At 35.5% G+C, this 72,089-nt stretch overlaps 5 protein-coding genes and 1 pseudogene across 5 annotated transcripts; 5 read left to right on the top strand and 1 right to left on the bottom strand.

Moving 5' to 3' along the window:
* Positions 1–12,176: 12,176 nt before the first annotated feature.
* LOC141389921 (uncharacterized) lies at positions 12,177–12,875 on the top strand. Its single transcript, XM_073962180.1, has one exon. It carries the CDS (start codon positions 12,180–12,182, stop codon positions 12,873–12,875), a length of 696 nt encoding a protein of 231 aa, XP_073818281.1. The 5' UTR covers positions 12,177–12,179.
* A 2,696-nt stretch (positions 12,876–15,571) lies between these two features.
* LOC141389917 (uncharacterized) lies at positions 15,572–16,267 on the bottom strand. The gene has a single exon (XM_073962164.1). It carries the CDS (start codon positions 16,265–16,267, stop codon positions 15,572–15,574), a length of 696 nt encoding a protein of 231 aa, XP_073818265.1.
* An 802-nt stretch (positions 16,268–17,069) lies between these two features.
* On the top strand, positions 17,070–17,707 carry LOC141389904 (uncharacterized; annotated as a pseudogene).
* Positions 17,708–34,848: 17,141 nt separating this feature from the next.
* LOC141389902 (uncharacterized) lies at positions 34,849–35,665 on the top strand. Its single transcript, XM_073962116.1, has 2 exons — positions 34,849–34,863; positions 34,943–35,665. The coding sequence occupies exons 1-2, from the start codon at positions 34,849–34,851 to the stop codon at positions 35,663–35,665; spliced, it is 738 nt and encodes a 245-aa protein (XP_073818217.1).
* Positions 35,666–50,227: 14,562 nt separating this feature from the next.
* Positions 50,228–51,005, top strand: LOC141389895 (uncharacterized). Its single transcript, XM_073962102.1, has 2 exons — positions 50,228–50,242; positions 50,304–51,005. Exons 1-2 carry the CDS (start codon positions 50,228–50,230, stop codon positions 51,003–51,005), a joined length of 717 nt encoding a protein of 238 aa, XP_073818203.1.
* A 16,813-nt stretch (positions 51,006–67,818) lies between these two features.
* On the top strand, positions 67,819–68,612 carry LOC141389891 (uncharacterized). The gene is made up of 2 exons (XM_073962088.1): positions 67,819–67,833; positions 67,992–68,612. Exons 1-2 carry the CDS (start codon positions 67,819–67,821, stop codon positions 68,610–68,612), a joined length of 636 nt encoding a protein of 211 aa, XP_073818189.1.
* Positions 68,613–72,089: the final 3,477 nt, after the last annotated feature.

Below are 72,089 nucleotides of genomic sequence, written 5' to 3'. Positions count from 1 at the left end.
TAATATTGTACAATAATATGAAAATCTGCCATTTTTATTAAATTTGTTACGGTAATCCACCAAATTTTAGAAGGATAAGTAAATATCATCATTATGATATTCATCTGAATTGACTTTGTCGAATGGTTTTTGTGATACCATAAATACACAAATTGTGTAATAGGGTAGAATTGCCTGTTTTCGTTTGTTTACCTTTTGTTTGCTTAATCAGATTTATTGGAAAGTGTGTTTTTACTAACGGGTAATGAAGTTTATAACGAAAAATAGAAGAAATGGAAAAAAGTCCAACATTTCTTTTCTATCACGGATAATGGAGGTTCCCGGATAATCGATTCACGGATAATCGAGGTTCAACTGTACATAAAGGAATGGACCGACTTGGTACATTATGGAAGTAGATCTTATTTTGGAAGGCATATATTTTCGATAGAATTTTGGACCAGTATGCCAGGAAGCATTTTTTTTGTCCACGGAAAACATAATGTCGCCTTAAACAGGACCACAACGAACAGCATCGGTATACATTTCCAAAGGATCTGCGAACAGACACTAAACTGCACATAGACACAAATGTTGAACTTTTGTGGGCGAGGTTAAAAAAAATTTTAAACTAAAATTGGAAAAAATATAAGAAGATCCAAAGTTTGAACCAAATTGCCCCGTTCAAGTGTTTAGAGACATTATTTAAATATTGGGGGATGTATCTTAAGTTATGGATCGGTATTACCCATCTTCGAACTGAAACAAAGATTGGACAATATATGACGAAGGCCAAATGCTCTCCAGCCATTATATATGGTGCCATAGAGGGCTTTTACAACATTAGGGCAGTTTTTTCAAGAAGTATGGACTTTCCCCTGAAAAACTTTTACCGTCGTAATTGAGGCAGCGATTGCAAGTAGCTTCAACAGAAACCAAAGTTAGTCAAAAGCAGGTCTACAAGTGAACTTATCCGAAATTTTGTGTGAGAGGTACACGAAGTCATATATATTTGTCCACTCCAAATATAGTCCATATTCGATCTATATCTGGTAGATATATTTGGATGTGTAAAGTATGGACCAAATCGGTCGCTCCCATTAAGAGCCATCGTGCGCATAATTTTTCCAAACATTTTTGAACTTTTGTGTGGGAGGTACCCAAAGGAGTGGACCGATATGGCTTATCTTCGAACATAAACTAAGTTTGGACAGAATATTACGAAGGCAAAATTTTGGACGGAATCGGCAGATTCGTTCGAGAGTTATCTACACACGGTCTCATAGGGGTTTTTTGAACCTTTCAGGCTATTTTCTCAGGAAGTATGGTTTTGCCCCTGATGAAACTTGTACCGCAGTATGGGAGGCCGTAAATACAAGTTGTTACAACAAAAATCAAAACGATTCGAGAGCAGGTCCTAAACTGAACTTTTCCGAAATTTTGTGTGGGTGGTACCCGAAGGCGTGGACCGATTGAGTATATCTTGGAACCTCATCTAAGTTTGGTAGAAATTTCACGATGTGCAAAGCATGGACCAAGTCGGTTACTCCCTTCAAGAGTTATTGGGCGCACAAATTTTCGAACTTTTGTGGGGGAGGTACCGGAACGAGTGGACCGATATAACCCATCTTCGAACTTAAACTAAGTTTGGACAAAATATTGCTATCGCCAACTTTTGGACCAATTCCGTTAATCCGTTCGAGAGTTATCGTGCGCACCAGCCAGACAGATGGACGGACATTGCTAAATCGACTCCATATTGTCTGAAACACATTTCGACCAAACATACCACTATAGGCCCAATGGCAGATTTCTAAGGCAAAAAGTCTATTTTTGAAGTCATATATTTGGATAAAATAGTAACTGGATTAGATTCTTAACACTTTGAGCAACTTAGGAACAAAATCATTTCAACTTGGCAACGCTCCATGATCACATACCGGGCTGTCAAAGCTATTGCATCTTACTTTGTAAAATTTTATAAAAATCTATTAAACGAAGAATAAATTCGTTTCGCTCGACATTTAAAAACCGCTAACATAATAAAATGTTTTTTAATGGATAACACGTGTAGAGGTATGTAAATTAATATTCTGCTTAAGAATTTAAAAAAGTTCGATTTGGTAAGGAATATTTGATGTAGACTTGTGGTGTATTTTTTGTGTAGTTTATATGGTTTTTGGAATAGAACTCTCGGTATTGCGACGTATTCGCGAAACTATATATGTGGTAGAAGGTAATAGTGAGTACTATATGGGTAGAAAATTTTATCCCCGTATGGATCCGTAAGCTTATAGAACAAGTAAAAAAGTATCAGTCGGCTTTGCCGACAGAGATATACCCTCAGCCTGTGCAAATTGAAACACTTTTTTTCACAATAAACTTATGTATTTAGGGGGTTTCAAAATTTTGGTCTCGTATGAACCGACAAAAATATTGATTAGGATTAAAGTTCAAAAATTTTGCTGAAAAGGTACTTAAAGGAATGGACCGACATAGACCATGGGGGTGCCATAGGGGGTTTTTACACCCTTCGGGCTGTTCTCTCAAGAAGTATGGACTTGCCCCTGAAACAACTTTTACCATCGTAATTGGGGCAGCGAATGCAAGTTGTTTCAACAAAAATCAAAGTGATTCAACAGCAGGTCTTAAAGTGAACTTATCCAAAATTTTGTGTGGGAGGTACGGGATGGAGTGGACAAATATTGTCCATATTCGAACCTGATCTATATCTGGTAGATATTATGAGAATGTGTAAAGTATGGACCATCAAGAGTTATCGTGTCCACAATTTTTCCGAATATTTTTGAACTTTTGTGGCGTAGGTACCTGAAGGAGTGGACCGATACGGCTTATCTACGAACTTAAACTAAGTTTGGAAACAATATTACGAAGGCCAAATTTTGGCCGGAACCGGCATGTCCGTTCGAGAATTATCTTGCGCTTCCACCCATAAACATGGTGTCATAGGGTTTGTTTTTCAATTTTCAGGCTATTTTTTCAGGAAGTATGGACTTGCCCCTGAGGAAACTTGTACCTTCGTATAGGGGACAGTGAATACAAGATAATACAACAAAAACCAAGGAGATTCGAGAGAAGGTCCTAAACTGAACTTTTCCGAAATTTTGTGTGGGAGGTACTCGAAGGAGTTTACTGATTGAGTCCACATTGGAACCTCATCTAAGTCTGGTAGAAATTTCATAATGTGCAAAGTATAAACCAAATCGGTTACTCCCTTCAAGAGTTATCGTACGCACAAATTTTCCGAACATTTTCGAACTTCTGTGGGGGAGGTACCGGAAGGAGTGGACCGATATAATCCATCTTTGAACTTGAACTAAGTTTGGACAAAATATTACGAAAGCCAAATTTTGGACCGAATTGGCAGATCCGTTCAAGAGTTATCTTGCGCTGCAACCACTACACACGGTGTCATAGGGTTTTTGGTAACTTTCAGGCTATTTTCTCAGGAAGTATGGACTTGCCCCTAATGAAACTTACAGCGTCGTATAGAGGACAGCGAATACAACTTGCGTAAACAAAAATCAAAGCGATTCGAGACCAGGTCCTAAACTGAACTTTTCCGAAATTTTGTGTGGGAGGTACCCGAAGGAGTGCACGGATTGAGTCCGTATTAGAATCTAATCTAAGTTTGGTAGAAATTACACGATGTGCAAAGTATGGACCAAATCGGTTATTCCCTACAAGAGTTATCGTGCGCACAAGTTTTGCGACAATTTTTGAACATTTGTGGGGGAGGTACCTGAAGGAGTGGACCTATATGGCCCATCTTCGAACTTAAATCGAATCTGGACAAAATATTTCGATACCCAAAATTTGAACCGAATCGATTGATCCGTTCGAGAGTTATCGTGCGCACCAGCCAGCCAGACAGGCAGACCGACAGACAGACGGACATTGCTAGATCTACTCAAAATTGTCTGAAACGGATATCGTACAAACATACTTGGGGTCTAAAACCATTATATCGATGAGGCACATTTTTGGTCGTATCAAAGTGTAAATATCCTCTTTGGCCTAAAGGTTGAGGGTATAAAAATACTTACAGATAGCGTGACACTTACAAAGTTGGATATTTTTAAGTATTTGGCTGGGCTGGGAGTTGGAGTTGTCAATATGACACAAGTCATGAAATTTGGTAGTTATCTTAATCGAGTTATACTAAGCATTGAAATATTTTATGTTCAAGATCTCTTAATTTAGTAGTGGGACTACAAAAACCTACTAAATTTAAAAATCTTGACATGTAATTATAAAGTATTCAAAAATTGAACGCGATCCCGGTATTCTACTTCCAAATCACCAATTAATGATGGAGGTCACAATTACTATTGTATTGTACCCCAATACGTCAAATGATGTCTGAGATTTCGCGTTTGGATAAACCCCGTTGTGGGGGAGGTATCCCGTCCCCTCCATTTTTCGGTATAGAAATTTTATCATATTCAGACCAGCCATTTCGGAGGATTTACATTTCGAACATCATGGCAAACCTGAATAATTTTCTATATATATGTATGTAGATTTATATACCTGAACCGATCAGAACCAAATTTTCTGCACGTGATTCTTAATTGATCAGGATGTCAAATTTTAAAGTCATCGGATGCAAATTATGGCCTTAGTGCGGCTTAAATATAAAATCGGTTGAAATATACATACGAAAGCTATATCTTTATCTAAACCGATTCCTTCCAAATTTTGCGGATATATTTTTATGCTCACTATAAACATCATCCGCGATTTTTAGTATAGAAGATAGGGAAAAAAATTCTGGTTTCATATCTGTTCGAGTTCTCAGAATTGGCCGTGCACATAAAAGTTATAGCGGTTTTTATCTCATACACTGAAAGAAAAATGCTTTGTTGTATCAATGAACGGGTTTCATTCATTATTTTTCATTGATGCTATGAAACGTTCCATTAATATAATGAAATGTTTCATTCATGCATTGAAACTTTACGTTGTTTAAGATTCAATGATAGTTGGTTTCATTGTATAAACGAAACGGATTTCATTGATGCAATGAATATTTTAATTTCAATAAATTTAAGAAAAATACATATGTATGTTTTGAATTCAATCATTTTAAAAAAATGGCTATTCGATGTGTTTGGTTTGCTTTAAAAATGAATGAAACAGTTTCATTAGATAAATGAAAGAGTTTCATTACATATGTAAATGAAACATTTTTGAAATGCCTTTTTACGTTTTGTATTCTTTGTAAATCTGTTAAGTTATAAAACTTGTCTTCTAATTATTTTGTCTTTATTAAACAGATTAAATTTTTGACAATCATAAAAAGAACACATTTATATATTGGCTACATACATATGTATAGAATCACATACATAAATACGTATGCATGAATATTTGCCTAAACTAGCAGAAACGTCATCAACTGTACAAAAATTCGCTACTGTCGCCGATTGGCGTTGGTATACATAAACACTCGTATTCATGCTCTTCTCAGTTCTTTGTTATTGTTTGTATTGTCGTTCATTGAATTCCACTTGTAGTTGTGTGTGAGTATTTAACAAGCAGAAAAAACACGTGTTGACAAAACAACCACCGCTTTCTTAGCTGCATCAAACGAAGAAGAACATTGTTTTAGTTTGCTCTAAACCACAGTCAAGTGTGGATGAACAAAAATTTATTTTACGTCTGGTGTTTTCTACTTTAAAAACTGTGATGTGTTTAACATGAAAAGAAAATGTAAATATTTTTTTTTAGGTGTTCAGTTGTTCTTTGAGTTCATTTTCATTTATATTTTTCTTGTAATGAAAGCATTCAATAGAAAATCTAAAGATGAGTGTAATGGCGGAAAAACTGTTACCATTGCCAACGAAGCATCTCTCATTTAGAAAAAGAAAATGTTGTATTGTTTTATAGTTTTCTGTCCAACGGCGAAAGTTAAAGGAAAGTTAATGTTTAGAAAGAAAACCAGATAAATTACTAAAACTTGTTTTATGGTTTTCAATTTTGCTTACAGATGAGAACGCTCACAAGGATAATTTACTTCGCTGTAAGTAAGTATGAAGGGTTTAATAATGTGAAATGAAAATTCAAATATTGGTTAAATTATTTTTTGTAGTTTTTATGTGTTCGTTTATTTAAATTTTTTAATTTTCATTTATAGTTGCAATGGAGATAAAAAATAGAAATCCAATGAGCAGTGGAGTTACGGCGACTGTCCGTGGCCAATGAAGCATTACTCCCTTAAGAAAAAATGCTGTATCCTAACATCGTGGACGTACACATGGGATGACTCAGTGGCAAAAGTTGGAGGTAATTTATTGTTTAGAAAACCAGTCAATTTGTTAGCAATTTGTTTATTGTTTCAATTTTACTTACAGATGACAACGACCAATACAATCATTAATGTGCTTAATACCTGAAGTATTAAATATGACTTGTTGTATTAATGTTAAAAACTAATTGCAATAAAATGAAATAAACATATTCAGCATTGACTTCATTTTTGTTCATTCATATGAAATGACTTCATAACATGAATGAAATCCTACGGTGTACCAATGAAATTTGTCATTGATTTTGAACAAACGTTAGGCTTCATTGCATAAATGAAAAAGTGTCATTAAAACAATGAAAGTATCTCATTGCATTAACGGAAAAGGTTCATTGCATCAATGAAGAAGTTTCATTGCATCAATGAAGAAGTTTAATTGCATTAACGAAAAAGTTTCATTGCAAAAATGAAGGTGTTTCATTGCATTAATGAACAATTTCGTTAATTTTACGTCAATGAAACTCAATCAAACTTTTTTCATTTATTCAATGAAGCTCTACGTTGGCTCAAAATCAATGACAAATTTCATTAATACAACGTAGGATTCCATTCATATTACGTAGCTTTTTCTTTCAGTGTATAAAGAACAAGTAAGAGAAGGCAATGGAGGGACTGGGCCGACCATGTAACACACCACTTCCTCTGGGCACTATTTTTCCATGCATTAAAACTTGCTTTCGGTGTTTTTACCGAACACGGTGCCCCTGAACTAACTTTAAATGGAAGTTGCTTACGCCTGGAAAGTGTTTGCGGATTCGGAAACAGTTAGTTTCATAGATGAGAAAAATACAAACTGGCGCGTTAAGTTTTTAAGGTATTTTAAAAGTATTAGCCCCATTTGACCTCGGAATTGGTTGTAATTTGGTATTTTGTGTTCCTAGAGGCTAAAAAACATTTTACCAAACAATCAATAACACTGTGCAGCAGCATTTTTGGGGGGTGGAAAATTTCTTTTGGAGATGAAAGCCCTTCATGTGTATACTAAGAAGCCAATAGGAAATTTTCGCCATAGGTCAAGTTTCCGAGATATCGCGCGATGAAGTTTTGATTTTTTCCCTATAGTACTTGAGAAAATAGCTCCATATCTCTGTTTGGCGTTGTTGTAGCTTCGTTCTGAGGTGACATGTCTTCAGTCAAATCGATTGGCGAATCTTTTTGTAGAACATTGAATTCTTCTAGCTCAATGCCTTTCATGTCCTTTTCGTCCTTTATTTCTTGAACCGTAGTGAAAGTACCACAATATGAGATTCTTCAGCATCCAAATATTCTACAAAAATTTTGCTCAGAAAATTTTACGTACGGTTCTCTTTGACAACTAATCGTTTTTGTCCCGTTTTCATTGTCATTTTTGACATTTATTCGGACTTGGTTCAGAATTGAACTATGTTTTGTTTTTCTGTATATTCGTTATTGGTTATGTATAGGTATGTAGACATAAGAATTGGTTATTGCTTATGTACATATCTGGGTGCTTCTGAAATATTTACGACAAATAGCTCTTGTAATGACGAACACGTTAATAACAAATTTTCTTGGAGGATAGATCCGGTTATCTCAATTTTTGAACCGGATAATCCGACATAAAAACCGATTTTTGAACCGGTTTTAAGTAAACGATTAAACTTATATGTAAACCATTAAAAAGCATATAGAGTTGTCAATAAAATTAAAATAATTCGCTTATGTAAACTTTGTTAGTTGCAAAAAAACCGTTTTCTTAAACCATTTTAAGGAAAAATATCAGTACGCGCAAATATGGAGATCAAAGGCTAGGGGGAGAACAATTCTTTTTGGCGATGAAAGTCGATGAAGATAATATTACGAACCTGGAAGGACAGTTATGCCGTAGGTCAAACTTCTGAGTTATAGCTATATGAATTCTTTCTTGATAAACTATACATACCTACATGACAAAAAACCTAACGAAATTTGATCACGCCATAACTCATAAGTTTGACCTACGGCATAACTGTCCTTCCGGGTTCATCACATTATCTTCGTCAACATTCATCGCCAAAAAGAATTTTTCACCCCCAGCCTTTGATCTCCATATTTCCGCGTATTGATATTTTTCCTTAAAAACGGTTAAGGAAATCGGGTTTTTTGTTCTAGAACTGCAACTAATAAAGTTTTCATAAGCGAATTATTTTAATTTGATTGACAGCTCTATAAGCTTTTTAATGGTATACATATAAGTTTAATCGGTTCCTTAAAACTGGTTCAAATATCGGTTTTAATGTAGGAATATCCGGTTCAAAAACTGAGATAACCGGATCTATCCTCCAAGAAAATTTGTTATTAACGTATTCATCATTACAAGAGCTATTTGTGGTAAATTTTTCAGAAGCACCCCAGATGTCTACATAAGCAATAACCAATTATTATGTCTACATATCTATATATAACCAATAACGAATGTACAGAAAAACAAAACATAGTTTAATTCTGAACCAAGTCCGAATAAATGTCAAAAATGACAACGAAAACGGGACAAAAACGATTAGTTGTCAAAGAGAACCGTACCTAAAACCTTCTGAGCAACATTTTTGTAGAATATTTGGATGCTGAAAAATCTCATCATGTGGTACTTTCACTACGGTTCAAGAAATAAAGGACGAAAAGGACATGAAAGGCATTGAGTTAGAAGAATGAAATGTTCTACAAAAAGATTTGCCAATCGATTTGACTGAAGACATGTCACCTCAAAACGAAGCTACAACAACGCCAAACCGAGATCTGGAGCTATTTTCCCAAGTACTATACGGAAAAAATCAAAAACTTCATTGCGCGATATCTCAGAAAATTGACCTATGGCTAAAATTTCCTTTTGGCTTCTTAGTATACTCGTCGAGGGCTTTCATCTCCAAAAGAAATTTTCCACCCCCCAGACTTTGAGTTCCATTTTGTGTCACAGTGTAATTTGTACAAGTCCAATAACTTCTTGTAAACGGCAAAGGTGTTTTGCATCGTATTGGATAGTAAACGAACAACATTTAGTAACAATTTGTACAAATTTTGAGTAAACGAAAACACATATTGTTTATATAGGTTCACGTTTTGTTGTAGCCCTCATATAGCGTCCCGTATAAAGTCATCTTAAGGAATTTTGAAGGTTTTAGACCCATTTAACCACTGAATTGGTTGCAATTTGGTGTTTTGATAAAGCCCCCATGGCACGGTACCGCCCGATTGACGGTATTTTCTAGGTTTTAGGCTCATTATCTCACCGAAGTGGCAGAAATTTGGTATTTGGTATTGTTTAAGGTTACACAACTTTCCCCCCTAAAAATTGTAAGTGTAAGTCCACATTTTGATATAGCCCAATACCAAATTTCGGGATTTTTATGCCACATGTTGAGGCCAAATTAGCTATAACATGTCATTTAGGGTTATTAGGGACCAAAAAATGTATGTACAAAAAATTGTGGACACTGGTCTACGTTTTAGTATAGCCCCCGTCCAGTCCTAATTATACTGTTTAGGTTATTTCACGTTTTTAGCTACATTTTCATACACCATGTTGTGGTGTATCCAGCGTTGCCGACAGTTTTTGGTCGGAAATCGTCAAAAAAATCGTCAAAAATCATGGTCCAAAACTACCCAGCAAAATTTGAAGGAATGGGTTCTATGCGATGATTTGAATTCATGGCATATTTTGCATTGGTTCAAAGCAAGTCGTGAAAGATCCGATCTTTTCATCAGCATTTGAATCATTTGTACAGATCACTATAAACAAACAAGTCGATTTGTACATCCGTACATGTAGCGACATCAAAACAAAAGAGTATACATTCCCCAAATTGTTGTTATAAAATTACAAATTAAATGTAAGTTCACAAACAAGAAATTCTTAAAGGAGTGCTGTTGGAGTCCATGTCGAAATCTGAACTGGTGATGAGAAGATAATAGGAAAGCTTTTGTAAATCAAATCAGTGGCTGAGAGTGGACGAAGTAAACTCTGTTGCGGTGCAGCGGCGGCGATTAAATTGAAATTTTGGGTGTAAACTTTATGCTGATAAATTAGTTCTAGTTATTTCATGAATTAGTTTGAATTAATAAAGAGTTTGGTTTGTAATGAAAATCATATTTCAATACAGAATTTTCAATTTTCCAAACAAGACATGAAAATGTCATGCCAAAGAGTTGATGAATGTTACATGTCAAAGCATTGGTCAAAATGACATGCTTAGGATCCGACAATGAATGTCATCTTAAGATCCGAAAATGAATGTCATCTTATGGTGGTCACGCTCATATAAATTTCATGAGTGAAAATGCTAAAAAGATGGCATGCCAGATCACTTGCACCCATGATTCAATAGCATCCTTGGCATCGAACATTTTGCTGGGTAGGTTTGGTTACTGTTTAATGCAATTTTTTAGCCGATAGGTTTGTCAATGAGACCGACAACATAAAATATACAACCCACAGCAATAAATATAACCCAATCTCACTTAAAGGGTTGTCCCCAGTTGGGCAGACCACAAAAACTCATTTTCTTGAATTGTTTTCAAAGAAACTACCATTTTTTATAGTTCGTTCATCAAGAAAGAAAGAGCACATCTTATACTACTTTTGATATTTGTGTTGTTAAAAAATATTGCAAAGTCTTGTGGTAAATGGCTATCTGCGAAACCCTTTTTTATAAAAGCGTTTTGCGATGAGAATGGGTCGATTATCGCACATGTGTGTAAGAATTTTAAGAACCTATTAATCTTACCTTACGGCGAAACAGAATTTTAAACAAACTTTTTTATAAAAAAATTTAACTGTCAAAGTAAAAATTTTGATTTTAACAAAAAAATTTACTGTTTTTTTGTTTTTTTTTTTTTTTTTTTTTGTCAAAAAATCTGGCAAAATTTTTTTTAAAAACTGTCTCGCTTAATGGCAGGCCTATTATTTATTTAATAAGCTCACCAAACCATGTGAAGATCGGTCAATTCGGTTTCGAGCTATCGTTGGCACGACTACAAAAATGCCATTTCGAAAAAAACGCGTTCAAAGTATCAAGAAATTGTTCCCTCAAGCATCGCTTGCTTGACAGTGTGACCGTCCATGTTTGTCGGTACACGTACCAAAAACTCTCATTAAAGAGGACATGGATCGGAAGTATTATATTCCATTTAGTGCGCTATATTTCATGGTGGAGGGTATAAAAGTTCGGCCCGACCGAACTCAACGCTTTTTTAATTGTTTTTTTTTTTTTCTCATCTATGAATATTGTATTTTCAAAATCCACAAAAACTCCTTAGGTGTAAGCACCCTCAGAATATGCACCAAAAATTATATTTAGATATTTATAGAGTTGGGCAATCTCGTTCAATTCAACGATCCGGATCACTGTTCTCGTTCAAAGACGAACATGAAAAACGCATGATGCACAAAGATTGTACAAATACCAGCCATTTCTTTCGATAATTATCTCGTCCATAAGCAATTTTAGTTGTTCACCCTACGATTCTTAAGAGACTGAACACTGCTTCTAAAAATATATTTGATATTGAAAAAGTTTGATGAACCAATCATATCTAGGTTGAATACCATTGCTAAAAATATCATATTTTATTGCCTATATGTTTTTTAAATATTTTAAATATAACTGTTAAAATGTATTTCCTTTGTTAAGTGGTATTTCGAAAACATCCGACGGTTTTTAAGCTGGCGTCATAATGTTTGTGTTGTTGTCTATCGAAATAGAATAACTTTTTCAATCCGTAATCAAGTCATAATTCTGCTGGTATTATCTCGGAAATATTTCGTTCGTGCGAATTTTTTAACACATATAAAAACATCCACCGTTGCAAATAGCCAATCATAAAACGACGAACACTTCAATCATCAGAAACAAATCTAATCACACTAAACAAAATGCGTGCCTTTATTGTCTTGAGTTTAGTGGCTGTTGCCTGTGCCGATAAATTGGGTTATAACTATCAACCTGTTGGTCACTCCGACTCAGGATTATCATTCGCCCCCGGTGCTGCAGCCAGCAATGTTGCACCCAGCTATGAAGGTGGAGTTGGTTCTTTCGAAGGTCAAGGTTCCAGTGTCGCACCCTCTTTCGCTCCACAAGGTGAATTGGAAAAGGAATTCTACACTTTCACTGCCAACGATGGTGATTTCAATGAACCCATCAACGCCGACCAATTGGCTAATGCTGTGAAGAAAGGTCTACGTGTTGTCTTCATCAAGGGCCCCGAAAACAGTGGTTTGGAAGATGCTGCTTTGGCTTTGGCTAAACAAGCTGCCCAACAACAAACTGCCATCTATGTTCTCAACAAACAAGCCGATCTCGCAGATTTGGCAAACAAATTCAACAGCCTCGGCAACAACAACAACCAAAGACCCGAAGTTCACTTTGTCAAGTACCGTACTCCTGAAGATGCTGCTAATGCTCAACGTGCTATCCAAAGCCAATACGATTCTTTGGGTGGTCCATCTACCAGCATTAATGGTGGTGTGGCTCCAGTTATCAACTTTGCTTCTCAAGCTCCCATTGCTGCTGCTCCTGCTGCTTCTGCTCCTGGTGCTAGCTACTTGCCTGCTTCCGTTTTCCGTCATTAAGAAAGTAAAACACCTGTGGAAATCTCTCTGCGATGAAATATAGGAGTATTACAGTTGTTGTTAATTTTATAAAGCAATAAAATTGTTATTTGTTGTTAAATTTAATTAATTGTTATTTGCGTTATGATTATTTAAAGCGTCAAACTTGCTGTTATTTTACATTTGTGGTTCTTAGTGGTCATAATAAGTGTTTGAAGCACAAAGTCTATGCTGGTGCTGTGAAAATGACGCATCATAGCACATAGCCATAGCATCAAAAACAAAAACGAGTGCTATTGCTATGCTGTGCTGTTTTCAAAAACAAAATCGAAAACTGTTGCTGTGCTATGCTGCGAACATAAACACATAGCAATAGTCATGAATTCAAAAAACGATTGCTGTGCTCTGCTATGCTGTAAACATTTCTACATAGCATAGCATCAATATTGTTAACCCAGCAAACTCACTAACCCCCATTATTATAATCCTTTTTTGGTATAGTTTGGATTTATCGATCAAATTTTTTGGCGTTTCGGTTAAAATAATGTTAAAAGGGATCATTCAATTTCAAGGATAACTTTCTTGGCACTGGCTTTTAATTTGAAAATTATATATGTAATGTCTTTAAATTCGTTTATTTTGCGTTTTAAAATACATCCAATAGTAAACGAAAACTTATCATAATCGCCCTATGAGTTGTTCAGTGTTGTTTGTTGCTTTCAGGGTACATTCCTGTTCAACAAAAGGGTGGTAACTCAAAATTTTTAAATTGTCACTTTTTAATAAAAAACGATTGATAATGATCAACTCAATCCACTGTAAAAATCTCTCATTTTTTTGTCTACTCCTTCATCAAAAATACAATTATTCCACATTTCATGTCCTCAGAGTTAGTAGTAATATATGAACAGGTTTTTGTCTCTACTGAAAAGTAAGAAGTTTTGAGTTGCTTCCTTTTGTTGATCAGGTGCGATATATTAAAAAAGGTACAAATGGCAATAACCTGCGTTTAGAAACTCTTAGATCGAATTCTCCACTACAGCAATTTCACGATTTTACTCTACTGTGGATCTTGATCTAGAAACTTGATCATAAAGGAAAAATGTCAACATGTCAAAATAGTAGACTGTAGCAGGTTCTGGAACAGAGCAATAGTTGCGGTCAAAATAATAGTAGTGTGTTAAAAAATATCGAAATGTGCAATTAGTCTTGGTTTCACAGCTCTGTAGCAAATTCTGTTATATTTCAAATACATACTTCTTTGCCATCGAACATTTTTCTGGGTTATGTTTGATGCTATGCTGTTGATTTTGTTCATAGCAAAGTACAGCAATAGGTTTCGTTTTTGTTTTCATGACTGCGGCTGTTTACTATGCTGTTAAATGTCTGCAGCACAGCATAGCAATAGCATATTTTTGTGTTTTCAGTGCTGTGCTGGTAGCAAATTCAAAGACTGGTCACAATACTTCCCCACCATAAATTGTTTACACTCCACAAAATCGTCCACATAGGTCCAGTTTTTGGTATATCCCCCATATAAAGAAACCAACAGATTTTAGAAAATTTTAGATAAATTTTTTGATTAAATTTAAGTATTTGGGGTATCTGTGGGCGAAAATATTTTGCACCTAACAGGAAACAAATTATTCCATTTTGGTAAAAAATATTTTATGGTGGAGTGTATAAAAAGTTCGGTAATGTTTACACCCTACGCCACAATGCGGAAAGGTTTGTGTTTCGAACGTTCATGTAACACCGCGTAATATTCGTCGTAGTCCCCCATGTGATATACCAAAATTTATATCTCTACGTCTATTAAAAATTGTAACTATCACTATTTCGTTCAATGGACAGAGATAATTTCTTTGTCAAAACTACGTATACCTAATTTCGCAAGTTGTTTTTTATGATGTTACTCATTCGTCTTTGAACTAGAACAGTGATCCAGATCGTTCAATTGAACGAAATTGCCCAACTCTAGATATTTGCCGACAAAAAATGATGGTCAATTTCACCCGCTAAATACTATTCGATTATTAACCAAAGTTATTGGCATTTTCCTTGACGAAAACTCTTACCACATGGGGGTCTACGACGAATATTTCGCGGTGTTATATGAATTTTTCGAAAAACAAACCGTTCCACATTGCGACGTAGGGTGTAAAAATTACTGATCTCTTTATACACTCCACCATAAAATATGTTTTACCAAAATGGAATAATTAGTTTCCTTTTAGGTGCAAAAATTTTTCGCCCACGGATACCCCATATACTTAAATTTTATCAAAAAATTTATCTAAAATTGTCTAAAATCTCTTGGTATCTTTATGTGGGGATATACCAAAAACTGGACCTATGTGGACGATTTTTTTAGAGTAGTTTTGTGACCTCTGAAAAACTAAAGTGTCAAATTACAGCTAATTCGGTTAATAATTGTAGCTGAAACCCACAAAATAGCGAAAATCGGGAGGTACTGTTATATGGATTCTATACCAAAACCTGGACCTATGTAAACAATTTATGGTGGAGAAGTGTTGTGACCACTAAGAACCACAAATGTAAAATAACAGCAAGTTTGACGCTTTAAATAATCATAACGCAAATACAATTAATTAAATTTAACAACAAATAACAATGTTATTGCTTTATAAAATTAACAACAACTGTAATACTTCTATATTTCATCGCAGAGAGATTTCCACAGGTGTTTTACTTTCTTAATGACGGAAAACGGAAGCAGGCAAGTAGCTAGCACCAGGAGCAGAAGCAGCAGGAGCAGCAGCAATGGGAGTCTGAGAAGCAAAGTTGATAACTGGAGCCACACCACCATTAATGCTGGTAGATGGACCACCCAAAGAATCGTATTGGCTTTGGATAGCACGTTGAGCATTAGCAGCATCTTCAGGAGTACGGTACTTGACAAAGTGAACTTCGGGTCTTTGATTGTTGTTGCTGCCGAGGCTGTTGAATTTGTTGGCCAAACCTGCGAGATCGGCTTGTTTGTTGAGAACATAGATGGCAGTTTGTTGTTGGGCAGCTTGTTTGGCCAAAGCCAAAGCAGCATCTTCCAAACCACTGTTTTCGGGGCCCTTGATGAAGACAACTCGTAGGCCTTTCTTCACAGCATTAGCCAATTGGTCGGCGTTGATGGGTTCATTGAAATCACCATCGTTGGCAGAGAAAGTGTAGAATTCCTTTTCCAATTCACCTTGTGGAGCGAAAGAGGGTGCGACACTGGAACCTTGACCTTCGAAAGAACCAATGCCACCTTCATAGCTGGGTGCAACATCGCTGGCAGCAGCACCGGGGGCGAATGATAATCCTGAGTCGGAGTGACCAACTGGTTGATAGTTATAACCCAGTTTATCGGCACAGCCAACAGCCACTAAACACAAGACAATAAAGGCACGCATTCTGGTTAGTGTGATTAGATTAGTTTCTAATGATTGAAGTGTTCGTCGTTTTATGATTGGCTATTTGCAACGGTGGATGTTTTTATATGTGTTAAAAAATTCGCACGAACGAAATATTTCGCAGATAATACCAGTAGAATTATGACTTGATTTCGGATTGAAAAAGTTATTCTATTTCGATAGACAACAACACAAACATTATGACGCCAGCTTAAAAACCGTCGGATGTTTTCGAAATACCACTTAACAAAGGAAATACATTTTAACAGTTATATATAAAATATTTAAAAAGAAAATAGTCAATAAAATATGATATTTTTAGCAATGGTATTTAACCTAAATATGATTGTTTCATCAAACTATTTCAATATCAAATATATTTTAAAAGCAAAATATAAAAGACATAAATAAAGCAAGTCAGGCAATTTCAGTCTCTAAAGAACTACAATAACTAAAATCGTTTATGGGCGCGATAACTATCGAAAGAAATGGCTCGTATTTGTACAATCTTTGTGCATCAGACGTTTTCTTGTTATTTTTAATGCTTTTGTTTTTACAATAATTTATCTATAATTGATTAAAGGTATTTCTCTTTGTTAACACCAGCCGGCTTTTTATCTGGCGTCATAGTATTTGTGTTTTTGTGTATCAGCATAGCATAACTTTTTTAATTCATAATCATGTCATATTTCTCCGAAATATTTGATATTAATCATATAAAAACTCCCACCGTTGCAAATTTCCAATCATAAAACGACAAACACTTCAATCATTAGAAACTAATCTAGTCACACTAACCAGAATGCGTGCCTTTATTTTCTTGTGTTTGGTTGCAGTGGTCTGTGTTGATAAGTTGGGTTATAACTATCAACCCGTTGGTCACTCCTCATCTGGATTACCCTTTGCTCCTGGTGCTGCTGCCAGCAATATTGCATCAAGCTATGATGGTGGTGTTGGTTCTTTCGAAGCTACACTTTCTCTGTCAACGATGTTGATTTCAATGAACCCATCAATGCCGACCAATTGGCTAATGCTGTGAAGAAAGGCCTACGTGTTGTCTTCATCAAGGGCCCCGAAAACAGTGGTTTGGAAGATGCTGCTTTGGCTTTGGCTAAACAAGCTGCCCAACAACAAACTGCGATCTATGTTCTCAACAAACAAGCCGATCTCGCAGGTTTGGCCAACAAATTCAACAGCCTCGGCCACAACAACAACCAAAGACCCGAAGTTCACTTTGTCAAGTACCGTACTCCTGAAGATGCTGTCAATGCACAACATGCTATCCAAAGCCAATACGATTCTTTGGGTGGTCCATCTACTAATATCAACGGTGGTGTTGCTCCAGTCATCAATTTTGCTTCTCAAGCACTCATTGCTACTGCTCCCGCTGCTTCTGCTCCTGGTGCTAGCTACTTGATAGCTTCCGTTTTCCGTCATTAAGAAAGTAAAACCCTGTGGAATTTTCTTTGCTATAATATATAGGAACGAGTATTACAAATATTTTTAGTTTTATAAAACAATAAAATTGTTATTTGTTGTTAAATTTAATTAATTTGATTTGAATTGTTATTACTTAAAGTGTTGAAAGTTGTTGGTGGGGTGTATTTTCATGCAGGTGCCTGTGATTTACTTCGAAATGTATAAAATTCTTCTCAATCAGAAAAATTCCCACTTCCTGCAATAAATAACGGATATTGTTTAACTCCGTTTAATTATACCCTTAGGCTTTAGGCTAACGGGGGCATATGTACTTTGATAACAGCAAAAATGTGGCACATCGTAATATATTGGGACAGAATCGTTTTCACGTGTCTCTAAAATTTTTATTTTGTTTCAAGAATGTGTTGCGTATATTTGTTTTAAGATTTTCGGTATTATTCGCGAGTTTACGTTCTACTCGACAGCTTAATGCAAGTGAGTGATTTTGACATTCTCTTTCTACAACAGACAGTCCTTTCGAAATATGTACACAAACACAAGTTTACAGGAGAAGTGTATGTTTACGTGATATTTCGTATGGCTTGTCGGTCGCATAGATTTTCTGTCCAAAGACGTTTACATGAACGGAAAATGATTTTTTTCGACTTCCAACCCGCAAAAAAACCTTTCGGTCGACATACATGAACATGGCTGTACATTTTAAATGAAATTTAAGATCAGATATCGAAACATTTTGAATTTTTTGCAACAGCGCGTCCTAGCGGACATTTTTACGACTGCACAAGTTTATTTTTAAACGAAAATCCATACTTCCAGAGAAAATCGGCGAAAAACTTATAACGAGTGGTTTGACCTCAGGACACACAAACCTTAGGTAAAACAAGTGAGCAAGGCTACAGTCGGGACCATGCCGACTATTTCATACCCTACACCACTACCGCGGTGCATAAACGTTTCACTGGTAAACACTAAAGCTTTCACCTATTTGGCGTTTGGTGTGACTTAGGGCGAACTGAACCAAAATAATTAATAACGCTGTGCAGGTCGGATTTTATGGTCCCAACTGAACATAGTTAAATATTGACATTTTAAAGGAATTCTGGGCTATATCTCTAAAACCTATATGAATCTTCATCTGACTTCGGAAGTAAATTTGTAGATAAGGGCAAGAATGGCAGAAATAATGAACTCGAAAAACTGTATTTATAGCCTGAAATTTTCTAAATTATCGAAAATTTCCATACTATTTATACATTTAGCACCATATCTCCAAAACCGTTAATTTTTTCTTAATGTTTTCTTTTGAAAAAATATTCGCTGGAATGTAATACACAACTCCTCAGAGCCATTGTTGTAAAATGCCTCTATCACGTTGTTTTGAGTATATTTTTCAACGACGATTTAATAAATATGTCAATAATGTGGTGAAATCTGAAATGCGGGAATAAACTGTTCGGGTGAACGGTGTTTGAAATATTTGTTGTGAAATATACCCAGCAAAAATTCGGATCCATTAGTCATTACGTAACCCATTACAAAGTAATGTAAACAAGCTTCTTTTCCCATTACAAGTAATCTGAAAAGTAATGGGATACTTCTTAAAAAAATTACAAGGCAAATCTACTTACTTTGCTCCTCACTAAGTAATGAGGACGGTGGCACAGTGAGTGTGTGTCCGACTATAAATCCTAGGGTTGTGTGTTCAACGCTCACTGTCGGCACGCGAGTTTTTTTTAATTAAAAAATAACAGTTCGTGGTGTATATGTGTACTGCACATTTAAGTTCTTAAGCAACCCTTAATCTACGTGTGCGTGGCATAGTATGTAGTGTCATTGGCTAGAAATCAGAGGGTTCGTGTGTTCAACTCGCACAACAAGCGAAATAAAATAAAGTAAAATAAATGTAAAAAGTGTGATGAAATTAAAAAAAATCTCTACATCAACTGTTCTAAAAATATAAATTTTTTCAACTTATTTTTCAACTTCTAGTGGCCACAGAATAACTAGTTATTCTAGTGGTCATAAAATAACTACAAACTGAGTGCGACCTGCCCTTGTAAAAATAATGGGGAAGAAAGGGGGTTTGCGAGTAGTTACGGCTGCCAAAAATCCCTTACAAAACCCATGATTTTGGGAGGACTTTTTTTGCTGGGTATGATCCAAAATACCGCTGAAACAACATGAAGAAAGCATTTTAGAGTTTCAGAATGTTCTAGTTCAGCTAATACTGACCAGAATTTCAGCAATTATGTAAAATTTTCTATATTTTATCGATTTTGATGCTCTAGATGAAGTATTTCCTATGTGGTCTGTTCAAAAATCAAGTTCTACTAATTGAGGTCTACAATATTGCCAACGACAGCAAGACCAAATTCCTAACCGTTTCTGAGATAAAGGTACGATAACTGCTAAAAACTGTAGTTTTAGACCGGTTTAGATGAGACCATAAAATACGAACTGGATCTGACAGAACAAAACCCAACAAGGATTTTTGTAGCCTCAATAAAAATGCATACTCGAAATTGTTTGCATTTCCCGTGATGCATAGTGTAATTAATTTTCTACTTGACTACTGTCGTTAGTCTACTTTGTACTTATGGTTTTTTGCATGTCTTTAGTCCACTAAATAGAAATAGAGATGTTTGCCCTTAAAATAAAACGTCAAAATATTATAAATGGGATAGCTTAGCTCCTTTTGCATTAACTCTGTCATTTTATATTTGACCATCAATTCCACATTTTGTAATAATTTAAATTAAAGCTCAAATGGCGCAGTTTCATTGTCCAGCTCTTGGAAAATGTCCAACAAAAGCAGAAATATCCACCATGGAAATAAAATTCCCAAATGGGAAATTGGGACACCTGACCGTCTATTTATACATCGTTAGTATTTGACCAACTTTGGCAATGCAATTGGGATAAATTTAAAGCTCAGAATGTCTTCCTTAATATAGGTTTCATTTGTTAAAACGCATCCATCCAAAGCTGGGATATTCGTCAGTACAATTCAAATAAGAAATGAAAAGTAAGATGCACACCAACCTATTTTGCATCGTTATAAAAGTAAACATTTATTCTCCCATTGACGGACTTTTCTGGAATAAAAATAACACTTTGAATTTTTCTCCCCATAAGTTTTCGTCCATTCCGATCAATGACCGACCATCATAAAACTCAATAGGCTTCTTCCTCTCTGGGATCCCCATTAATACCCAAAATTTCGTGACGATCGGACCAAAATTGCGACCTGTAGCGTTAATAAAACAAGTAAGAAAGGCGGGCCGAACTTGTTATACCCTCCGTCACGAGTTGTATTGAAGTAAAATCGAACAATTAGTTTCCATTCGTTTATGAAGAAGACTAAATACCAAATTTCTGTAATTTCAAAATACCCAAATTCGGGAGGTACGGTTCTATGTCAAAACTATACCGACAAATTTCTGACGGAAAATTGTTAAACTCAAAGACTAAATACCAAACTTCCGATATTTCGTTGTGATAATGGAGTTAAAATCTTCAAAATACCGAAAAATCGGGTGGTACTGTTCTATGGGGACTATATCTAAACGTGGACCGATTAAGCTCATTTGCAATACCAAACATTCTAGCAGTAATAGAAACTTCTATACCAAAGTAGGAAGCTCTATCTTAAAATTGCGAGCTGTATCTTGATTTCAACAGACGGACGAACGGACATGGTTATATCGACTTAGAAATGTAACCTGATCAAGAGTATACATACTTTTTACGGTCTCCGTAGAATATTTCGATGTGATACAAACAGAATGACAAATTTAATTATATCCTCCATTTTATGGTAGAGGGTATAAAAATAGAAAAATGGGATGTATTACCGACTTTTGCGATATGTCCGTTGTTTGACCACATACTTTAACCTAATGTGCATGATTGTGAAGGTGGAATTTTCTACTTTCATAGTCAGGCTTTACAATTGGTAGGTTCCCAACCAAATCTTTAATATTCGTCATTACAATTAAAATCGCAAAAATGAAAATTTGGGTTGGTTTAACGACTAATGCCATATGTCCGTCGTTTGACCACCTACGACAACCTTATTTATATCGTTGTAAAAGTGATATTTTTACTTTCATGGCCATTTGTTTTGATACCCCTAATAGAAGAGGTGATATTCGCCTTGTTATAAAACGTTGACTTTCCCCCAAATGAGTTTTTGACAATTACGACCCCTGAATATCACCCCATCATCACCAAAATTAATTGGCTTCTTTCCCCCCGGGACCCCCAAAACCACCCAAAATATGGCTGTACAAACATTTTGGTCAAAACCAAACCAGGGGCTCAATTCTGTTTCTATGAAAATGTGAAATGAAAACTTTTATATGTAAATGAAAAAACTGTCAAATGAAAAAAATTATAAAGGAAATATTTTTCATTTGAAAATTTCATAGAACAAGAATCCAGCCCCAGGATATAACAAGAGTGTTTACAGTTTCAATCTGTGTTATAGAACTCTTGGTGTTTGATGTACAATCAATAAAATAACTGTGGGAATTATGGATAGAATATGAACTGATATGGGATTGCTAGTTGTTGGCTCGATGACAATCGGATGATTATAGACGGCTCGGGATGTTGATAATCGGATTTATTGCCCGCTCTGTAGTATTCGGATGTTGTCGGTTTAATGCCAATCAGTAGTGCGATTCTCTAACTCATTTTTTGAGTTAACGACAAAAATCGGTAAAATTAAAAAGCAAAATTAGAAATCAAAAGTTCAAATAAAACTTGACAACACTCTTGGTATCGATAGAACATTACGACTACTTTTTATTCGTCGCTAACTTACCGAAATTATAAGCATTTTAATTTTACTGACAATTGTCGGTAACTCAAAAAATGAGATAGAGAATCGCACTACAGGTGTGTTGTTGGGTTCAGTGGTAATCGGATGCTGTCGGCTCAAAAGTAATAGGATGTGTAGTTCGGCTCTGTTCTTTTCGGCTTGCTGTGCTAAGAGCTTGGAGCGGGCTAAACGTTGATAACTCGTTATAGTGACGGTGGGCAAGCTACACGTATACTCGTACTTTGTAGGCTGGTGTTCGAAAACTTCTGCGAGAAAAAAAATTGAAATATACATTCCGGTAGTAACATGAGGTGAATGAGAATTATTGTCATAAAATGATTGATGTTAATTATATTGAAGTTCAATTTGTCCACTAAGTGGACCGACCAATGTTAAGTGCAACGGTAGTTGATATTAATAGCAGGTTGTATGAATATATGAAACGGTCATGTTACAAGCTTTACGGTCGTCACGCGTAGTGGATTTGCGAGTCATAGAGTCAAAAATGGACATTAGTTTATGGCTTAGATGGCCTTCACTCACAAAAGTTTAACATTTTCGCTTAAATGACGTTAAGGGACTATTAGAGGACCTTATGGAAAATATATCAAAGATAGTGCTTGTGATTCTGACCTCCTACCCAAAATATCAAAATCATTGACACAAGTGCATTTTAGAAACACTTCTCGAATCGTAACTTCTGCGATAGTTTTCTCCGGAATAAGTCCATACTGCCTGATATAATGTGGCAAAAGATATAAAAAATTGAGCATCCGATACGACCGAAACTTTGAATATCGTAAAATGTCTTCCAAATGTACATCAATTTCCGAGAAGGTCTATCGAGTACCTTCCTCAAAATGTTCAACATTTTTGCTTAAGGGCTGTACGAGGATCGTTTGCAAATTTTTACCAAAGGTACTTCATGTACACTTCTTAAGTTAACGACGTCCACAAACGCTTTAAGGACCAAACGCTTTATGGACCATGTAGAGAAGGTGCCGATTTCGATGAAATTGTTTTTCATTTATCATATACGCGTTGAATTTTATTTTTTTAGTAATTAATAGGATAAATATATAATAAATATTATAAATAAATAAATATACAGTGCTAGACATATCAATGGAAACTTTTTTCAGAAAAGAAAATAAAATAATTTGTGACTAAATTAAGTTATTCCTAAGTTAATTTATACCTGCATATTTTTGCATAAAATTAAATATGCAGGTGTATTTGACTAGGGAATAAATGTACTTAGTCAAAAATTATTTTATTTAGTTTTCTGAAAAAAGTTTCCATCGATATGTCCAGCACTGTATATTAACGCCAGACTTCACATATTAGCTGCACCTAAAATCCTATATCTGTCCAATTTTGATGAGATTTGGAATGTGTGACAAAATTTAGTCTAGTAATAAGTGTATCATATTATATCGATTGGTCCTTAAGTTGGGGACCGATATTGTCCATCTCCGACTTTAAACTAAGTTTGGACAGAACAATACGAAGGCCAAATTTTGGACCAAATCGGTTGGTCATTTCGAGAGTTATAGTGCGCTCCAGCCACTACAAATGTTGTCACAAGATTTTTTACAACTTTCGGGCTATTTTCTCAAGAAGTATGTACTTGCCCCTAAAAAACTTGTACCGCCGTAATGTGGGCAGCGAATACAAGTTATTGCAACAAAAATCAAAGCGATTCGAGAGTAGGTCTTAAACTGAACTTATCCGAAATTTTGTGTGGGCGGTACCCGAAGGAGGGGGCCGTTTGAGTCCATATTGAAATCTCTCTAAGTCTGGTATAAATTTCACACTGTGCAACGAATGGACCAAATAAGTTACTACCTTCAAGAGATATCGTGCGATATAACCCATCTTCGAACATAAACTAAGTTTTATTTCGATGAGGCTCATGTTGCATGTATGAAAGTGTATATCATCAATATTTTTGAAAATTTAACATGGCTGAGGCCAAGGTTTACCATTCTAAAACGCGCGACTTGAGATTGTACATTACACAAATGTTTATGTTAAAAAATGGGTAACAATGGATTGAAGGCAACTTGACTTTTTCTGTTTTCTTTCGATTTGTGAGTAAACCACACTTTTCCCGAGTTTCCTGTCAAAGTAGAAGCAAACTAAATGACGACCATAATGTATTACTTTTCAAAATTTAATCTGTTTCTATCATTAAATACTGCTGACATTTTGAAGGCAGATTTCCAGTGTTTTTTGACATTTTCTTCAAGTTGCGTTCCGCACACAGCTTTTTCAAAAAATTATTTATAGGATTGTACTACTTGGGACTCTGAATTATTTGATACCTATATCGTAAATGTAGTATGCACAGCTTCATAGAAATCTGCATCCAACGGAGGAAATTTTGTGCGAACATTTTTCTAAAAATCATATTTTTGGGTCCAATATTTGGAATTGCCATTCGATTACCTCGTACTCTATTGCACATGTGAAAATCCATCTACTAAAACGCGAGTTACGATAAATTCCAAGGTCGGAAAATCCCCTAAAATTGTTTTTGAATATATCTGCACTGCACTGCACTGCAATGAAAAAACTAGTGCAGCATCTTCGTTTTTGCGGAAACAGAGATTAAAAAACTTCACTGATAAGGTGGCTACATTCATTTTTTTGTGTGATGCTACATCTACGGTCCTTGATTGATCGCCTTGAAATAGATATACCTATATCGATGTAGATTTTCATGGTGACACTGAAACCTGATGCGGACAAAAATTGTATGCACGATGCTTTATAGGTTTTTTAACAATGAGCTACATCTTAGCCTCCAAATTAAATTTCGAAAAATATATAAAACTTAACAGATATGGTCTTGCTGCACTTAAAAATCACATGCGGACAAAATGATTTTGATAATTACGCGATTTACATGTATTCTAAAATGCATATAAATTAAAATGGTTGACCTCTATTTCCATTTCAGAAGCCCTGAGATATATCCTCAACAACCCTGCGTCTATTTTATTGGGAGATTTAAGAAAAACGAAGGAAGTATTCCTATAGATTTTTCCAATACTTTCTACTACATAATGCATGTGAAAAAATATTTTTTCAAACAAAAAATAATTTGTTTGACCAAAACATGTGCTTATTTTGGCTGTTACATCGAAACTATAATATCAATCTGTATGATTTTAATCTCATTTGATTCGCCGTGACCGCTAAATGGACCTTTATGAAAAGAAATTGACTTATATTCGATAATTTATCAATTTTATGTAGATTCCGCGAATTCTGAATGACATTTTACATGTACATATTATGCAATCTACTCGCTGAAGTCACTTCGAAAGAACTTTTTAGTAACAATTGTACTCCTTAAAATAACGCTGTGCTACAATGAAAATTTGCAGGGCTTCTGACGCATAAATTCTGTTTTGTGGGAGTCCATGGAAGACGAAAATATCTTTGGTTTCTTTGGGTCACTTCGTTTTTTGATTTTTAACGGTAAATGTAGTAAAAACTGAGTTTCTTGGATTTTCAACTTTAAACGGGCATAACTTCTTTTTATACCCTCCACAATAATATGTAGGGTATAATTAAATTTGCCATTCCGTTTGTAACACATCGAAATATCCATCGAAGGCCCGACAATATATATTCTTGATCAGGGTAAAATTCTAAGTCGATATAACCATGTCCGTCTGTCCTCCTTTCCGTAAATCCATCTGTTGAAATCAAGATACATCTCGCAATTTATAGCTTTGCAATTTGGTATAGACGTTTTTATTACTCCAAGTTTGGTATTGCAAATGGGATATATATAGAACGTACCACCCGATTTTCGTTATTTTGAAGGTTTTAGCTTCATTATCATACCGAAATGGTTCGTTGGGGGTATAAAACTTTCTCCCAGAATTTTGTGGGCATAGGTCCACGCCTTCATACAGCCCCCATAGAACGGTACCTCCCGATTTTTGGTATTTTGAAGGTTGTGGCCTCAATATTCCACAGAAATGCCTGCAATTTAGTATTTAGTTTTCAATATGAAATTTTTTGGTACTGGTCCACGCTTTAATATAGCACCCATAGAACGGTACCACCCGATTTTCGGTATTTTGAAGGTTGTGACCTCAATATTCCACCGAAATGGCGGAAGTTTGGTATTTAGTCTTCGTTGGGGGTACAAAACTTTCCACCAGAAATTTGTAGGTATAGGTCCACGCCTTGATACTGCCCTCATAGAATTTCGGTATTTTGGAGGTTAGCAATGTTGTTTTACTGAGATTGCTAGAATTTCGTGTTTAGTCTTCTTCATAAACGAATGGAAACTATTTGTTAAATTATGCTTCAATACAACTCATTGTGGAGGGTTTAACAAGTTTGGCCTGGCCGAACTTAACGTCATCCTACTTGTTTTAAAAACGGATTTCAATAATTTTTTTCTTGAAAGGAGAAAATAATGTCTTTCAAATAACCATAATTGTTTAAAATCGGTTTACTAATGACTAAGTTATAGTGGTTTAAGTGTGACAAAATCGCATTAAAAAACAAGAAAATGCATTTCTTTATGCTGTAGGCTGCGTAGAAGGTACCTAATATTTTTATTATTTACCTTGAGCAAGGAGGAAATTAAGTTAGCTTTCCAAAATGGGAAAAACTAATGAAATCGGTTTGAAAAATGGATAAGTGTTTTAACCTTTTGGTTTTTTATGCAAGTTCGTCCCTCCGTCCGTGTGCCGTAATCACTCTAGCATCCACAAACATATTTTGTTAGCGGGCAGGTCAGCTTCAAGGATGGAGTATATCGGTCCACGTTTTGATATAGCCCCCATATGACGGTACCGCCCAATTGGCGTTTTTAGCTACATTTTTGGACCAAATTAGCTATAATTTTGGTGTTCCCAATGATCATAAAACTTCTATTCCAAAAATTATGGAGATGGATCCATGCTAAGTTATAGCCCCCATATAACGGTACCACCCGATTTTAGATATTTTTGCGTTCATAGCAACAGTTTTGGACCGAATTTGCTATAATATGGCGTTTGGGGTTCCCAGTGATCAAGAAACGTCTCCGCCAAAAATGATGGAAATAAGTCCACGATTTGTTCTAAAAACGCCAAAATACCTGTTATTAGGGGGGCTATAACAGGAGATGGATCCATCTCCATCATTTTTGGTATAGAAGTTTCGTGATCACAGAGAACCCCAAATGCCAAATTATAGCTAATTCGGTGCAAAAATGTGGCTAAACACCAAAATACCTAAAATCGGACGATACCGTTATATAAGGGCCTAAAACAAAACATGAACTTTTGGTACAGAAGTGTCGCCATCACTGGGAACCCCAAATGCCAAACTATAGCAAAGTCGGACCTGATATACTGACGGAGGGGCGAACTAACATAAAGAAACTTTTGCGCAGCCTAGAGCACGAAGAAAATCATTTTCCTGTTTTAATGCAATTTTTTACACTTAAACCACTATAACTTAGTCATTAGTTAATTGATTTTGAAAATTATGGCCTATTAGAAAGACACTACTTTCCCCTTTTATGAAAGGAAAAATTATTGAAATCCATTGTCAAAAAAAAAGAAGTTATGCCCGTTTTAATTTGAAAATTCCAGAAACCCCGTTTTTTACCACATTTACCATTATAAGATCAAAAAACGAAGTGACCCAAAGAAACCAAAGTTATTTTCGTCTTCCATGGACACCCATCATCTTTTGTATCACAGCGTTTTTATAATATATTTTCTTAAAAGACGAAATAAAACAGCCGTAACATTTGTCCGCAACAACTAAAAATTTGGTCGCAAACCGATTTGTACTTGGCAATTTTTTTAAAAATTTTTGATGTAGCGCGAAAAAATTTCCTTTTTTGAAATGGAATATGAAACAATTGACAATATTTGAGATATACCCTAGTTATAATGAATGCTCAGGGTATAAATATAAGGCGGATATTACTGCCATAAAGGAAATACGATGGTTTCAGAAAGGCGTCTGTCTGAACATCGCCTAAAAGCGACGCACAGTGAAACATCTGACAATGGAATGACGATCGCAGCGGCAAAAACATGGTTGTTAGAATTACCAGATTTAAGCATCTAGATATTCATAAGGGCAAGTAACTGTCTCCAAATCAAAAAACAAAAAAAAAACAAGAAACCAATTGATCACATCACCACAATGGCAAAGTATTGTCCAGTCCATGCAAGCAGTCGCAAAAACCTTACTTGGAAACCAGAGACCTCCACCAAGGAACCCATGGTATGACCACTAGTGTCGTGGTGCCGCCGAAGAGAGAATGCATATAGGGCTATTGTGTAATCAGTAGCAAAACGTAGCGCACGATATAGGTATCAGAAGGGAAGAAGAGAGAAGAAACCTATTTTCCGCAGGAAAAAATGAGAAATGGAAAAGGGGGAGTGTGAAAAAATCGAGATGTTTTGGAGCCAGAACGAAGTCCAAAAATTTCTACCAAAGCGTGGAACATAAGGTACAGGCACATCCTCCTTTAGAGACCTGTAAGGTAGTTTGGTAACTACATCAGATATTGTACACAGGACATGGAAAGAACATTTTTCCAAACTGTTGGTATCCAATACTAGCGAAGACGACGAAGATACCGCAGATCCAATACCAGAAGATGGTATTGAATGTATACCGCCCGGCCAAGATGAGAGAAAGGCAGCAATACACCGGCTCAAGAATAAGACGGCAGCAGGAGGCGATGACCTACCACCCGATTTGTTCAAAACTGGAAGCGACACACATAAAGTGTATGAAATCCTAAAAACACCCCTAAAAATTTGAACTTTGACCGCGATTTATTAAAAAAAGCGCTCCGGCGATTTAGTTTTTTATTTTTTCTCATCTATGAACATTGTAGTTTCAGAATCCGCAAAAACTTCCCAGGTGTAAGCTCCTTTCATTTAAAGTTGGTTTAAGAGCACCATGCTATGGTCAACGAAATAATTGGGCCATATCAATGCGGTTTTAGACCACCATTGGCCAGATATTTACCCTGCGACAAATCTTGTAGAAGACCCAAGCGATGCACATCGACACCTACCATCTTTTTCTTGAATATAAAGCAGCCTTCACCAGCCCCCTATTTTCAGAGGTATTCCAAGCCTTGTCTGAATTTGGTATCCCCACAAAGCTAATTCGGATTTCCAAGATGACTTTAACTGATACTAGGTCGTCAGTTAAAAGAGAACCTCACCGAGCAATTCAGTACTAAAAGAGGTTTCAGATAAGCAGACAGCCTTTCGTGTTATCTGTTCAACATCTTGCTGGAAAAGGTTATACGGGATGCAGATGCCACATGCCGAAATTAAGCAGGTCAAAGGAGAATCTGCTAAAGTGGGTCTGGCTGTAAACATCGAAAAGACAAAGATGTTAGTATCGTACATAGAACTCGGACTAACTGTGGAAGTTTGATCCTATAAATTTGAGGTAGTTAAATACTCCGCGCAGTAGTCGAAACCACTGATCTTGCGGCGCGAAATTAATAACTTGCAAACAAATTGAGATATGTTACTGAAACTTTGCCTGTGTCTGTGGATAATAATGGGCCAAATATGAACAATATGGGCTAATGTTTTGGTATAGGCCCATATATCGGTACCTTCCGATTTTGGGTATTTTGAGGATTTAAGCCACATTTGCGTAGCAAATTAGCTGTAATTTGGTACTTAGGGTTCCTAGTCGTCACAAAACATTCCCATCAAAAATTATGGACATAGGTGAACGTTTTCATATAGTCCCCTTGTAACCGTACCTCCCGATTTAAGGTATTTTGAATGTGATGACCACATTTTTAAACCGACTTGGCTGTAATTTTGCATTCCGTGTTCTCAATGCGTGTAAAATCTTCTTACAAAACATTTTCAAAACGGATTTATGTTTCGATGTAGCCTTCTTTTGTGGTACCCCCCGATTCGTTCAATTTTTGATTGTTATCCCATATTTTTAACAGATTTATAATATGGTATTTTGGTATCTCCGGGGGTAGAACTACTCCTTGCAAACATTTTTCTAGATAGGTCCATATATTGATATAGCTCCCTTTCAAATGCACAGCTAAATTTGTATTAATTTCATGCAAAATCCCATATTTAAAAAAGTGCAGTCATCAGAAGAGTTGCAAATATTTGCAGCCCCAATGTAATTATTCCATATCCAGAGATTGGACTCTCTATGGGTACGGTCAAGTTTAGAAGATGCACTCTATGGAACAAACGCGTACAACCCATAAAACACTATAAAAATTAATTTTTTGAAAATTTATTGCTAGAAAACTATGTATCTCCAGACCCCAAACTATCTTTTATAATATAAATCACACCCTCTACTATCAACTAAAAATAAATGTTGTTCAGTTTTATTACGCATTTATTTAACATTTAAACAAATATGAAGTTAATTTGTTTGCAATTTTTTTTTTTAATCTGATTCTTTTAGTTGATAACTGAGTAAATAATTACAACAACAAAAATGAAAAAAAAAACAATGTCAGCAAAGTGTCTGTAATCGATACAATGGTTCACAAGTTCACTGTTTTATAGTTTGATTTTTTGACATTCGCCCCGCTAGATCAGTGCTTTCGACTAGTGTGCTCCGCCTACCTCGGCACCACCATAAACAAGAACAAGGCCACATATCGTTAAACAAAACTAACACTTTACAAATCACAGATACTACTCGTTCTAATATATGGTTCCGAAGCCTGGGTACTTGCACAAACAGATAAGGCAGTGTTTGAGAGAATAATTCTTTCAAAGAGCTACGGGCCAATATGCGTTGATAGTGAATATCAAGCTCGTCGTAAATGTATATACAGGCCACATGGCGGTACACTCAGAACTGGAAGACCAGATATTCGATGGAGTAAACAAGTGGAAGACGAGATCGAAAAACACGATATTCAAAATTGGAGAAATAAAGCAACCAATAGATAGAGGAATGGAAATCTTTTCATATTTCAGTCTATAGGACAAATATCCTGTAGAGGACCAACTTAGTAAGTAAGTACTTCTTGTGGTTGTGTTATAGCAATAAATTGTTTTTATACCCTCAGCATTTATGCTAACGAGGGTATATAAGTTAACACAGTCTCCATCGTCTCACCCTAATATTCCCGACGGACTATGGTGAACGATCATAATACGCTGACTACAATGTCAGCGAAAGATATAATAATAGTTGTCAATATCCAACAGAATGCAATGCTATACTCCACACGAGTAGCAGTATCAGCATTGCATCATCCAACATAATGCAACACAACACTCCACACGAGGCGCAGTGTCAGCAATAAATTTAGTCTTTATTAAATGTCTTTTTAGAATAAGTTTAGTTTGATAAGGGAACTCAAATAAAGAGGTTTGACAACACCTACCACAACGCATCTTTCGTTAATTTATACACTTTCATACGGGCAAAATATGCCTCATCGAAATAATGGTTTTAGACCCCAAGTATGTTTGGAAGAAATTCGTTTCAGATAATTTGGAGTCGACTTAGCAATGTCCGTCCGTCTGTCTGGCTGGAGCGCAAGATAACTCTCGAACGGATCAATCAATCAATTATGTCCAAAATTTGGCTTTCGTTATATTTTGTCCAAACTTAGTTTAGGTTCGAAGATAGGTTACATCGGTCCACTCCTTCCAGTACCTCCCCCACAAAAGTTCGAAAATGTTGGGAAAATTTGTGCGCACAATAACTTTTAAAGGGATTAACCGATTTGGTCCATACTTTGCACATCGTGAAATTTCTACCAGACTTAGATGAGGTTCCAATATGCTCCACTTCTTCGGGTACCTCCCACACAAAATTTCGGAACGTGCAGTTTAGGACCTGCTCTCGAATTGCTTTGGTTTTTGCTTCACTGCTTTTGGTTTTTATTCACTGCCCCCAAACAACGGTAGAAGTTTCATCAAGGGCAAGTCCATACTTCTTGAGAAAATAGCCTTAAAGTTGCAAAAAAAAAAACCGTGACGCCGTGTGTAATAGTTGGAGCGCAAGATAACTCTGAAACGGATCTGTCGATTCTATCCAAAATTTGGCCTTCGTAATATTTTGTCCACACTTAATTTAAGTTCGATGATAAGCTATATCGGTCCACTTCTTCAGGTACCTCCCACACAAAAGTTCAAAAATGTTCGGAAAATTATGCGCACTTTAACTCTTGAATGGAGTGACCGATTTGGTCCATTCTTTATACATCCTAATATGTATATCTACCAGATATAGATCAGGTTTGAATATGAGCTATATTTGTCCACCCCTACCACACAAAATTTCCGATAAATTCACTTTAAGGCCCGCTTTCGAATCACTTTGATTTCTGATGAAGCAACTTGTATGCGCTGCCTCCTTTACGTCAGCAAGAGTTTTTTCAGAGGCAAGTCCATACTTCTTGAGAAAATATCCTGAAAGGTGCAAAAAAACCTTATGAAACCGTGTGTAGTGGTTGCACCGCAAGATAACTCCCGAACGGATCAACCGATTTGGTCCAAAATTTGGTCATCGTCATATTTTGTCCAAACTTAGTTTCAGTTCGAAGATGAACAATATCGGTATTTCCCCCAATATTTAAAAATGTCACTAAAATTGTATGCACGGGGCAACCAATTTGGTCCAAACTTTGGATTTCCTAATATTTTGTACAAATTTAGTTTAACTTCTAAAATATCCATATCGGTCCTCTCCTTAGGGTACCTCCCCCACAAAAGTTCAACATTTATTTATAAGTGCAGTTTAGGGTCCGTTCGAAGATCCTTGGGAAATGTATACCGATGCTGTTCGTTGTGGCCCCGTTCACAGCGAGATTATGTTTTCCGTGGACAAGTCCATGCTTCCTGGCATACTGATACAATAGTTATACTATTACCCACTAAAGTGATATATCAATCAAAAAGATATGACCCCCAAATTAGGCCAACTTCCATAATGGACTATGTCGGTTCATACCTTCAAGTATTTCCTCCGCATCATTTTGAAATGGACTATGTCAATCCATTCCTTTAGGTACCTCCTACGCAACATTTTACGATTTAATCCAAATCAAATTTATTTGCAGGCCTTTACTCGTAACATTCACAATCGTCAATATAAATAAAGGACCACAAAATTCCGAATACACCATGAATATTTAATTTTTGGGGAAAAGGATTTGTGTAGCCGGTATTTGATCCATATATGAAACTTTCAATTCACAGAGGCTGAGGGTATATTTTCGTCAGCAAAGCCGACTAATGCTTTTTATTTGTGTTTACTAATTCTTCTATTCTATATTATATTAGACAATGATCCCAATGTTAAATTCTTATGATTTTATTTTTAGCAATATTACCATAGTTATTACCATATTTATTTACAGTATCGACTAATTATTTTAAATCTACCATAGTGTATCGAATTTTGTTTCATATAGTCAACAATAATGCATGCGTTTTAATATAACTTTAGTTTGGGATTCACCCGAACCAAATAACGCGGAACACATCCATAATTTAAATCCAATAGATTTAATCGAATGCCCCAAACAATAGAAGACTTAATTAATGATTATTTAATACCAGCGGTAGAGAACAGCCAGCATCATTATAAACATCATCAAACGAAAGTGAAACAAAATATAATCCAGCTACTTGGCTCAGACCAGACAACCAAAAAAAGAAATAAATTCAAAGCTAACCTTGCCGTTTGGTATGTTTGGCGGCGCCAGACTACAAAGAATACCTGGCGCTGATGTTGCTGCTTAACAGAAAAACAAATCGTGTTAGATTTCCGAATTCTTGATCACCCAAAATTCCAAGAGTTCAATAAACTCATTTTGACCCACATAGAAGAAGATACAGGTAAATAAATGATCGACACTAAAAATGGGTTTTACAACGTAGAGCTAAAAATAGCTCAAATATGTGATCAAATTAAATATGCATTTTGTTTGTCGGAACATTGTTATGAAAAGTTTACAAACGAATAGGTGAGACGGAACGAGTTCCTAAAAGTTGAGTCTATTTGTAAAATTTATTTTTGTAGCGTATCGTTAACGAAATACATACATATGTGTTTGTGTGTGTTTTCGATATTAAAACAGGTTAAGTTATGGTGGCGGTATGTACTGCACATATAGCAATGTATGTATACATTCATATTTGCAACGGTGTTGATAATTGACTATTTTACGACTAGTAGGTGGTCACACAGGTCAACCTCCATCATAAAAATACACAATAAATAAAAGAAGGTGTTACTTTGTTAGATATTATCAGAAAACATCTTCATTTCAGATAGTTTAATTCATACAAACCAAATGCTTGGATTTATTGTAAGTGTCAAAGTGACAGGATACTTCTTTAAAAAATATTTATAAAATGTATGTATTTTTGTTGTTTGCTCTTTTACAGGTTATATGTTTGTTTGCTGTGGCCTGTGCCGATAAATTGGGCTACAACTATCAACCTGTGGGCCACTCAGACAGTGGTCTATCATTCACCCCAGGCTCTGGAGGTCTTACCTCTCCTGCTGGTCTGGCCGTTCCTGCTGGTCTTACTGCTACAACTAGTGTTACAGCTCCAGCTGATCTTACCGCACCAGCTGTCTCTAATGATGCCCCCTCAACTTATTCTGCCCCCGCTGCTGAATATGAAAAAGAATTCTATTCTTTCTCCGCTCCTGAAGGTGAATTCGATGATGCCAATGCTGCCCAACGTGCTGCTAAAAGTGTCAAGAAAGCCCTCCGTGTAATCTTTATTAAGGGTCCCGAAAATCAAGGTCTTGAAAATGCCGCACTTGCATTGGCTAAACAAGCTGCCCAACAAAAGACCGCCATCTATGTTCTCAACAAACAAGCCGATCTTGGCGAATTGGCCAACAAGCTTAACAACCTCAGCAACAACAACAACCAAAAACCCGAAGTTCACTTTGTCAAATACCGTACCGCTGAAGATGCTGCCAACGCTCAACGTGCCATTCAAGAACAATATGATTCCTTGGCTGGTAATTCTCACAGTATCAATGGTGGTGTTGCTCCAGTTCTTAACTTTGCTTCAGCACCTGCTGCTGTACGTACTGCCACACCACAGGCCCCAGAAAACACCTATTTGCCCTCATCTGTATTCCGTCACTAAATTTAAGGCTACAAACCCAAAGACCTCTTGTTATTAATGATTCGTTTTATTTTAGTTGTTTAAATAAATATTAAAAAAATTTACCTGTATTGTGAAAAATACCTTCGTCAAGAAAATACTCATTTACATAAGTTCAGATAGTTTTCTAATCATGGTTTCAGGCAGTAGTCGAATCCAATAAATCCTGGCGTAAGTGTTTTTTTTAAGTTGTTCGTACCACAAAATGATTTTCGATGGTAATATAGTCATCGTCATCTTCAAATATATCGAGAATGAACATTCTAAGCCAAACTATAAGACCTGTTCGTCGACTATAAGGCAGCCTAGGTCCAGATCATTCCAAAGCTGCAAAATTAATACCATTATGCAAGATAAGATTAACAGATACAAGGTCAGCAGTTAAAAAGATATGATAAAACAAGTAAGCAAAGGCTAGAGTCGGACGGGGCAGACCATGAGATACCCTACACCACAACATCTAGGAATTAGCTATGTGCAACCGCCTTGTACACTGAAAGTCCGGTTTCGATTCCCAGGCCTGGCCACATCAAATTTTCAACGGTGGCAAAATACCAAATACCCGTACTGGGATGTTTGTGGAACAATTAAATTATACAATTCTAAAAAATATGCCAAAAATTCACATTGTTTAGCATCTCCTGCTACATCTTTAAATTGTCTTTAAATACCAGGTTCCTTTTTTTAATACACCTTATATAAATAAATTTATATACAATGTAAATTGCTATAGCTCTGATATTTGATATTTGGGAAAATTGTGAGTTTGTTGAAAATCTATCATCCAAATATTGTGCACTTGTACCTCACATATGCTTGATAACACTGTGCAAAAAAATTTAATTTGTTTTCAAAATGAAGAGCTAAAAATACGAGATACGTGTATCGGCGTTTATAAAGTTTAGATCGGAAATTAACCAAAGTAGGCGGGGCAAGTTGCGCCCATTTCTAGTCTTTTCGAAATATTCGAGTTAAGTATCTTGGAATCTTTGCATTTTAGGTATATATTGTCTTTGGCAACTTTACAGAGGAGGATGTGGGAAATATTTTTGTTAAAAATTTTAACCCTCATGCGGTTCATCAAAAGGGTCTTTGTGGTCCTTTTTTCAAAAATCTTTAAAAACTCCTTTAAAATGTGATCATATCAAATCCAAATATTTAACAAAATTGTTCGTTATAAAATTTTACTATAGTCTCGAAATACACAAATTCTGTAAATCTTATCTAATCGCCAAGAATCTCTAAAAATGCAAAGTCGGATTTCATCTGAGTTTATTCAAAATTGTCCCACAAAATATAACTTTAGGGAGATGGCGTCAAAGACAAAAATATTCTTCGTCAAATTTCACTATGAGTCATTTCATTTACATCATATATCATGAAAATATCAATATCAATTTTGCTGAAAATACATGAAAATATTTCCCAATTTTTTTGATGAAATTTGTTGCCTTCTTTTTTCGAGTTGATGCATGGAAGTAACATGAAACTTGGTTCTACGTGAAGAGTGTCAAAAGAAGAAAAAATTTACACAAAATTTCACTTTGAGTTTCAGAATAAACTGTATATCTAGCTATACTATTTTCTTAGGAAAACAAGTAAAAAGCATCAGTCGGATTTGCAGACAGATATATACCCTCAGCCTGAATGGATTGAAATAATTTTTTTTCTCAAAAAAACGTATGTATTTAGGGGGGGTTTCAAAATTTTGGGCGTATGCACCGTCAAAAGTATGGATAGGATTAAAGCTCAAAAACTTGTGGGGATATCGATAGATAGGGTTTTTTTATCACACTAGCCTACGAAAAACATAATATCGCTGTAAACAGGGCCACTAGATAAAACCTTCGGTAAAAATGTCCAAAGGATCCTCGAACCACACAAAAATGTTGAACATTTGTGTGGTGGTACCACAAGGATTGGACAGATATGGCCCACATTTGAACACAAACTAAGTTTCGACAATATTCAGAGATCCAATGTTTGGACCAAATGGGTTGCTACGTCTATGAGAAATCACGCGTTCCATTTTAGCAAATATTTTCGAACTTTTGTGGGGAAGGAGTGGACCTATAAGCAAACAAAAAAAAAACATTGTTCCACAACATCCCATACGGGACAAGGGAGACTTCTCTCATATCAATGAGTGCACCCCGATTCATATTTAGCTCAATGATATGGGACCTACTGTTAACGCCGAGTCCGAACGGCGTGTCTTAAGACACCACTTATGGAGAAGTTTTTTCAAGGCTGAAATACTCAGAAAATGTCGCCAACATTACTGAGGGGTATTTTGCCACCGTTGAAAAATGTTTGATGTTGCCTGGCCGGGGAATCGAACCCCCGACCTTGTGCGTGCAAGGCGGGCGTGCATACCATTGCACCACGGTGGCACCCAACCTATAACCTATAAGCACCACCTTCAAATTTCATCTAATATTCGAAGAAATATTACAACATCTAAAGGTCGAACGCAGTATTCGTTTCAAGCCCTACAGCCACTACCATAGGGGTTTTTTTACAACTTCCGGACTGTTTTCTCAAGCAGTATGAACTTGCCCCTGAAAAAACTTTTATTGCCGTAATTGAGGCAGCGAATGCAAGTTGCTTCAACAAAAATCAAAGTGATTCGAGAGCAGGTCTTAAAGTGAATTTCTCCAAAATTTTGTGTGGAAGGTACCCGAAGGAGTGGACAAATATAGTCCATATTCGAACCTGATATATATCTAGTAGATATTTTAGGAGGTGTAAAGTATGGACCAAATCGGTTACTCCCATCAAGTGTTAAGTTTTATACCGTTAAATGGGGGGCAGTGAACACAAGTTACTAAAACAAAAATCAAAGCGATTCGTGAACAGGTCCTAAACTGAACTTTTCCGAAATTTTGTGTGGGCCGATTGAGTCCATGTTGAAACCTCATCTAAGTCTAAACTAAGTTTGGACAAAATATTACGAAAGCCAAATTTTGTACCAAATCGGTTCATCCGTTCGAGAGTTTTCGTGTGCACCAGCCAGACAAATAGACAGACGGACGGACATGGCTAAATCAACTCCAAATTGTCTGAAACACATTTCGACCAAACATACCTTGGGTCTAAAACCATTATTTTGATGAGACACATTTTGCCCGTATGAAAGTGTATATACCCACGTTAGCATAAATGCTGAGGATATAAAAACCTTAAACTTCACATGTTCCAAATTTTGTGTGGGAGATACCCACACCCACAGATTTTTTGGAGCTCCAGGGCCATTATTTCGAAAGTATGGACTTGTCCCTAAAAAAGAATACAACGTCAAGGAAAAGAATACAAAGTCAAAATTTCGATTTTTAACAAAAATTGTGCCGTTTATTGACCATTAATCGGTCAAAAAAATTTAAGGAAATTTCTCTTATTTGAAGAAACAATTTTGATGAATGCAATAAACTCACAAAAATATATGAAGACTGAACACCAAATTTTTGTTATTTTTGGGTGGATAATGTGGCTAAAACCTTAAAAACCCGAAAATTGGGCGATACCGTTCCACGGGGGTTATTCAAACAATTCTCTGTAAAAATATTTCGCAAGACCTGGCGAAGACTAAATACCAAATATCAGCTACATTGGTTGTTTAATGTGTGTGTCGGGCGATACCGTTCTATTGGAGCTATATCAAAACGTGGACCTATGTACATAAGTTTTATCAGAAAAGTTTTTGGTCCATTGGGAACCCTCAATGCAAAATTTCGGAGTATTTGGGCGTGAAACATACTCGTATTTAAAATCTTCAAAATTCCGAAAATCGGGAGGTACCGTTATATGGCGTCTATATCAAAACGTTGACCCATGTCCATAATTTTAATTCAACCAATTTGGTTAATAAGTTTAGCTAAAATATTTAAAATACCGAAACATTAAGAAGTACCGTTGCATGGAGACTATCCCAAAACGTGGGCCGACCTTCCCAATTTGTTGCTCTCGACATTGTCTGTGAACTATAAGTATTTATACCAAAATTCATCTGCCAACGCCAACTCCTTTTATAGTTGGCCACCGTTTCTTTGAACTCGCGACATAGTGCAGCGTTTTTTTTTTTTGAGGTAATGCGCCATTATCTCGGGAACTATGGACTTGCCCTCGAAAAAAAATTACAATGACGTAACAGGGGCCGCACGAACATCCTGTTACAAAAAATTTCATAACGCTTCGTGAGGTGTCACTAAACTGCACTTATTTCAAATTTTGTGTGGGAGGAACCTGAAGGAGTGGACCGATATATTCGACATATTCGAACCTGATGTATGCCTAGAGGTAGTATTACCATATGCAAAGTTTTGTTCAATTCGGTTCCTCCCTTCGAGAGTTATCGTGAGCACAAGTTTTACGACTTGAAGGAGCCCATATTCGAACTTAAATCAATTTCTAGGGTTAATTCCGTAAATGTGACCAAAGAAGGAGTTACTCCCATCATTTTATTATTTTGGACCACGCCAAATAGTGTATTTGTGAGCCATATGACACCTAAATTTTCACTGTATCATAGCCGTAGACCTCCCATGTATTTTCCCATACAATATAAGCACCCAATGGCTTATCTTAACTATGCAATTTAATTTAAAACAAGTAAAAAAGTGTCAGTCGGCTCTGCCGACAGATATATACCCTCAGACAATGTGACGTGAAACTTTCACCTACGGATAGGTCGATTGGATTTAAAAGGTCTCTTAAGAATTTTGTTGACCTTTTTGCACATTTGAACTTGCCGACAAAAATGTGGATTAGGGAGGACCGATATGGGCTATTTTAGAAGTTAAACTAAATTTTGACAAAATATTAAGAGATCCAAAGTTTGGACCAAATTGGTTGCCCCATTCAAGTGATATCGTCCTACCATTTTATTGACATTTTTTAAATATTGGGGAGAAGTACTGGAAGTTGTGGACCGGTATTGGCCCATGAAACTAAGTTTGGATATAATATGACGAGGACCAAATGTTGGACCAAATCGGATAAACAGTTCGAGAGTTATCGTGCTCTCCGACCGCCACATATAGTGACATAGGGGTTTTTTTCCACCTTTTCGGCTGTTTTCCCAAGAAATATGGACTTGCCTATGAAAAAACTTTTACCGTCGTAATAGAGGTAGCGAATGCAACAAAAATCAAAGTGATTCGAGAGCAGGTCTTAAAATGAACTTATCCGAAATTTTGTGTAAGAGGTACCAGAAGGAGTAGACAAATATAGTCCATTTTCGAACCCGATCTATATCTGGTAGATATATTAGTATGTGCAAAGTATGGATTACATCGTTCACGCCCTTCAAGAGTTACCGTACGAACAATTTTTCCGAACATTTTTGAACTTTTGTGGGGGAGGTACCTGAAGGAGTGGACCGATATGGCTTATCTTCGAACTTAAACTATGTTTGAACAAAATATTACTAATGTTATATTTTGGACCGAATCGGCAGATCCGTTCGAGAGTTATCTTGCGCTCCAACCACCTCACACGGTGTCAAAGGTGTTTTTGCAACTTTCAGGCTATTTTCTTAGGAAGTGTTGACGTGCCCCTGATGAAAATTGTACCATCGTATGGGGAACAGTGAATACAAGCTGCTAAAACAAAAATCAAAGCGATTCGCGAGCAGGTCCATTACAGAACTTATCCCAAATTTTGTGTGGGAGGTACCCGAAGGAGTGGACCTATTGAGTCCGTATTGGAACCTCATCTAAGTCTGGTAGACATTTCACGATTTGCAAAGTATTGACCAAATCGGTTACTCTCTTCAAGAGTTATCGTACACGCAGAAAAATTTATGTAAGGAATATGTTTGGATCCAAAAACATATATGTTTGGCACCGGTTTCAAACAAATATATGTTTGCAACATTTTGTAACATATCTCAATTTGGTATGTTTGGGTAAAACATATTTTTTATGTTAGAACATTTTTTTCATGGGTGGAGAGAGGATGTTTGTCTACGAGAGTAATAACAGTGCTCTCGCGGCTGCGGAATGCTATTTTATAATGAAGAGTTGTGTGTATTGTATAATAGAAGACGTAGAAGCGAAGAAGGGGGCTTTGGTGGCATGTATGCGTCAAACTCTTGTGTTTCTTGGTTTGTTGTTGTTAACCAACTTAGCAGAAGAAGAAGAAAAGAAGAAATGATATGAATTATATTTTTTTTCTTCAGTGTTTTAGATTCCTTTGTAGAGTCAAGACGGTAAAGTGAGTGAATAAATCAGTGTTTTGTGTTTTCTTAAAGAAATTGTGCTTTTTAGTAAATTAAATGCCCAATACATTTTGTAATTGAATCGGAAAGTTGAATGGAATTATTTTATTGGACAAGGAAGAAATCGCATTTAATATTAGTAATTACATACATACTTATGTATATTTGAAATATGACATATCCATATTTATTTACTACATTACATAATCATTTGATTCTAGATGCCGATTCCCCGCTGATGATGTCAACTATGAGGACAATTTGTTTTATTTCACAACTAAGGAGAAGCGTTCAACTACATACGTTTCTATATATTTTTCCTTTTTAAAAGTGTGACTATTTACAAATTATTTCAGTTTTTCTTTTATTAATATATATATTGAGATAGTCAGTGAGTTCTTACTGAGAGCAAGTGAGCACACATTTCAGTCATATACCACCCTGTGGGGACGAAAATTCCAATTGTCGCAATTTAAGTAGTCCAGAACTAGTTCTAATCAGTACTAGTACAAATATTGGCCCCTAAGTAATGCGAAGGGAACCAATTGTCACCTTTTTATCACCAAGCAAACGAGGAGGCGTCAGTTACGACTTAATTAACTTAACTTAAACGACGAGTTGTATAAATAATTCACATTTACATTTTCTTCTTAACTTTAATATAAATGAAGTATCCAATAACAGAAGCTAGTGTTGATGGAATGAATATCTTCGTTCATATTATTCATATTGTTCTGGTATAAAAAAGGAATACGACGGAAATATGCAAATCGCCCTCTTCTTCTCTCTACCCGCTAGCAATTCCAATTGTCGCAATTTAAATAGTCCTAAACTAGAGGTAAGTGGTACTAGTTCACAATGATCCCATAAGTAACGCGAAGGGAACCAATTAACACCTATTATATATCCCGAAGCGTCAGTTGTGTGACTATTTCCCACCACTTTTTTTTATAAATAAACTGGTATATGACTGTAAACCTGGAACTAGTACAATACCACCTACAGGTAATGCATAGAGTGTCAATTGGTTACCTCCTATGACATCCCCATGTTAAAGTTTACAGTTGATTGCACTGTGAGGGGTCAGAAGTGGAACTAGTTACTGTAACGCTGAGAATCGACGAGTTTCCGAAGCCGAACTAGCCCATCGCCCAAGCGGGCAGTTTATTTATATATATGGTAATATTCAAAAAAGTTTTACAATCGTTGAAGTTGAGGTTCACCATTTAATAAGTCGAGAACTGTTAATATATTTTATAAAATATGAATATATTTATATATATTGAAGTGTTTAAGCTACGATCTTATAATATGGACCATAACAAATAATTTTCGTGGAAGCTGCGCTGGTGGTAATATAAAAAAATGGGAAAAATGTGTTGAAGTTTACAATTTTTTTTGTGTTCTTTCTTGATTTCTGGCCAAACCACGGAAAATTCAAACCTGTGCTCAAAGAAAGAATTAAAGAATACCCCTTAGGCAATATGGTTATAGTGTATGACTTTTCGATATATACACTGCATCCCCCTAAAATCGATGCTGACATTTTGAAGTTTTGACTTCAGTGTTTTTCGAATTTTTCTTATAATTAGATGGTGCAACTAGATAATAATCGAAACTAGTTTATAGGATTGTAGAACTCCCGATTCCACGTCGTTCGATGTATATCTCATGAGTGTGCTCCATACAGCTTCCTAGTAATCGGAGTCCAAAGGCGAAAATTTGGTGCGTAAATTTTCTGAAAAAACCTATGTTTTGGCTTTAAAATTTACAACTGTCGTACAGGTACCCCTGAACCCCGCGTGATTTTAGTTTTTTTACGTGCCGGATCTAATGAGCTCTTCCGCGGTCGAATCCATCCACTAAAACGCCGGATATAGATACCTTGAAAGTAGGAACATCTGCAAAAATATATTTTGACAATTCCGCGAATTTAAGCGCGATTTTTTTGATTATTTTTGCATAAATGTAATCCTTTATACGCGATTATAATATTTGCCAAAAAGGTGTGTCACAAATTGCAAAGATTCAGGAGTAATATCCCTATTTATCCCAAAATAGAATGCGGTGGCACATCCGCAGTTCTTGACGAATCGGTCTAAAATAATTTATATTGACGTATTTTTAATAGGGGGCCATTGAAATCGGATGCACCTTATAATCATATGCACATCGCGTAATTTTTGCCCACTTGAAGGTTTTTTGAATAGTAAGATGCAACTGATGGCACACTTTGGCCGCTGGATGAAACATGGGAAAATCCATGCATATTGATAGACATGGACTCCGTGTATGCGAAAAGCACATGCACCTCAACCGATTTAAACCAATTCGCGAATTGTACGGTTTTTAACTTCTATGTTTTTTCTTTGATTGTAATTTCAATATTACTCTCTACTTCTTATTTCTATTGCTTATCACAGAAAGCAAATATACTTTCACGATTACTAATTACTTTTCTCGTAGAAGTTTAAGCAAAATACTTCAGGATTTGGATCGAAATTTAGCGAAATAATAGAATAACTCCCAACATTTATTTTTCAAATTTTTCGCATTTAACCAAAAATATATTTTTGAAATAATTTCCAACAATAAGTTTCCGTTCTTTGTTGTTGCTGTAATATGCAATTTATAAACGCGATCTTTATAATTTTGGTCTCACATTTTTCTACGCGTTGTCTAGATTCTGTACGTATTTTTAAATTATTTTTTTAGAGATTTTTTGGACTCTGATTTAGAATAAATAAAATTTATTCCAAGATTTCTTCAATATTTTTTATTTTCCGCGAAAATAAAAATAAATTTAGCAACTATTTTAGCATCTACGGATAGATATCAAATGCTGCTAACGATTCATACATATATACATGTTCTTACCACTTATCTCTAGTTTAGGATTATTTAAATTGCGACAATTGGAATTGCTAGCGGGTAGAGAGAAGAAGAGGTCGATTTGCACATTTCCTTCGTATTCCTTTTTTATACCAGAACAATATGAATAACCCGCTTGCGCGATGGGTTAGTTTGGCATCGGAAACTCGTCGATTCTCAGCGTTACAGTAACTAGTTCCACTTCTGACCCCTCACAGTGCAATCAACTGTAAACATTAACATGGGGATGTCATAGGAGGTAACCAATTGACAGTCTATGCATTACCTGTAGGTGGTATTGTACTAAATAGTTCCAGGTTTACAGTCATATACCAGTTTATTTATAGAAAAGTGGTGGGAAATAGTCACAACTGACGCTTCGTCGTTTACTTGGGGATATATAGGTGTCAATTGGTTCCATTCGCATTACATATGGGTCAATTGTGAACTAGTACCACTTATCTCTAGTTTAGGATTATTTAAATTGCGACAATTGGAATTGCTAGCGGGTAGAGAGAAGGAAGAAGACGGCGATTTGCATATTTCCTTCGTATTCCTTTTTTATACCAGAACAATATGAATAATATGTACGAAGATATTCAGTCCATCAACACTACGAGTAGCTTCTGTTATTGGATGCTTCATTTATATTAAAGTTATGAAGAAAATGTAAATGTGAATTATTTATACCACTCGTCGTTTAAGTTAAGTTAATTAAGTCGCAACTGACGCCTCCTCGTTTACTTGGTGATAAAAAAGGTGGCAATTGGTTCCCTTCGCATTACTTAGGGGCCAATATTTTTACTAGTACTGTATAGAACTAGTTCTGGACTACTTAAATTGCGACAATTGGAATTTTTGTCGCAAGCGGGAAGCGGCCACTGGTGCATGTGTTTGTTTTTTTTTGTGTCTTTTGGGTTTGTATTTTTTTGCACACAAACATATAAAATGTTTCCACCCAAAACATATCTTTTTTTGCACCCCAACATATATATCTTTGCACCCAAACATAAATATCTTTGCACCCAAACATATATATATGTTTGCACCAAAACATATATTTGTTTCCAACCAAACATATATTTGTTTGCAGACCCAAACATATATTATGTTTGGGACTGTTGCAAACATATATATGTTTGCTGCAAAATATGTTTATGACATATGTTAGAGAGGCCGTTTTTTTTGCGTGTACGTACAAATTTTCCGAACATTTTCGAACTTTTGTGGGGGAGGTACCGGAAGGAGTGGACCGACGGACGGACATTGCTCAATCATCTCCAAATTGTCTGAAACACATTTCTTCCAAACATACTTGGGGTCTAAAACCATTATTTCGATGGGGCACATTTTGCACGTATGAAAGTGTATATACACGCAGAAAAAAACGGCCTCTCTAACATATGTCCCAAACATATTTTGCAGCAAACATATATATGTTTGCAACAGTCCCAAACATAATATATGTTTGGGTCTGCAAACAAATATATGTTTGGGTGCAAACATATATATGTTTGGGTGCAAAGATATTTATGTTTGGGTGCAAAGATATGTATGTTTGGGTGCAAAGATATGTATGTTTGGGTGCAAACAATGATATATTTGGGTGCAAACAAAGATATGTTTGGGTGGAAACAATTTTATGTTTGGGTGCAAACATTTTATATGTTTGGGAGCAGAAAAATACAAACCCAAAAGGCACAAAAAATAAACAAACACATGCATCAGTGGGCGCTTACTGAGAGCAAGGGAGCGTAAAATTCAATGTTAAACACTTTAAAATGTGTGCTCACTTGCTCTGAGTAAGAAATCACTGGCTATCTCTATAGTATAAACACAAATGTTGTGGTTTTTTATTGAAAGCCAAAAGAACAACAAACACATAGGTACATACAAAATTCCAAAGAAATACATAACACACTTTAATAAAAGAAAAACTGATTGAAATAATTTGTAAATAGTCACACTTTTAAAAAGGAAAAATATATAGAAACGTAGTTGAACGCTTCTCCATAGTTATGAAATAAAACAAATTGTCCTCATACATAGTTGAAATCATCAGCGGGGAATCGGCATCTAGAATCAAATGATTATGTAATGTAATAAATAAATATGGATATGCCATATTTCAAATATACATAAGTATGTATGTAATTACCAATATTAAATGCGATTTCTTCCTTGTCCAATAAAATAATTCCATTCAACTTTCCGATTCAATTATAAAATGTATTGGGCATTTAATTTACTAACAAGTAAAAAAGTATCAGTCGGCTTTGCCGACAGAGATATACCCTCAGCCTGTGTATATTGAAACAATTTTTTTCCAAAAAACGCATGTATTTAGGGAGTTTTAAAAATTTTGGGCGTTTGAACTGACAAAAATGTTGATTTAATATCAAAAGTTTTGCGGAGGAGATACTAAAAAGAATGGATCTCCAGCCACTACATATGGTACCATAGGGGTTTTTTAGAACTTCAGGGATGTTTGCTCAAGAAGTATGAACTTGCCCCTGAAACAACTTTTACCATCGCAATTGAGGCAGCAATGCAAGTTGCTTCAACAAAAATCAAAGTGATTCGAAAGCAGGTCTTAAAGTGAACATGTATCCGAAATTTTGAGTTGGAGGTACCGGATGGAGTGGACAAATATAGTCCATATTTGAACCTGATCTATATCTGGTAGATATATTAGGATGTGTAAAGTATGGACCAATTCGGCCACTCTCTTCAAGAGTTATCGTACGCATAATTTTTCCGAACATTTTTGAACTTTTGTGGGGGAGGTACCTGAAGGAGTGGACCGATATGGCTTATCTTCGAACTTAAACTTTGTTTGGACAAAATATTACTAAGGCCAAACTTTGGACCGAATCGGCAGACCTGTTCTCGGTTCACGGTCATAGGGGTTTTTTTGCAACGTTCAGGCTATTTTCTCAGGAAGTATGGACTTGCCCCTGATGAAACTTATACCGTCGTATGGAGGGCAGTGAATACAAGTTGCTAAAGCAAAAATCAATGCGATTCGAGAGATGTTCCTAAACTGAACTTTTCCAAAATTTTGTGTGGGAGGTACCCGACGGAGTGGACCGATTGAGTCCATATTAAAACCTGATCTAAGTCTGGTACACGCTCCACGATGGGCAAAGTATGGACCAAATCGGTTACACCCTTCAAGAGTTATCGTGCGTACAAATTTTCCGAACATTTTCGAACTTTTGTGGGGGAGGTACCGGAAGGAGTGGACCGATATAGCTAAACTAAGTTTGGACAAAATATTACGAAAGCCAAAATTTGAACCGAATCGGTTCATCCCTTCGAGAGTTATCGTGCGCTCCAGCCAGCCAGACAGACAGACAGACAGACGGACGGACATTGCTCAATCGACTCCAAATTGTCTGAAACACATTTCGTCCAAACATACTTGGGGTCTAAAACCATTATTTCGATGAGGCACATTTTGCCCGTATGGAAGTGTATATACCCTTCATAGCCTAAAGGCTGAGGGTATAAAAAGCACAATTTCTTTAAGAAAACACAAAACACTGATTTATTCACTCACTTTACCGTCTTGACTTTACAAAGGCAACTAAAACACTGAAGAAAGAAAAAAATATAATTCATATCATTTCTTCTTTTCTTATTCGTCTGCTAAGTTGGTTAACAACAACAAAACAAAAACACACGAGTTTGACGCAAACATGCCACCAAAGCCTTCCTCGCTTCTACGTCTTCTATTATACAATACACACAACTCTTTATTATAAAACAGCATTCCACAGCCGCGAGAGCACTGTTATTACTCTCGTTGACAAACATCCTCTCTCCACCCATGAAAAAAATGTTCTAACATAAAAAATATGTTTTACCCAAACATATCAAATTGAGATATGTTACAAAATGTTGCAAACATATAGTTGTTTGGACCCAAACATATTATGTTTGGATCCAAACATATATTTGTTTGCAACCGGTCCCAAACATATATTTGTTTGTATCCAAACATATTTCTAACATAAATTTTTCTGCGTGTACACTCGTTAGCATAAATGCTGAGGGTATAATTATGAAAAATACACAATTTCGCAACTTCCGATCTGGGGTTTCTATATTTTTTTAAAATATATTTATATTCACCACAAATATATCAAAAGCAGTTTAAATGGAGCGCACAACACCTTCCGTATGAATTCATAACAAAAAACCATCAATAGGATATTTACAGTGTACAGTCACAACGACAATCTGGATAAAATTTGTTAAATATGGCCCTAAACCCCTATATCAGAAACAAGGCCTTCTAAGAATGTTATATAATATGGTTGCACATTTCTTTTATCCAAAGACTCATACTGAAATTTTATTTGGAACATTTCTTTTTTTACCATATCCCCAAAAAGTCCGACTTTAACCATTAAACGTGTTTTTCATATTTAGAGATTTCTGGCGATTAGACAAGATTTACAGATTTGGTATATTCTGAGACCTATTGTAAAATTGTATGACGAACAATTTTATAGATATCTGGAGTTGATATGATCATATTTTAAAGGAGTTTTTGAAAGATTTTTTAAAAAGGACCAAAAAGACCCCTGTGATGTACCGCATGAGGATTAAAATTTTTAACAAAAATATTACCAACATCCTCCTCTGTAAAGTTGCACTATATAGGCATATATTCGCAACGCCCACATTCGTAAAGAAAGATTATACGTCCAAAAAAGCTCACGAAATTCTAAAACTGCTTGACTACACATGCTATGAAAAATATTGGTTATATTAATAAAAGTCTCAACTAACACATTCGGACAAACCCGTCTGATACCTTTTTACTTGTTTTCTAGAAAAAAATATCTAAAATATTGCGAACTCTCTCTATTTAATTTATATAAATTGTGCCAATATTACATAAAGAATCAACTAAAAACTTTAAAATAGCTTTACGTATCGCTGCATAACACTTTTAACTTTCATGATTCAGTTCTGTGAGAATTTTTGCTGTTTCCCACTTAATTAATAATTATCTTAACCATATTTTAACAGAAAGAGTAAGGCTCGCTAAACGTTTCTTTAATTTACTCTTTAAAAAACACACCTAATTTACAATTCATTAGTGGGTGCTAAAATATATTTGTATGTTTGACAAACATTTCCAAATATCTCAATTAAAAACCAATAAAACACGTTTTATGTAGTTGAGAATATATAAAGCTCAACAGTAAGCCCTTCCAGCGAAATATGATCGTAAATCATGTTACTGTATTAACTTGTTTTGTTGTGAATTTTTAGCATAACTTCAGAAATTCCAACATTAAAACATTAGCCTACAAAAAACAATAACGTTAGGCTTAATGTCTGGAAGAATAGACCCAATATAAATATAACATCGTTGACATAGACTAAAGTAAACAGAAACAGTTTAGTGTTCAAGAAGGAAGGCAAGAAATAATACCAAAATGCGTGCTTTTATTGTAAGTTATGGCTAAAACTCAGAAATATTAGAATTTCACCAATAATTTGTATTATTTAAAGGTTTTGTGCTTGGTAGCTGTTGCATGTGCCGACAAATTGGGTTATAACTATCAACCTGTTGCCCATTCAGACAGTGGCCTTTCATTCACCCCTGGTGTAGGTGGTGTAGGAGTAGGCGGTGTGGGAGTAGGCGGTGTTGCTGTTGGCTCTGGCGGTGTCTCCCACGATGCTGCAACCACATACTCTGCCCCATTTTCCGCTGGTCCCGTTGCTGAATATGAAAAGGAATTCTTTTCATTCTCTGCACCCGAAGGTGAATTCGATGATGGTAACGCTGCCCAACGTGCTGCTGAAAGTGTCAAGAAAGGTCTACGTGTAGTCTTCATCAAGGGTCCAGAAAGCAATGGTTTGGAAGATGCTGCTTTGGCTTTGGCCAAACAAGCTGGCCAACAGCAAACCGCCATCTATGTCCTTAACAAGCAGGCCGATCTCGGTGAATTGGCCAACAAACTTAACAACCTCAGCAACAACAACAGCCAAAAACCCGAAGTTCACTTTGTCAAATATCGTACCGCTGAAGATGCTGCCAACGCTCAACGTGCCATCCAAGGTCAATATGACGCTTTGGGGGGTAACTCTCACAGTGTCAATGGTGGTGTTGCTCCTGTTATTAACTTTGCTTCAGCTCCTGCTGCCGTACGTTCGGCTGAAACTCAAACTCCACAAAACACCTACTTGCCCTCATCTGTATTCCGTCACTAAATGTTAGGTCGATAACCCAAAGATCCTAATTGTTATTGTTGAATGTTTTTATGTTAGTTATATGTTGATTTAATAAATGTTAAGTATTATATTTTTCTTTGAATACCTAAACTTTGAATTTACTCTTTTATACTAAGATTTTATCAAAGAAAGTCAGCGTTTCTTTGGGAAATTTATGTCAATGAAAGTTTCTGTAACTTTACAATGCGAAATGTCATATTCAGATTCAGTTGATTCAACATTAACTTTATTCTACTCGTAGACGATTTTCTTTGGCCCCACTTCTTAAAATATAGCCGCCACAATGAAACATCCGATAACGGAATTAGGTTGATAGATTTCGCGGCGTTAAAGAACATTATGGTTAGAAAAACTACATTTACCCAGCAAAAAATTGTGAACGACATTAGCCGAATAGCTTATTAAATTTCAGCAATGTAGGCTCGTATAATTGACAAAAACCACGGGAGTTTTTTTAAGCTAGATAGAACTTTAAATTGTAAAAAGTAACACAAAAAATTAAATTTTGATGAAACTTTTTTTATTTGTTTCAGTATACTCTGACAAATCATCATGAATAGACTCACGCTTGAACAACGCTACGAAATTATCCAAATTTACTTTGAAAATCAGTTGGCAAATGACCCGTTGTTTTATCGCAAAATTGTGTTCAGCGATGAGGCGCATTTTTGGCTTAACGGGTTTGTTAATAAGCAAAATTGCCGCATATGGAGTGAGACCAATCCACAAGAGACCCTACAGACTCCATTACATCCAGAAAAATGCACCGTATGGTGCGGTTTTCACGCTGGTGGCATCATCGGACCTTATTTCTGCAAAAATGAGGCCGGAGCTCGCGTTACGGTCAATGGAGATCGTTACCGCACCATGATCAATGATTTTTTGTTTGAAAATATGGATGACATTGATCCGGAGGAGATGTGGTTTCAACAGGATGGCGCTACGTGCCACACGGCGAACGCAACCATCGACTTATTGAAATCAAAATTTGGCAATAAGTTGATTTCGAGAAGTGGACCTGTCAATTGGCCTCCAAGGTCGTTCGATTTGACACCTCTCGATTATTTCCTGTGGGGCTACGTGAAGTCACTGGTTTATGCTGATAAACCATCAACAATTGATGCCTTGGAGGCCAGCATTGTTCGTGTTATTCGTGGCATACGGCCAGCAGTGCTCGAAAAAGTGGCCAAAAATTGGACGTTCAGAATGCACTTCGTCAAGAACAGCCGCGGTGCCCATATGCCCGAAATCATTTTCAAATATTAATGTCACGTATTGATCTTTCGAATAAAAAAAAAATTTGATTACAGTTTAATTTTTTGTGTTATTTTTTACAATTTCAAGTTCTATCGGGCTTAAAAAAACACCCTTACATAATGTCGGCCAATGCGAGTTGGATTTAGTAAGTTTCTTCTGGGTACACAAAATGCAAATTAACAAAAAACCTTCAAGCTTGTGGCAACCTTTTATGGGGGTATACCAAAACGTTGTCCTAAATTGTTTTGATTTTTTGTAAAGGCTGGTTTGTACTTGTTATAATGTTTTGTAGGCCTAGTGGAGACTAAATACCACATTTTAGTCATTTTGGTTGATTAATGAGACTTCTATGAGGGTGGTATCAAAAGGTCAACCTGTACCAAGAAATTTCTGGAGGAAAGTTTTATACCCCCAATGAAGACGTATTTAGTCTAGTCAAATTTCCCCTCAAAACCCTCAACATACCGAAAATCGGCAGTACAGTTGTATGGGGGCTATAAAAGACGTGGACCAATTCCAACAAATTTCAGGTAGAAAGTTTTATACCTTCAACGAAACCAAACCTAATGTACATACTCGTACATGCGTTTAAATTTAATTTATTTAATTTTCTTAAGAGTGGTACTGAGTGTAGTGTATTAAGTTGCAAATTAGAAGTTTACATGTTCAATCTCAGCAGTGTGTGGAGTGTAATGAAATTGAAATATAAATTTAACTTAACTGTTCTTAAAATATTGACCAGTATCATACACATGATTGAAAAGTCTTACAATGAGTGAGATGTTATCACCAGGGACGTACGCAGGGGGGTGGGGAGGCACAGCGGGCTCGGGCCGCCCCCGAAATGGTTTGGTTGGCCAAATATTTCTTTAGCTACTGTAACAGATCATTCGCTTTTTCTTTCTCATAAAATAATTTTATGTTTGGATATTTCAAATGAAAACATAAATTTTCTGAAGTTTCTGTACAGAAAATGTACTTCGTTAACAAATTTTGTAAGAAATAATTTCAATTTTTTTGTTCGCAAATTTTTAAATTTTTGCTTGAAATTTTCAAATTTTTCTGTATTACGGCTTTATGCCATATCGTTCCAGTATCAAAAAAAAAAAAAAAAACAAATAAATAAATAAATAAATGAACTCGGAGTTCCGTAGGTTTACACTCCATCTTTGCTAGTTAATTTTTGAGGTTTATGGTATCCAGTATCAAAAAATATTACGAGTTCAATATTGTGGGAAGGGAAGTGCATGAAATGGAGTTTTCGTGGACTATATATCGAAAACCAATTATATATTTATTTCGACAAATTTGTTGTTTACATTCTTTATGGTATTGAGGTAATACTGGGTACCACGGAAATAATATAAACAACTTTATGTCCAGCTTCCGTCAAATATTAAAATTTGCGTGTGGTAGATGTTTGCAGAAATAATTGTTCACAGTTTTTCCTTCAGCTTGTAGGGTTTTCATTTGACCGGTTTGTTGAAATCTGATTTGATTATATATTTTTATCGTCTTCTAGAAGCTCTCAGATACAAATAAATATTTAATAAAAATCCTTTTTTAACCGAATTGTTCGATTGTGGCACTTGTTGCCTCCTAATATTAAAACGTTTTCGGTTTCTCAGCAGACTTTCAAAAACCAGATTAATATATTATTACAACGAACTTCCTTAAAAATGCTTATCTTTTCTACTTCTGTCTATTTGGATAAGAGCCGGGTCAGACAAGACTTGGTCCAAATTTTAGATGACGTAATATTTTCCAAACTTAGTTAAAATCACATTGGTCCATCACTTCGAGTTCGTCCCCCACAAAAGTTTGAATTGTTTCCTAAAATCGTATATATCCTATTTGGTCATTCTTTCTGACATAATGTACGGTGACCAACTAAAATGGCTGGTGGGTGCGATAAATATAGAAAGGAATGACTCTCATAATGAGATACACTTGCTTAATGGACTAATTCGGCACATTCAGAAACACTCTCCTTTTGCCCTATGAGCAATAATTCGAAACGTCCACAATCGCTAAGATAGGTACCCTTAAAGTTTTGATATTTTTGCCGGTAAGTTCATACGTCCAAAAAGGCCACAAAATTTTGTAAACTCCAAGAATACAAATTTTGGGGATAAATATATTGTCTGTGAAGCCGATTTTGGATCTGTCGATAGTAAAGGTATTAATCCACACAGGCGACAAAGGCGTTTTGGCAAAGCTTAATCATGTGTTTCGTACTCTCAAAGAGTACTTACTACGGGTAGGATTGGGAGTTCATAGACTGTATTGTCCGACTCCGGCTAAAGCAGCCTTCTTTTTTAAATATATTTTTTAGTTGGATTCTCCAATCACTTCGGTTAAAGAAGTAAAATTTTTGCGTTTAAAATTTTTTTCTTGGTTAAATATTATGTAAGTTTATCCGCACAATAGCAGTAGACAATTTTCGATTGGAATTATTCGATGCCGCATGTATTCAATTGATAGAAATAACTTAAAAGATATTAAAATACCTTGACATATTAAAGTATACCAAATTCCAATTAAAAGGTTTATAAGATGTTAATATGTAATGTATGGGCGTCAAAGATTTGTTTACTAAATACTTTTTGAAAAATGGGTCTAAAAAGGGCGATATCTCGATATGCATTAAAACATAGATCTATTTTAACCAATTTCAGCATAGAGGTTCTCCAACCAAAAAAAATCCAAAAATCCTTATTATAGCCAATATTCTTAGAAATTAAATTAAGATCTTCGAATACTGAAAATCTAGCGAAAACAATTGCGCATATTACAAATTCTGAGATATACCAAAATGTGAGCATATGTGGTGTACAACTTACAAATACCGATAACCATACCGAACGTGGTCTGATATGGTAATTTTCAATAAAAACAAGTAAAAAAGTATCAGTCGGCTTGGCCGACAGAGATATACCCTCAGCTTGTGTATATTAAAACAATTTTTTCCCAAAAACGTATGTATTTAGAGGGTTTTAAAAATTTCCGGCGTATGAAACGACAAAAATGTTGATTAGGATTAAAGAGCAAAATTTTTGCGGAGGAAATACTTAAAGGAATGGATCGACATTGACCATTATGAAAGTGGATCTCCAGCCACTACATATGGTAACATAGGTGGTTTTTACACCCTTCGGGCTGTTTGCTCAAGAAGTGTGGATTTGCCCCTTAAAAAAACTTTTACCTTCGTAATTGAGGCAGCGAATGCAAGTTGCTTCGACAAAAATCAAAGTGATTCGATAGCGGGTCTTAAAATGAACTTATTCGAAATTTTGTTTGGAAGGTACTGGATCAAGTGGACAAATATAGTCCATATTTGAACCTGATCTATATCTGGTAGATATATTAGGATGTGTAAAGAATGGACCAATTCGGCCACTCCCTTCAAAAGTTACAGTACGAAAAATTTTTCCGAACATTTTTGAAATTTTGTGTGGGAGGTACCTGAAGGAATGGACCGATATGGCTTATCTTCGAACTTAAAGTATGTTTGGACAAAATATTACTAAGACCAAATTTTGGACCCAATCGGAAGATCCGTTCGAAACTTATCTTGCGCTCCAACCACCTCACACGGTGTCATAGGGGTTTTGTGCAACTTTCGGGCTATTTTCTCAGGAAGTATGGACTTGCCCCTGATGAAACTTGTACCGTCGTATGGGGGGCAGTGAATACAAGTTGCTTAAACAAAAATCAAAGCGATTGGAGAGCAGGTCCTAAACTGAACTTATCCGAAATTTTTTGTGGAAGGTACCCGAAGGAGTGGACCTATTGAGTCCATATTTGAACCTCATCTAAGTCTGGTAGTCATTTCACCAGTTGCAAATTATGGACCAAATCGGTTGCTTCTTCAAGAGTTATCGTACGTACAAATTTTCCGAACATTTTCGAACTTTTGTGGGGGAGGTACCGGAAAGAGTGGACCGATATAACCCATCTTCGAACTTAAACTAAGTTTGGACAAAATATTACGAAAGCTAAATCTTGGACCGAATCGGTTGATCCGTTCGAGAGTTATCGTGCGCTCCAGCCAGCAAGCTAGACAGACAGACGGACGGACATTGTTCAATCGACTCCAGATTGTCTAAAACACATTTCGTCCAAACATACTTGGGGTCTAAAACCATTATTTCGATGAGGCACATTTTGCCCGTATGAAAGTGTATATACCCTCGTTAGCATAAATGCTGAGGGTATAAATATCCAAGAACTAATACATAATATGTATTACTCTGTACCAAATTCCAAAATTGTATTTTAACTTTTTTAAACTCTGTCTTCATTGATTTTATACACCTTGTCTCAATAATTGTTAAAAAATCGACTAAAAGCCTTTAAAATAGCGCTATGTAACCCTACCCAACATTTTAAAATTTCATGATTTTTGGTCATGATTTTTGTTATCTCTCTATTTGTGAGTAAACCACACTTCTCTTGAGTTTCCCGTCAAAGCAAAAGCAGAAGCAAACTAAATAAGGATCATCTCACTAATGTATTACTTTTCAAAATTTCGTCCGCTTCTACCATTAAATGATGCTGACATTTTGAAGCCAGATTTACAGTGTTTTTTGAAATTTTCTTCTAATTTCATTCCGCAAACAGGTTTTTATAAAAACCATGCATAGGATTGTAGTACTTGCGATTCTGAGTTATTTGATAGGAATATTGTGAATGTAGTCTGCACAGCTTCATAGAAATCTGCATCCAAATGTGAAAATTTTGTGCGAACATTTTTCTACAAATCATATTTTTCGGGCCTAATTTTAAAAATTGTTATTCGATTTCTTCGTACTTAATTGCACATTTTAGTTTTTTACGTTCCTGATCCAATAAATCATTCACCGTGAAAATCCATCTACTAAAACGCGAGTTACAAGAAATTCCAAAGTAGAAAAATCGTCTAAAATTGTTTTATTTTATCGCGTTTTCTGCGGTTCGTTTCCACTGCAATGACACAACTAGTACAGCATATTCGTTTAAGCGGAAACAGAGATTTGAAAACTTCACTTATAAGGGAGCTACATTCATTTTATCTCAAAAAATAGTGTGTGATGCTACATCCACGGTTCTTGATTGATCGCCTTGAAATAGATATATATCGATATAGATTTTCATGGTGAACGCTGAAATCGGATGCGGACAAAAATTGTATGCACTTTACGCAAATTAGAGATATTTTATAGGTTTTTTAATGCTAGGATGCTGCTGATGCTACATCTTAGCCTCCAATGTAAATTTCGAAAAATATATATAAATTAAAAGATATAGTCTTGCTGTACATGAAAATCACATGCGGACAAAATGATTTTAATAATTACGCGATTTACACTTATTTTAAAATGCATATAATTTAAAATGGGTTATTTGAACTCTGTTTCCATTTCAGAAGCTTTGAGATATATTTTCATCAACCCAATTACCTTCCCTAATGGGAAAGCTTTAATATGAATGTCAATAAAGCAAAATCCGTCTATTTTATTGGGAGATTTAAGCAAAACGAAGGAAATATTCCTATATATTTTTCCAATATTTTCTACAACATAATGCATGTGATAAAATATTTTGTCAAATAAAAATTTCTTTTTTGACCAAAAAATGTGCTTATTTTGGCTGTAACATCAAAACTATAACACCAATCTGTACGATTGTTGTCTCCTTTGATTCGCTGTGAAGTTTAGATCCACAACAAATTTTTATGTAATTTTATGACCACTAAATTGGCCTTCATTTAAAAAAAAGTTGACTTATATTCAATAAATTATCAATTTTATGTACATTCCGCGAATTCTGTGTAACATTTTGCAGGTATTATGCAATCTACTCGGTGAAGTCACTTCGAGAGAACTTTTTTGTGACAATGGTCATAATTAAAATAATTAGCGTTTTTATAATATTTTCGTTCTTAAAAAGCGAAATAAAAGCGCCATAACTTTTGTCCGCAATAACCAAAAATTGGCTCGCGACCAGATTCGTACTGGCAATTTTTTTCTTAACCTACATATCAAAAATCGTTGATGTAGCGCGAAAAAAAATTATCCGTTTTTTCTGAAATGGAATATGAAATAATTGACAATATTCCTGAAACATATTAACATTTTTTTTGAGAATAATCCACAAACAAATTTACACGAAATGCGAAGGTGCTATGGGAGAAACCCAGTTCGGCTTCAAGGAGGGTACGGGCACCAGAGAAGCCATATTATCCATCCATGTATTGGCACAGAAATGCCGGGAAGTCCAAAAAGATGTTTATATATGTTTCATTGTTAATGAAAAGGCATTCGCTACAGTCCAACACGACAAATTGATAAATATACTAAGGGAAATTGGAATACAAGAAAAAGATACACAATTTATATTGGAACCAAACTGCAAGAATTGAAATCAATGGTGATCTGACTGACGAAATTCCCATATCAAAAGGAGTCAGTCGAAATTCCCATATCAAAAGGATGCATACTATCGCCGCTTCTTTTTAATATATACTCCCAAAAGATATTTAATGAATCAATTGAAGGAGAATGAATTGGAATAAGAGTTCAGGGTAAAAATATAATTAATATACGCTATGCAGTAGGCCTATTCTGTAACTTTTATCGATTGAAAAGTTGTTAAAATTTCTTTTGTTTTTGTAACAACTGCAAAACAAACAAATGAAATTGTTGTAAAATAAACAATGAGTGAAGTTGTTAAAAAGTTACTGAATAGGTACCATGATGATACCACAATTATTGCTAGCAGTATATCTCGGCTGCAACAACTCCTAGACAAACTCACGTACGTAAGCGAAACATATTAGTCCGGTCAAAATAGACATGCGTATAAGGGGGAAATAGCAAAAATTCCCACAAAGCTGAATTTTGGTGGAGAGCTAGGGTCATGTGTGCAAAACAAGTTATTCGGGATCAAAGGCGGCTAAAATAAAAGTTGTAGATTTAATAATTGTCTACAAGAGTGGTCTTTATGATTTTTAAAAAAGGCCTACCATTTTCGAGATATCGTGATCTAAAGGTCAAATAAAAAATTAGCCGCGTAAGTACATTATGAGGCGAACCGGTTAAAGTAATGACACTATGTGTTAGATACTTTCATAAGCTTTCAAACGATATCCACTTTGCAGTAATCGGTTCAGTAGTTTTTAAATTTGGCCTTTCGGGTCGAATAACCGGCGAACCGGATCCGCAACCGTTGAAAATTATGCATTTCCGTAATCAGCGCAACAAACCCTACCATCTGACAAAACTTGAAAAAAAATCGTAGGGTTTTCGTTGGGGTCGTTCCCGTTGGGATTACAATCATACATGTGGGTTAAATGGGCTACTTTTGCATAAAATGACTCTAACATTGAATCACTCTACTAAACACGCTCCGATTTTGTTGGAATTTTTTTAAAAGATAGCTATAATTTCTCTCTTCAAGAAAATATATATTTTTTGGGGGACAGACCCGGTTACTTCGCTTATTTTAGCCGGTTCGTCTGAATATGTGCATATTTCCCTTATAAGTGCATAAAAATCATGTGTTTTTTAGAACAGCTATATCTCAAGAATGGTTCCTTCTAGGAAAAAAATTATAAAGATCAAACTTGTAGATAATTTTTCTGTCTACAATATTTACTATAATCATTTTTTGATTAGATCAACCGTTTTCAAAAAATAAATCCGAAAGCCTAAAAACCATTAAAATTTGACCTTTGACCCCGAATAACTTGTTTTGCACACATGGGATCTATGGGGACTTTTAGGACGTTGCTTCCAACGGCAAACCCTAGCTCTCCACCAAAATTCAGCCGTGTGGGAATTTTTGCTATTTCAATGTCTATTTTGACCGGACTATATGGCCTCAAAATAAATATAAAGAAGACAAAATATATGGTTCTAAGTCGAAAATACGTCAGTTGTGAAACGTCACAAAATATCAAAAACGAAAACATCGAACGCGTAAAATCTTTTACATACCTCGGCGTTTTAATTAACAACCAATGGAACACATCAAGCGAAATTAAGCGTCGAGTGGAGATGGCCAGAAGTGCCTTTTTTAAATACAAAAAAAAAAAATACTTACAAACCATGAAATTGGTCTCAAAACGAAGGCAAGATTTGTCAAATGCTACATTTGGTCTACACTACTATATGCAGTAGAAACCTGGACCCTAAAAAGTGCAGATGAGAAAAAAATTCAAGCATTTAAAATGTGGGTATACCGAAGAACACTGAAGATACCCTATACATTGCATATTACGAATCAAGAAGTTCTAAGACGAATGAACCTCGATAGACAACTTTTACGCACCGCAAAATCAAGAAAAATCGCATACCTAGGACACCTGATGAGGAACCATAAATATAAATGTATACAAGCCATTATTAAATGTAGTATAGAAGGACACAGAACAAGAGGCAGAAGAGAGATATACTGGTTAAGGAACATCCAAGAATGGACAGGATACTGGGATGAAACGAATCTAATACGAGTAAATGCTGCTAAGAATCGAGAGCTGTCAATAATTTCATAACATAAAACATTAAAATATATTAATTTGTAATACATATCGTCCGCTCCGTCGGAAAAGGTCGTAAGTCCCTCTCAATAAATTTTTCACGAGGAAGAAAAAACATTCCAGCGCTTTCTGTATTAAAGATTTTATTATGGTGGTAAAGGCAGTATTCTTCGTTTATTTATTCCGCTTCAACACTTGTACTTTGTTTGATAAAATTCCGTCGCGTTTGGGAGATACTTGGATGACTTTGGACTTACGACCTTTTCCTTGTACAGTTTTGTATTTTTGTAGGGACTTACGTCCTTTTCCTACAATTTACGGACGTTTTTAAAATAAAATATTTATACTTTACAAAACAATGTGGAAAGGGTGTTATACGTTTGTTTTGTCCAATATTCGTGTAACATCGCGAAGTATTCGTCGTAGACCCCCTCCCTTGGCCATTTTTTCATAACTTGACGAGATGAAGCGATCTAGCTATGTATGTCAGTCCATCCATTAACAATTGTAATAAAAATTCAGACCTCAATTTTGGACCGATCGTCACGAAATTTTGTGGAGAGGTCGGATTCCGATCGGAAGTGACCCCATTAGATGATGGTTATGATGGAAAGGTGTGAAATGGACCAAACCCACAATTTTTACCCGACTTTGTAGCTGTCCTGTAGATCGCAGTAATATTCCGATCGTAGCGAAATTTTAAGAAGATAAAGAATAAGCTTGCAATTTAACATGGTAATGAGATAATTATTAGCGGGTTTAATGGACCAAAACTTTTGTGTGAAATCTTATATATAAAAGACAATTTGTTTATGTTTGTATGTTCCGCATAGAATCAAAAACGGCTGAACCGATTTTTTTTTTGAAAATTTCAGAGAAAATACAAGGAAGTACCGAGGTAAAAATAGTCTTTATATTTTTTTGAATTTCGGAGGGGCGGGTTCTATTTTTTAAAAAATGATTTTTTGCAAAAGTTATGAAGGTATCGGTCAGAAAATTAATTTGCGAGGCAACGGTTGTTGAATCTCCGACCCTAAGTACTTATTCTATGTAATTTTCAGATTATGCACAGGGATGTCCCTTGGTGGAAGTAGGCTATATATTTTGTTGAATTTCGGAGGAGCGGGTCACACCTGTGCCCTATTTTTTTAATGCGCTATATAAAACTTACGAACTATTCCGTTTCCCCAATACTGGGTACATATTTTAGCAATAAGACCCGGCCAGAGTAAAATTCTAAGTCGGTACAACCATGACCGTCTGTCCGTCTTTTGAAATTAAGATACAGCTCGCAATTTTTATAATAGATCTTTGTGATTTGCTATAGAAGTTTCTATTACTTCTAGGATGTTTGGTATTGACGCCTTCATATAGCCCCCATAGAACGGTACCTCCCGATTTCCGGTATTTTGAAGGTGTGGCCTCAATATTCCTCCGAAATGGCTGAAATTTGGTATTCATTCTTCGTTACGGGTATAAAACTTTCTCCCATAAATTTGTCTATATAGGTCCACGCCTTCATATAGCCCCATAGAACGGTGCCTCCCGAATTTCGGTATTTTGAAGATTAGCCACATTGTTTTACCGAAATTGCTGAAATTTGGTATTTAGTCTACAGCATAAACGAAAAGAAACTAATTGAAGTAAAAATCAATACAACTCATGGTGGAGGATATAACAAGTTCGGCCTGGCCGAATTTAACGACGTTCTTACTTGTTATTGATATTCACTTGCATATCCCAACTAATTTGCGATGCAAACAATTTAATTGCCATAAGAAAAGGTAACATAAACTGTTTCAAGGGCCAGCAACGTGGACCGGTTCGGCTAATATTTAATATAAAACATGACACGTTGTACTTACGGCCTTGTATTTTTGCCTTACGACCTTTTCCTTCAATTAAATTACATGATTAATTCCGTTAATGTACGTGGTTTCTTAGCTACATTGTAATCCCAAATAGTGTCCTTTTTTGTCTTCCCAAGTTTTTCTGCCCCAACTCACTGCATATTTTGTTTTTGTCTGCAAACCAGGTAGAATCTTCAGCATGCAATGTCTTCCTGCGTTTAGGAAGTTTATCATCAGAGCTTTCAGAATCAGCGTGAAAACCATAGGGAACTAGACTCATTACACCATCGTCTAATTCCATTCCAAATTCATACTGCTCTTTGTTAGCAAAAACATGACGTCTTCTTAGTTTAATAACATTTCAATCAATTATAATTTTAGAATCATTTAATAATATAAACATTGCACTTACCCGTCCGTTAGAAGGCATTACATTATTGAATTCAGAATACAAACTAATCTCGTTATGTGAATAAATGTCCCTAGAGAAACCACAAATTACCAGTTGATAAAGTTAAGTAAGATATACGACAGTAAAAACAGTAAAAATTTTATTTTTTTGTTTACAAATTTTTCAATATATGAGGTATTTGAACACATACAGCATCCCAATTTGTATCAATGAAAAGGCCAGAAGTCCATCTTTCATAATCGGTTCGCTTATAGGGGAAAATAGATTTCAAATGTAAGTTTTCGTTGAAATATAGAAATAATCACATTTTTGTTCAAAAGTTTGGTCCACAGGCTCCGCCAAATATCATCCGATTATGATCCAAAGGTGTGGGCTAATTCCTTACATTGTACCCCAACCATGGATGACGCTAAACATTATATCTGAAATACATTAGCTGTAGTATTCTTTTAAAGTATACATTTTCCTGTGGACTTACGACCTTTTCATTCTCAAATTTGTACGTTTTGTGGACTTACGACCTTTTCCGACAAGGGCAAAACATATAGAAAAACGCGACATACTACCATTTTCTTTGTAGCATACGACGTGTTTTGACTTGTACTATCATCCTGTAACAAAAACGCGATTTCCCAAAAAAGTGGACTTACGACCTTTTCCGACGGAGCAGACGATATAATATTGTATGATCGCTTATATCTGAATAACGGATCCGCAAATAAAGAAGATGAGTTCTTAAAATATAAGGGTTTCCAGCTCTTTCGAGAGATTTTGGTGGTTATAGAATAAGTACTTATTTGGTGCGACATCCCCTTGTTAAAATAAAGGGTTAGTATGTCGATTTGGAAGTATACGCGGCTACTCCAAGTCGATCATGTTAAGAGAGATAGAGGGTACACTGCGAGTGGTTTGGACGTACGATTGTTTGGAAGAACTATCCCAGATAAAAAATTTTCTGAGCAAAATTTTGAGTGCCACATGAGCCGAATAACCCACCGAATAGTTGAAATTTGATATTTGTATTTATTCAGGGTATACAAATTTTCTAAGACCTAATACGCAAAATGTTCAAATAAATAAAAACCAGCTTGAGCCAGGCTATGGCTTGAACCCACTTCCTTGACAAATTATCAAAAGTGTTATCACGACAAAAAATTGCCGGATCGATTTTTTTTAAATAAATTGCAGTCAAAGTTCACATTTTTAGGTTTTCACAATTTTGCTTGGAATCCACAAGTCCTACGAAATGACGTAGTGGAAGAAAGATAGCAAGGAACGGTCCTGAGCGGCTTTAACACCCGTTAAAGATACTGAGATAATATGTGTCGCGCGTTCACCCATAAGAACGTCAAAAACATGTGTTTTGGGCGTTGGGTTAGTAACCCTCCCCTACTAGAAAAAAGCAGCCTACTATGAAAAAACTACTATAGTGTTTTAACAGTGTTTTATTTAAATTGCATTTCAAATCTGGTAACTCGATTTTAACACAGTTGCAGTTGACCAATCGAACTAAAACTTTGCACACTTTTCAGATGTACATGACAATACATGAATATGAAATTAAAACAAAGATTGGTCCATTTGACAGTGTTTAAACGGTGTTTTTTTAACTTGCATTTCAAATCTGGTAACTAATTTTCCACACATTGACCAATCGAACTTTGCAAACTTTTCAGATTTGGATGACAATACATAAATATGCGCCCATTTTTCCTACAGCCCCACATAGCGGTACCACCCGATTTCAGGTATATTGAGGATTTTTTCTTCGTTTTTGCCCGAATTAGCTGTCATTCGGCATTTGGGATTTCCAATGATACAGACATTTACCCACCAAAAATTGTGAACATAGGTCCAGGTTTTGGTATAGCCCCCTTATATCGGTACCACTCGATTTCAAGTATTATGAGGATTTTATCTTCATTTTTAGGTCGAATTGGCTGTAACTTGGCAATGGGAATTCCCATTGCACGGTTGATCCACACATTGGCCAAAAATAGAAAAATTAGTGTCAAAATTTTGGTACAACATCTGGCAACTAGAGAATGTTACGCTCGTGGTTTCTTAAAACACTCTTCGCAGCAGCACAAAGCTGTAACCGGCTCATTGGCTTGATTTTTACACTCTAAATATTTTTGGTCAATTTCTCCATACAAGTGGATCCACTGTGCATTGGTACAAAACTTCCTCACTAAAAATGATGGACAGCGGTACGGTCCGATTTCAAGTTTTTTAAGGATTTTATCTTCTTTTTTAGGCCGAATTGACTGTAACTGGGCATTTGGAGTCCCCAATGGTGCAGAAACTTTTCCACCAAAAATTGTTGACATAGGTCCAGGTTTTGGTATAGCCCCCATATAGTCGTACGATCCGATTTCAAGTCTTTTAAGGATTTTATTTTAATTTTTAGCCAGAATTGGCTATAACTTGGCATTTGGAGTCCCCAATGTTACAGAAACTTCCCCACCAAAAATTATGGACATAAGTCCAGGTTTTGGTATAGCCTTTATATAACGGTACTACATGATTGCAGGTATATTAAAGTTTTTATCCAAATGTTCGAAAAAATGTATTTACTAAAAAGTTAAAAATAAAAAATAATTTAAAACAATTAATTTTAAGTGTTTTATTTAGAAATGCACTTAAAACTAGAAAATAATTTGTCGCTTAACCTCAAAAAATATATTCTTTCTCATGATGGAATCTCTCAAATAAAACGCTTGCATTTAAATTATTAATGGTGGCAAAATAAAACTGCAAGCGTTTTATTTGAACTTATGTGGGGGAGGTACCTGAAGGAGTGGCTTATCTTCGAACTTAAAATAAGTTTGGACAAAATATTATGAAGGCCAAATGTTGGACCGAATCGGCAGATCCGTTCGAGAGTTATCTTGCGCTCGAACAACTACACACGGTGACATGGGGTTTTTCAACTTACAGGCTATTTGGTCAGGAAATATGGGCTTGCACCTGATGAAACTTGTATCGTCGTATGGGGGTCACTGAATACAAGTTGTTAAAACAAAAATCAAAGCGATTCGTGAGCTGGTCCTAAACTGAAATTTTCCGAAATTTTTTGTGGGAGGTACCCGAAGGAGTTGACCAATTGAGTCCATATTGGAACCTCATCTAAGTCTGGTAGAAATTTCACGATGTGCATAGTGTGGACTACATCGGTTAATCCCTCCAAGAGTTATCGTGCGTAAAAATTTTTCGAATATTTTCGAACGTTTGTGGGGAGGTACACGAAGGAGTGTACCGATATGGCCCATCTTCGAACTTATATTATTAAAGTGTATATACCCAGCAAAATACTCATTACAAATTGGCCTACTTTCTCATTATTTTAACACGGGCATGTCATAGGGAGTAAGTACTTATCTTTTGGGCACTAAAAAGTAGATAAATAAGTAGTTACTCCCTGGTTACTTCAAGTCGTAACTACTTATTTAAGTACTTATTTATTTACTTTTAAGTGCCAAAAAATAAGTACTTACTCCATATGACATGCCCGTGTTAAAATAATGAGAAAGTAGGACAATTTGTAATGAGTATTTTTGCTGAGTACGCTCGTTAGCATAAATGCTGAGCGTATAAAAAACGCTACATTTATATCGATTTGAAAATTTGCGAATTAATCTAGAATCTGAGTACTTCTTTTGGGCCTAAAGACCCGACCACGTCTACTTTTTTAAATATGTTATATCTCCAAAATAGATCTCTTTTAGGACGATGATAAATCCTAAAAAGCATCAATGGACGAACAAATATTTGAATTGTAAAGCTTAAACTCGATTAAAAGTTGTCCTTAAAACGCAATACGGGTCAGCCTAGTACTTCATATAAGGGTAGCACCCAATTAAATTTTTTTGAAGATTTTATTCACATTTTTTACCGAATTGGTATTTAATTGGAATTTTGTGTTTTCAGAAGATAAAAACTTTCTCGGAAAAAAAATCTATTCATATATGTATATCCAGGTTTTAGTCCAGCGACCATGTACCGATATTGCCCAATATATTTCGAGGTTTTTGTCAAATTTTCAAATTGTGTGTTGCTAGGGTATACAAAAGCTCAATTCCGAAAATTGCAAATATTGGTATAGGTTTTGGAAAGAACAACAATTACGCCCCATGTGAGCTATTTTAAATACTTTTGCTACATTTAATTAATTACTAATTTTATTCGACATAGAAACGAAAGAACTTGTCCCATTAACACAAATTACTGATGCATTCTCCCGCATGCACAAAGAATGTGAAATAATGAAGACACCAAATTTCAATTAATTTATTTGCTGTTGACACGTTTATCACCAATGTTTGATGGATTATAAGCAAAAAAGCAATAGCAAAACATATTAATGACCACGACAAATTTCTAATTATTGCAAATTTTTAATGATAAATGATATTTCGATTAAAATGTATATGTCATATTATTGGCTCCGATATTATGTTGTTTATAGCAATTATTTGGTTTAATGCATTCATTCAAGGCTTCCCCCATCAGGTTGAGTCATGCTCAATGTTAATCATTTTAATGATTTATGGTAAAATTAAATTGAGAAAATTAATTGGATTAAATTTAAAAATGGGGAAGTATGATAGCAAAAAGTTATTCATTGATATCACTGTATAGAAATTCACTTTTTAGTTTTATATAAAAAGGCAATTTTAGCTTTGCAAAATAGTCAAAATTCGAATTTTAAACTTTAAGCTTTAATAATAATAACACAATTGTAACAGAAAAATGCATGGCATCATTGTAAGGATTTTTGAAAAAAATAATATATATTTATTTTTTTAATTTACACAGATAGTAAAAACAAACCAATTTAATTTTATATGCTTTAACATTTCATTTCATGGTTTATTATTTTCTCTTTAACAGAAATTTTAAATAATTTGTATCTATTTTAATAGGTTTTATCTATAATATCTGTAGTATGCGCCGGGCAAATGGGCTACAATTACCAACCTGAGCAATCCTCTGCAGCAATGGACAACCATTTATCCAGCAATGGCGTCGGATATTCCCGCCACTCAATGTCCTCTTCAGGTCATCGAACAGAATTTTATACATTTTCTGCTCCAGAAGAAGAATTCTTTGATCCCAATGAAATTCAACGAATTGCCGGAAGTGTCAAACCAAAATTACGTGTTGTTTTTATAAGAACTCCTGAAAACAAGGCATTAGAAAATGCTGCATTGGCATTGGCCAAACAAGCTGCTCAACAAAGAACCGCCATATATGTTCTTAACAAACAAACTGATGTTGGTGAATTGGCACACAAATTCAACTCTATTCAGAATGGTAATTGGCAAGGACCTGAAGTCCACTTTGTTAAATATCGTACCGCTGCTGATGCCATTCAAGCACAACACACTATTCAAAGTCAATATGATTCATTGGCTGGACAATCACGAGAAATCAATGGCGGTATTGCTCCTGTTCTTAATTTTGCATCACAGGGAGCTGTGATTGGTGGTTACAGCAACGCTCCGCAGAATGCTTATTTACCTTCTATGGTTTTACGTTTATAAAAATCTTGTTATTTTATAAAACACAGTTGTTATAATAATTGCATAATCATAAATAAATAATTAATTTTGTTAAATAATTAAAAATATATTTTGTATTTTAAAAAAGTATGTTTTGTAAGAAAGTATCAGTCAGCTGTGCTGACGGGGATTCACCATCAGCCTCTGACCAAAAAAGGAAACGCAATACTGCTGTATTTAAAATATATTGATTTTGTATCATGATTTTGCTTCAAAATACGTGGAACCTGTAGGTACCGTAATGTGTAGAAAATTAACTTATGTTGAAAGTGTGGTATGGGGTATTGTAACTCGCGAATAGTTGTACAATACTATAACTTTTGAACGGTAAAATAAACTGTTTTAGCCCGATTCACCGATGGGTTTCTTAAAATAATAATTTGAGCGGAAGCTGTGGTCGTATTAATGTAAAAATATAGGAAAAAAGCGTTGAAGGAAACGAGTTTTTTTTGTGTTAATTCCCAATTAGTGGTTTTACAATACAATGTAGAACTTAATACTCAAAGAATAAGTTAAAGATGATGTTTCCAATGTATTTTATATATTACTAGGGGACCCGGCGAACTTCGTCTCGCAGTTTGTTAGGTACAGAACACAACTGTAAATCGGGACTAAGATATATTTTTTAAGCAAATAACACGTTTTGCGACGTAAATAAAAATATTTGGTAGCACAGTTGGAGCAAAATAATATCATAACGCCCCTATTCGTTTCATAATCGGTTTGGTTTTCTGCAGTTCTTGTTTTCACCACTGAACACGATATTTCACTCAAGCAATTGAATAGGAAGGAAGGAATGCGATCGTAGGAATTTGAATTTAATGCTGAATATAGTATTTATTTAAATTTGCGTTTGAATCAATTAACCTATTTTGTGCAGAGGGATACGATCGTTATCAGGTAACCACCTTCATCTACTTTTTTCTGACTTTCTGTTTAACGCGATCTCACGAATTCTACTTGCATTGCAAATTCGGAATTAGACGCAATGGCTCTGGTAACACGGCTTAATGCGGTAATTTAATTTTGACTGGGACTGTACAATCCAGTACTTGGTACACTGATCCTTGATAGCAGAGCTATTCTATTAGTTGCCGTTCTTTGTGTGTTTCGGATGCTGGAAGTCTTGTCACACTAACACGTGACTGTTGTCGATTACTTGGTCACCCTATATTTAATCTAGACGTAAATAACATAGTCAAATTAATATCACAAACTAATTAACGTTTAATTAGTATTTACCTACTTATGTCGCCCGATAAAGAATATATCGACACCTCCAAATAATAGTATGCTAAGTCTAAAAAGTGAGTTTTGAAGGAGAAGCTCTCAAAGTGTGGACATTTTTTTGAACTTCAGTACTATGCTAAGTCAATATTTGTTTATAACTTCTGTTCGGATTGACCGATCATTACCAAAATTTGACAGAATTTAAGTTAAAGGACGTTCGACACCTCCAAATAATAGTATGCTAAGTCTAAAAAGTGAGTTTTGCAGGAGAAGCTCTCAAAGTGTGGACATTTTTTTGAACTTCAGTACTATGCTAAGTAAATATTTGTTTATAACTTCTGTTCGGATTGTCCGATTATTACCAAAATTTGACAGAATTTAAGTTAAAGGACGTTAAATATAAAAATGTAAAGAACTTGAAAACATGCTAAGTCGACTTAGCATACTATTGTTTGGAGGCGTCGATATGTCAGTACATCCAGTGCATCCGATTTCTTGTTGTTTTCTTCTTTCCAATTTTGAATATCATTCTTTTTCGATGTACATACGTACAGTGTATCAACAGTACCAGTGTACATATGTATTTGGCCATTTGTAATTACCTTCCAACTCTGCGGGGACTAAACTGATTAAATTCATACTTTTCAGTGGGGACATCACATATATGTATGCCACAACTTCACTTCCAATGAAATTACCTCCGAGCTCTTGATTTTTCAAATAACCCACCAATTTTGTAGATTTTTATCTTTTCTCAAAATTGTGGAAACCACTTTCGGCGTTATCATCTTCATCTTTTCAATTGGAATCTGAAATCACCACTAATCTTTACTAACTCTAAACTAATAGTTCGTTTATATATAACCGGATTTAACAAACCCACTGGGATTCAAATATCAATTCCTTTGCGTATACGTCAAATAAATCCCCATTGAGAAGGTTAACCCTGCAAAAGGCTATAATATAGACATGGTCTAAGCCCTCTCCTTTTAAACATTTTTCGCTGTTAATTTCCTAAAAAGACGCTTGAAAATAACTAAAAATCGATTTGATTCTGAATAACAAATTCTATACAACTTTCAAAAATTGACAAAACAGAGGCATTTTTCTCCAAAAACTGTCCAAATAGGTGTTAAGGTATACTCCAAACGCGAAGCTCGATAGGAATTTGTGGAAAAATTGACTTTCGTGAAAAAATATTTTTGCAATTTTTTCGCAAAGTTTCGCGATTTTTTAGGTTTTATCCTTTTCTGCCATGAGACCATTCCGAATTGGCGCTAATTGACAAAATCTATTCAGCCGTTCTTGAGTTATAAGCGTAGTAACTAACATCATCCTTTTTTATATATGGAGAATTCCAAGTGAAATCGGACAGTTCGGAGAAAAGTAATTTTCCCAGCAAAATGTTCGATGCCAAAGATGACATTCAATCATGGGTGCAAGTGATCTAGCATGTCATCTTTTTAGCATCTTCATCGATGAATTTTATATGAGCGTGGACCCCAAAAGATGACGTTCTTTTCTGGATCCTAAGCATGTCATTTTAACCAATGCTTTGGCATGTCATTTTCACCAACCCCTTGGCATGAAATTTTCATGTCTTGTTTGGAAAATGGAAATGCTGTATTGAAATATGGTTTTCATGAAAAACAAAACTCTTTATTAATTCAAACGAATTCATGAAATAGCTACAATTAATTTATCAGTTTAGTTTTTCAAAAGTTTACATCCAAAATTGCAATGTAATCACCACCGCTGCAACGCAAAAGATTACTTCCTCCGTTCTCCGCAACTGATATTCTTTCATCTTACAAAAGGTTTTTTCAATTATCTTCCCATCACCAGTTCAGATTTCAACATGGACTCCAAATGCACTCCTTTAAGTATTTTTATTTCGTAAATTAATTTTATTTTATAATTTTGTTATTTTATAACAACATTTTGGTAATTTATACTCTTTTGTTTAGTGACGGAAATATGTAGGGATCTACAACCCGGCTTGCTTTAGGGATCTCTAAGAACAAAATGTAACGAACGGGGAGGAGAGACTTTTTATGGAAAATACCATTTATGCTTAATTAATTTATTTTTAATTGTTTCTTTCCAAAAGTAGTTTCTTCTTTATTTTCAGATTCTTGTTCCTTTTCGTTTCGGACTTTCTTTTCAAATTCCAAGAAGCGAGATTTGATTGATTTCATTCTATGTCAGATTTAGAACAGACAAGGGAAC

Source organism: Musca autumnalis, unplaced genomic scaffold, assembly GCF_047663935.1.
Source record: "Musca autumnalis isolate F117 unplaced genomic scaffold, ASM4766393v1 scaffold_1, whole genome shotgun sequence".
NCBI classification, from domain to species: Eukaryota; Metazoa; Arthropoda; class Insecta; order Diptera; family Muscidae; genus Musca; species Musca autumnalis.
This window is presented reverse-complemented; position numbering and strand designations above follow the sequence as displayed.

Bases quoted from the DNA above. Each gene is read 5' to 3' on its own strand.
- LOC141389917 (XM_073962164.1), bottom strand. From the start codon at position 16,267: ATGCGTGCCTTTATTGTCTTGTGTTTAGTGGCTGTTGGCTGTGCCGAT.
- LOC141389921 (XM_073962180.1), top strand. From the start codon at position 12,180: ATGCGTGCCTTTATTGTCTTGAGTTTAGTGGCTGTTGCCTGTGCCGAT.